General features: G+C 51.7%; 5 protein-coding genes across 15 annotated transcripts in view; 3 read left to right on the top strand and 2 right to left on the bottom strand.

The window, feature by feature from the left end:
* Hrob (homologous recombination factor with OB-fold) overlaps window positions 1-5,909 on the top strand; it is a 16,096-nt gene extending 10,187 nt beyond the window's left edge. The window contains exons 5-10 of the mRNA XM_005070250.4: window positions 1-93; window positions 554-662; window positions 982-1,067; window positions 1,385-1,510; window positions 3,250-3,364; window positions 5,354-5,909. The exon at window positions 1-93 is cut by the window's left edge and continues 48 nt beyond it. Coding sequence (XP_005070307.1) covers window positions 1-93; window positions 554-662; window positions 982-1,067; window positions 1,385-1,510; window positions 3,250-3,364; window positions 5,354-5,445 — 621 coding nt within the window. The 3' untranslated portion in view covers window positions 5,446-5,909. The remainder of the gene's footprint in view (window positions 94-553; window positions 663-981; window positions 1,068-1,384; window positions 1,511-3,249; window positions 3,365-5,353) is intronic.
* A 3,906-nt stretch (window positions 5,910-9,815) lies between these two features.
* On the top strand, window positions 9,816-17,720 carry Asb16 (ankyrin repeat and SOCS box containing 16). The gene is made up of 5 exons (XM_005070091.3): window positions 9,816-10,230; window positions 12,063-12,330; window positions 15,188-15,680; window positions 15,990-16,103; window positions 16,618-17,720. The coding sequence occupies exons 1-5, from the start codon at window positions 9,930-9,932 to the stop codon at window positions 16,801-16,803; spliced, it is 1,362 nt and encodes a 453-aa protein (XP_005070148.1). The 5' UTR covers window positions 9,816-9,929; the 3' UTR covers window positions 16,804-17,720.
* Window positions 17,721-20,902: 3,182 nt separating this feature from the next.
* Tmub2 (transmembrane and ubiquitin like domain containing 2) lies at window positions 20,903-25,086 on the top strand. Of its 2 annotated transcripts, XM_005070096.4 has the most exons (4): window positions 20,920-21,048; window positions 21,593-21,642; window positions 23,095-23,658; window positions 23,894-25,086. In XM_005070096.4, the coding sequence occupies exons 2-4, from the start codon at window positions 21,608-21,610 to the stop codon at window positions 24,255-24,257; spliced, it is 963 nt and encodes a 320-aa protein (XP_005070153.1). In that variant the 5' UTR covers window positions 20,920-21,048; window positions 21,593-21,607; the 3' UTR covers window positions 24,258-25,086. The 2 variants fall into 2 exon arrangements, with proteins under 2 accessions (XP_040605774.1, XP_005070153.1); XM_040749840.1 differs by lacking the exon at window positions 21,593-21,642 and having other exon boundaries at window positions 20,903-21,048.
* A 65-nt stretch (window positions 25,087-25,151) lies between these two features.
* Atxn7l3 (ataxin 7 like 3) lies at window positions 25,152-32,612 on the bottom strand. Of its 6 annotated transcripts, none has more exons than XM_013113357.3 (13): window positions 32,401-32,612; window positions 30,951-31,061; window positions 30,524-30,656; window positions 30,140-30,311; window positions 29,887-29,984; window positions 29,697-29,719; window positions 29,336-29,402; window positions 29,106-29,191; window positions 28,617-28,685; window positions 28,338-28,381; window positions 28,034-28,105; window positions 27,796-27,953; window positions 25,152-27,702 (listed from the first exon to the last, which is right to left on the bottom strand). In XM_013113357.3, the coding sequence occupies exons 2-13, from the start codon at window positions 30,999-31,001 to the stop codon at window positions 27,554-27,556; spliced, it is 1,122 nt and encodes a 373-aa protein (XP_012968811.1). In that variant the 5' UTR covers window positions 31,002-31,061; window positions 32,401-32,612; the 3' UTR covers window positions 25,152-27,553. The 6 variants fall into 6 exon arrangements, with proteins under 6 accessions (XP_012968811.1, XP_012968809.1, XP_005070149.1 ...); XM_013113355.2 differs by having other exon boundaries at window positions 29,336-29,381; window positions 32,401-32,611; XM_005070092.3 differs by having other exon boundaries at window positions 29,106-29,134; window positions 32,401-32,610.
* A 7,849-nt stretch (window positions 32,613-40,461) lies between these two features.
* On the bottom strand, window positions 40,462-54,821 carry Ubtf (upstream binding transcription factor). Of its 5 annotated transcripts, none has more exons than XM_005070099.4 (21): window positions 53,305-54,821; window positions 50,368-50,492; window positions 48,877-49,052; window positions 48,285-48,368; window positions 48,050-48,205; window positions 46,173-46,237; window positions 45,793-45,913; window positions 45,341-45,451; window positions 44,864-44,997; window positions 44,585-44,726; window positions 44,279-44,320; window positions 44,074-44,187; window positions 43,824-43,979; window positions 43,353-43,508; window positions 43,155-43,265; window positions 42,754-42,842; window positions 42,462-42,651; window positions 41,702-41,749; window positions 41,528-41,599; window positions 41,290-41,433; window positions 40,462-41,205 (listed from the first exon to the last, which is right to left on the bottom strand). In XM_005070099.4, the coding sequence occupies exons 2-21, from the start codon at window positions 50,423-50,425 to the stop codon at window positions 41,080-41,082; spliced, it is 2,295 nt and encodes a 764-aa protein (XP_005070156.1). In that variant the 5' UTR covers window positions 50,426-50,492; window positions 53,305-54,821; the 3' UTR covers window positions 40,462-41,079. The 5 variants fall into 5 exon arrangements, with proteins under 5 accessions (XP_005070156.1, XP_012968830.1, XP_005070157.1 ...); XM_013113376.3 differs by lacking the exon at window positions 53,305-54,821 and adding an exon at window positions 52,845-53,006; XM_005070100.4 differs by lacking the exon at window positions 53,305-54,821 and adding an exon at window positions 51,571-51,705.
* Window positions 54,822-67,138: the final 12,317 nt, after the last annotated feature.

The following is a 67,138-nucleotide window of genomic DNA, read 5'->3' as shown; positions in this document are numbered from 1 at the left end:
CCGTGGCTCACCATGAAGTCTGCTCTGGGCCTGGACGATAGAGACCCCACCTGCTTCCTGTATACCTACAGTATTGTCATGGTGCTGCGCAAGGTAAGGTTCTAGAGAACAGACTGCAGCCTGCTCTGCCTTAGGAAGAGGCTGCCTGTCACCTCTTACCCCAGTCCTGTCCCTGGAGGGCAGCCTGAAGTCCCATCAGTCGTAAGTTTGCACTGTTATCCACAGTTCTGAGCATACCTCTGCACTTCCAGGCACCAGGTTGAGAGAGAGAGAGAGAGAGAGCACATTGTCCCCCTGAGAACTCCTAGAGGTCCCTCCCTCATGTACAGATGCATGTTGTATGTGTGGCCTGCTTTGATGGCGTGAGCCACAAACACCGGTACAAAAGGAAAGGCACCTCAGAGAAAGAGAAGGATGTGCCAGCTTCAGCCTCTACGGGGCAGAAGTGTGCCCTTCCACCTGCCACAAAGGAAGGCTGTTACCATCCGCTGGTAGCCGTAGGGAGTTACATGTGGGCATGGTTAGCTCAGTAAATGTGTCTCCTTGTAAGCAGGCAGCCCTCAAGCAGCTCCCCAGGAACAAGGTCCCCAAAATGGCAGTGATGATCAAGTCCCTGACTCGGAGCACAATGGACGCCAGTGTGGTTTTTAAGGATCCCACAGGTAAGGAGTGGGTCCTAGGTTTCTTTTTTTTTTTTTAATTATTTATTTATTATGTGTACAGTGTTCTGCCCAGGCCAGAAGAGGGCACCAGGTCGAATTGCAGATGGTTGTGAGTCAGTATGTGGTTGCTGGGAATTGAACTCAGAACCTCTGGAGGAGCAGCAGCCAGTGCTCTTAACCTCTGAGCCATCTTTCCAGCCCAGGGTCCTAGGTTTCTTATGAATGACCTCCATTGAGGGCAAGAGCCCACTTCCCAGCCAAGACTCAGACCCTCTGCTGTGGCCTTGACCCTGAGATGGAGGCCATGTGGTTTTTGCAGGAGAGATGCTTGGGACAGTGCATAGGGTACTTCTGGAGACACATCAGAATGAGCTGAAGCCTGGCTCGGTGCTGTTGCTGAAGCAGGTAGGGGAACTCCAGAAGGGACCTGCTGCGGGGAGGAGCCCCAGGGTGTCGTTGCTTGGCTTGGCTGCCTTCCCTCCACTGCCAACCAAGCAGAAGCGAGGGCCTGGTTTGCTGGAGCTGAGAACAAGCCTCTGGCCAGTGAGCTGCTCCACTCATCAAGGGTAAATGGGGTAGGGAGTTATATTTGGGGTGGTAAGTGGGTCTGTTGTGTGTGTGAATTGGGTGCAGAGGACGGGGAGCCAGAGGAAAACTGGCTCCCGGTGGTCGTCCAGCAGCGCCGTGCTCCTCCAGACACTGACTCCCCTTCCTAACTGCAGATCGGAGTGTTCTCTCCTTCGCTCAGAAACCACTACCTCAACGTGACACCCAACAACCTGGTCCATATTTACAGTCTAGATTCTGGGGATGGGGACTTCCTCAAGCCACCTCAGCCCTTGCCGAAGGTAAGTAGGTCAGGGTAGACGGTGACTGGCAGAACTTTCTTGCCTGGTTTCTCTCATTTCTTCCTTTCCTCATCCCTGGAGGCAAAGGTGCGAAGGGGCAGGCCCACTGAGGTGAAGAGGTGCTTTTGGGAACAAGAGTCCCCACTGCCCTGCTCCACCACCTGCCGTCCGCCAAGTAACAGTAATACGGGAGCAGCTGGCTTCCTGGCGATCCCTGAATGTCTGATAGCAGACTTGATCAACTGAGAAGTTGGGAGTCACTTGAGAACCAGGTGAGGGCTCCCTGGGGGTGCTGACAGGAAAGGATAGAGGCTTGAATATGTGCCAGGTGGCAGCACAGAACAGGGAATACAGTTGACCTGTCAGGTGAGCTGGCTTGAGACTTCCCTCCTGTTTCATCTCTGCCTCCACTGGGCATGCATTGGAGCGCACCCTTCAGGAACTAAGGCAGACGTTTGTGTGTGGGAGCTGGAGATAGCTCCAGGCAGGTCTACCCAGGCTGGATCCTGCTAACTCCACCCTTAGGATCCTGGCCTGGAGGAGGGCAGGAGACCTGGATCTTGTCCAAGTTCTGCTATAATTTCTACCATGACCTTGGGCAAGCCCTGTCCCTTTCCCCGTTTTTACGTACTATCTGTAGAACAAGTGTTTGACTTGATGACCTCCAGTCACTGTAGACTTTTATCTCTTATTTTCTACTAATATTTACTCCCTTTCCATGGACCTCTTCATATGCCCTCATAGTCACCCACCTCTATAACCTTCATTTTTCTTTAAAATTTGTCCTTCCTTCTTTTGTGTGTGTGTGTAGGGTTTCTTTTTTTTTTTTTTAATATTTTATTTATTTATTGTGTATGCACTCTTCTGCCTGCATGCCAGAAGAGGGCACCAGCTCTCATTCAAGGTGGTTGTGAGCCACCATGTGGTTGCCGGGAATTGAACTCAGGACCTCTGGAAGAACAGTCAATGCTCTTAACCTCTGAGCCATCTCTCCAGCCCCTTTTTTTTTTTTTTAAAGATTTATTTATTATATATACACTGTTCTGTCTGCATGTCAGAAGAGGGCGCCAGGTCTCATTATAGATGGTTGTGAGCCATCATGAGGTTGCTGGGAATTGAACTCAGGACCTCTGGAAGAGCAGTCAGTGCTCTTAACCTCTGAGCCATCTCTCCAGCCCCGGGTTTCTTTTTTTAAAGATTTATTCATTTATTATATGTGTGAGTGTTGTATTTGCCTGTATGTATTTATGTGTACTATGTGTGTGCTTGGTGCCTGAGGAAGCCAGAAGAGTGCATCGCATTGGATTTCCTGTAACTGGAGTAATAGATGGTTGTGAATCACCATGCAGGTGCTGGGAATTGAACCTGGATCCTCTAGAAGAGCAACATGTGCTCTTAAACACTGCACATTCTCTCTAGCCCTGATAACAGCTTTTTTTTAATCCTAGACTAGCTCCTCTTTACCTTCTGTGGTGATTATACAAGTCTAAAACGTTAGACACTGATAGAAATTGGAGAAACCAGCCCAGAAGTCTGTTTTGGTTTAGTTGTCTACTGTTTTGGGTGTTCGGTGTTTCATCTCTCTTCCTTAGCTTGGGCCTGAGTAATCCTGGCCTCCCGTCCCTTTCCCTTATCGTGTCTTTGTCCTGAGAGGCCCTTTGAGGTTATCTGGGCAGAGGCACCCCCACCCCAGGGACTTCTGGGACATTGGCACTGGTAACCAGATCCACTGTCTTCAGGATCCAGGAAGCTTCCATGGAAACCTCCAGCCTGATGTGGCTGCAGAGCCCACACAGGGCCTCAGAACAGCACAGAACCCAGCGGTGTCTTCTGAGGAAGAGCTCCCAGAGGCAGGTAAGCCACATAGCCCCTCAGCTCCCTCTGGCCTCACTCACCGAGACTGTTTCCAGCCGCCCCTCCCACCTCCCACTGAGGTCTGAACCAGTGCAGCGTTTTTCAGAAATTGGAGGGTGTCTTGTTCAGCAAAGCTGCAGGCCTTGTTAAGAACTGTTACACTCTCGAAACAGTGTGGCAGAAGCCGTATAAAGAGCACAGTGTGGTCCATAGCTCCTATTTGCTGGCAGTGCCTTTCCCTGCAGAAGGGAACGTAACCAACCCCCTGGGTGCATGGCACAGTCTGTGTCCTGTGTGGTCCTCACAGCAGATTTCCCAACCTACCCCCTCAGGATCCCCAAGGAGTGCCAAGGAGTAGCATATCCATGTGGCAAGGGGGCAGGGACACAAACCTGAGAGGCCCAACTGGAGCTACCCTCAGGTGGAGCTGTCATGTCCCAGTCATTCCTTAGCTTTCAATTTCAGAAATTCAATCCTGTCTGCCCTAGAGACAGGAGGATTATGGGTAGGGGTCTCACACCAACCACACTCACAATATACCAATGTGTAAACCACAAAGCCCATTTGTTTAGATCCTACATAGGAGACTCTGCCCTGGGGTCTTGTATTGTCTGGGATCCCATACTCTGTCCTTGTAACTGCTGCTGACCCCCCCCCATTGCCGTCTGAAGAAGTTGCTGGTGGTCACAGAGCGAGTGAGGAGAGTTGACTGTGGAACAAGGTGTTCATGTCGTGTTGTACCTGCCTCTCTACAGGGCTGAAGGCAGATATGCAATTCCTACTGTTTCCAGAGATCCTAGCCTTTACCATGCTCCTCCCCTTCACTCCAGATGGTTTTCTCCAGCTACTCACAGCACAGCTCCCACAGGGCAACCTGTGATTTTTGAGACAAGAGTTTTCTCTGTCGTCCCAGCTGGGCCTGGTGTTCACCATGCAGCGTGAGTTGGCATCAAACTCACAGCAGCCCTTTTTAGCCTTCAAGTGCTGGCATTAAGGCAAGCACTGCCATGCCAGCCCAGTGGGCAACTTTTTCCTTGCTGTAAGCAAGTAACAGCCCCACCTGCCCTGAATACAGGGCTAGTCGCCCTAACTAAACTTTGAATGCTTCCTGATCTACCTTCTTTTCCTTGCAGCAGCAGCTACTAAGAGCTTGCTCTCTCAGTAAAGTGGGTCTTTTATCTCAGCAACCACCGTGAACTGCCCACGAAGGGCTGTTGAGGTGGAATGAGCACGCAGTGAGTGTAACTTCAGGGTTACCAGCAATTTCCCATAAGCACCACATCTGACAGCATTGGTCAGGAATGCTTTCTCTTCCTTTCCATTCTATCTATTGGAAAGGCAGGCATGCTGTGACGTGTGTGGAGGTCAGAGGACAGCTCATGGGAATCAGTCCTCTACTGCATAGGTCCTGGAAGTACCTGCTGGCCATTTTGCCAGCCCAGGATTGTCACACACACACCTCTAGACAAGGTTTTTCTCTGTAACTCTCTGTAACCCTGGCTGTCCTAGAATTTGCTATATAGACAAGACCGGTCTTGAACTCAGAGATCTGCTGCCTCTGCCTCCTGAGTTCTGGGATTAAATGTGTGAGCCACTGTGTATTTCATTCTTCATGTCCACCCGGGCACTCTGGGGTTGGGGTGCTCGCCCACTGTCAGCTGAGAACCTAGGTTGGTAAACTGTCATTCCTAACACATACCCCTCATCTGCTGAGAAAGCTGCAGTAGGAAACCTCCGAATCCTTTCTGCTCAGCACTGCCCCTAGACAGATGGGAAAGAAGCCACCGAAGCACGGGGTACCCCATTCCTGCAAAAGTGGCCCAGGGGTTGTATCCTGCCATTTGTTGTGCATATGTTTATAGGGAGATATGTCATGGGCATACTGCCCCAGAGGAGCCAGGTCCTCCTAAAGGGCAGGGGCTTCAGATCTGACTTGTGTGGAATTCTATGGTTGTCACTGAGTCTACTGCCGTCCACCTCCCTCTACAGATGACCTGGATGGACTTCTGAGTGAGCTCCCTGAGGACTTCTTCTGTGATCCTAGCAGTTGGGACTGTCTCAAGACGGGACATCCACCGTGAGCTGACGGTCTCTGCCCCGAGACAAGCTCTAGGTGCATCTGGTCACATTTGAGGGAGAGAAAGCCAGTGCAGCTGGAAGCCAGACAAACTCATGTTCTGATGCCTCCTCACGGCCCCCTTCCCCAAACCCCCAAGTGATGGACCAGACAGTGCTGCTGTGGCCTGACAGCTCCCTCTGCATGGGCATCCTGGACCTCTGAGCAAGCCTAGCTCTCCAGCCTCCCTGTGCTGTGGTGGGCACATCGTCCCCCAGCCAACAGGAAAAGTATGATCTCCACTACCTTAACTTCAGAGATGTTGGCCTGGTTTCCTTGTCCTTTTATTCCTCAGTCCCCTGACAGCAGAGGAGCCACAGCCACAGCAAAGGTGACCTAAGGCAGTAGCTAACGCGTCCTCAAGGGTGGTGGTGGAATACAGGCTATTGTACCTGGTTCTGAAATAAAGCAGCCCCTCCTCATCTGCTACCTCTCCGTCCCACACCCACTCCATTCTCTGCTGGCCAGAGCACTCAGGCTCCAGCAGGTGGACAGCAAGGCAGCAAGCAGCATTCACTCTGAGTGTGTGTGTGTGTGTGTGTGTGTGTGTGTGTGTGTGTGTGTGTGTGCGCGCGCGCACGCGCGCTGGCATGTGCATACATGTGCATGTGTTTATACACTTTCTCCCCTCTTCCTCCCTCCTCCCCCTCTGTCTCTCTTTTTTTTTTAATTTTATGTATATGGGTGTCTTGCCTTCATATATGTCTGTATTACCTGTATGCCTACTGCTCTTGGAGACTAGAAGAGGGCTTTAGATCCCTCGGGACTAGAGTTACAAGTGTCTGTGACCAGGCTGGCCTTGAACTCATACAGATCCACCTGCCTCTGCTTCTTGAGTGCCGGGATTAAAGGGGTGTGCCATCACTGCCCAGCTCCTTTTGTTTGTTCTTTATCTTTATTTTGAGGCAGGATCTCACTAAGTTTCTGGCCTTGAACTTGGCAGTCCTCCTGCCCCCACCTCCCAGTTACCTAGAACTCCAGTCTTGTACTATGAGGCCAGCTTCTCCCATCTTACCTGGGTATCTGTGGGCCTAGGTCACTTAACTGAGGACATGTCCGTAAACTGTCTCCTCTCTACTCTGTACTGTTTGACAGGCAGTCAAATGGTGTACAGCCACTCAAGTATTAGGGAGTTCTGTTCTCCTAAGGGCGGAAGGTCTCATATCATTTAGGATGAGTTTTGTATGGCATTGTCTTCTTCACCAATTATATTACTATGGGCCCGGGTTTTTATTTTATCCTTTGAGCTGTAACCTGATGCGACTTTATCTGTTATGTGGCACAGGAACTTCAGTGCTCTCCCTCAGCACCATTTTTTTAGACCACAATTGACAAGAGCCTGGGTGGGAGAGAAAGGTCACAGTATTCAAGTTGCCAACCCATTATCCTTCCCTGTTTGACTGGCGGCCTCCCTGCCTCCCCCCACTCCCAGCTGTCACTGAGTGGCTGAGAGTGGAGGCCTCCACGCACTGCTCTGAGAGACAGAGCCCGTGAATGCGGTCACGGATGGGATGTAAGCAGCTGGAGAACTGCTGACTGTAGGGAGCCTCTGACCGAAGGGTGTAGCGATGTGGGCAGTGCAGCTCAGGCTTGTTTTCCAGGGCCGTGCGCTTTCACGAGCCCCCTCTCCTGCCTGCTGCCAATGCCGAACCCTCTTCAAGCTTAGACCTGGGCCAGACCCGTCTAGGTGGTGGTATCAACCAAACTACCTTGTTTGCACTGGGACACCTTCAAGACCTCATCCCCCCATTCCAGTCTCAGCTAAGCCCAAACTTTCAGATCCTAGTTTCCTGGGTGCTTCATTGTTCCCCAGACTAAATTCCCAGGAAGCAGACTGGACATCAGATCCCCTGGCACTGTTCCTTCCAGTTCAACTTCTGGCCTCCCGTGCACCCACGGGCAGGCCTCCTTTCTCTGCCTCGGAAGCTAATGTTAAAACCTACACACGGGTATCTCTGGAGGACAAAGCTGTAGTCAGCACTTTCAGGCTTGTGAGGCAAGAAGGGGGCAGAGGTCAGGCTCTGACTGGTGTGTGCCTTAGGGAGTAAAGGGACACCCACCACTTTGGCCTTCTCGGCCCCACCTTGCTTTGCCAGACTCCCAACCCTGGGAACTGAGCTGTGGGTGCTCAGCCAGGCCGTCAGTGGGGCAATTAAAATACTGTATGGCTTCCAGTAGGGTTAATCACAGCTGCATCCATAGAGGTGCCTTTCTCTGAGGAGGATCTTCAAACCCTCACTGGGCATGATCTCATTCCTCTTCTGGGATCCCCCACCCTGGAATGTTGCCGGGAAACTGGGGGCCAAGCACAGAATGATTGGGTGAGGGCAATGCCGGAAGGAGCCAGAGTTGCTGCCTCCCACCTGGGCAGAGACAGAGGAGTGTTTGCTCAGACAGAGAATGGGGACCTTCATTCAGTGTTGAGGAGGAGCCAGCCTGCCATGACCCAAGCGCTCCTAAACACTGTCAAGACTGACCAAGCCAGGGCCTGCCCTGCAGCCCACACCCAGCATGGGAGAGTGATGGCCGTGGCCCTGCGGCCTTGGAAGCCCACCCAGTGCTTTTTTAGAAGTTGAGTGGCTGTTACTGCAGGAACATCTCTACACAGCAGATTGCCTTGAATGAATGAGTAGGAGATTCCAAGGCCCTGGGACAGCAGGGAAGGGCCAGAGTGTGTGAGACTGCCATGTGTGGGCCGGGGCCAGAGCAGGGAGCTGGGACTTCCATGGAAGGGCCTGAGTCAGACTGCAGTTTTTCAGGAAAGTGACCTTTCCGGACAGGTGATTCTGGCAGGCAGCAGAGGGACATGTTATCCAAAAAAGAGACACAGGCTGGGTTGACTCAGGTTGAAGGCTTTGGGGACCTGAACTGAAGCTGGTGACAGAGTGTGGAAGAGACAGACCCTGTGTGGGCCTGTGGCAGAAGGAAGTGAAAGATTCGGAGGACGGGGAGGTTGCTGGAAAGTCAGGGTGGGAGCCGCCACCCTGACTGCAGCCCAGGAGGCAGAGGCCGGCTGACATGAAATCCCATTTCCCGCCCCACTCCATGCCCTACAGGCAGACCAGCCATTGTGCTTTCCCGGCCTCATTCCTCCCCCTAGAGGCTCCGGGAAGCACAGCCACTTCCTCCAAAGGTCTAAAGGTCCCCAGCTTCACCAAAGGAGACTGTGAGTCATCATAGAAACCAGGGAGGAGAAAAACTAGCCACTGAAGGTAGAACCCATGTCCCGCTTGGGCACGTGGGGACAGGAAAGGCTTGCCCGACTATCTATCCCACATGGTAGTAGCCCCTAGAGTCAAACTGTCTTATCTAAAGTTGGATTCACGGAGTCATTGTCCCACCCTCACAAGCTATGTGATCTTGAGAGTAATGGTAATTTTACCTTGTTAAGACTTAAATTCCTAGCCGGACGTGGTGGCACATGCCTTTAATCCCATCACTCACAAGGCAGAGGCAGGTGGATCTCTGTGAGTTTGAGACCAGCCTGGTCTACAAGAGTTAGTTCCAGGACAGGCTCCAAAGCCACAGAGAAAAACCAAAAACCACACACACACACACAAAAAAAACTTAAGTTCATTTTTTTGGTTTTTTTTTTTTTTTTTTTTTGGTTTTTTGAGACAGGGTTTCTCTGTATTGTTTTGGAGGTTGTCCTGGAACTAGCTCTGTAGACCAGGCTGGCCTCGAACTCACAGAGATCCGCCTGCCTCTGCCTCCCGAGTGCTGGGACTAAAGGCGTGCGCCACCAACGCCCGGCCTCTTTTTTTGGTTTTTTGAGACAGTTTCTCTGTGTAGCTTTGGAGCCTGTCCTGGAACTCCTTGAGGCTGGCCTCAAACTCACAGAGATCCACCTGCCACTGTCTTGTGAGTGATGGGGTTAAAGGTGTGCGCCACCAGGGCCCCCTTGCAACGACCCCCCCCCCAAAGAAAAGACTTAAGGAACTTCAGGTGTAAAATAAGACCATCTCAGGTGCTAAACTGAAATACTTGGCCATCTCGTTTACTGACCAAATCTTTGTATTATCTCATTGGCTGTGGTCGTGAGTGGAGGCGGGTGTGAGAGTGACTGAAATTCCACAAAGTGTAGTACACGCTTGCAGCAGTTGCTATTTCATATTCAGGAAGCGTGGTTTGGCTTCTCAGTATGTCCACCTCCCTTGGCTGAGGTCCGTGGGCTCACTCCAGAGAAGTGGGATCCAGGACTGACCTTGGCTGAGGACCTGCTGACCAATGGAAGGCTACCAGGAAGGGTAGGGGCTGGCCCAACATCATGGGCTTTAGGATCATGACTCTAGGCAAGCTGTTTACCAATGCAGTGAGGGGCCTATTTATAGTCTCAGCTGCTTCTCCAGCTTACCAGGACGGGGGCAGGGTGGCTCCCAAGAGCAAAGGTGCTAGTTGGAACAGGGACTATTCTCTGCCTAGGTGCCCAGACCACTGAATCCGCCCGCCATGGCAGGGGAGACCTTCCCTTTCACATCCTCCACAAGGCGTGCTCTCCGCCTACAGAGAGAGTGGCTGGAATGGGAGGACAGGAGACGGGCTGCCGCTCATCGCTGTCTAAGTCAGAGGTACCTCTCTGGTTCCCAGGCTCGGTTCATGAGGACCCGCCGCTCCTGCCGAGCCCCAGCTGTCCACAATGCCCTGTTCTCTGGGGACCTACAGCAGGTTCAAATCCTGTTCCAAGATGAAGAGGCTGCCAACATGATTGTGGAGACTATAAGCAACCAGCTGGCCTGGTCAGCAGAACAGGGTAAGGAGGCAGAAAGGGGAGAAGTGTGGGGGTGGGGAAGGGAAGAGTCCAGACCTTACTTCTCCTTAAAGACCCTAGAGTGGGCTGTCCACCATAACCACCCATGTTAGCTCCTTCCTAAACTTTAGAGACAAAGTATGGGTTTTGTTTGTTTTGTGGTCTTGAGACAGGATCTCACTATGTACTTGGGCAGGCTGGCCTTTAACTCATAGAGATCCACCCACTTCTGCCTCTTGGATGCTAGGATTAAAGGCGTGCACCACCACATCCTGCCTCCTATAGTTATGCTTTTTTTAAGATTTATTTATTATTTATGAATACAACATCCTGCCTCCATGTGTGTCTGCACTCCAGAAGAGGGCACCAGATCTCATGGATGGTTATGAGCCACCATGTGGTTGCTGGGAATTGAACTCAGGACCTCTGGAAGAGCAGCCAGTGCTCTTAACCACTGAGCCATCTCTCCATCTTGATTGTTTTCACTGTGATTGTTGATTGATGACTGATTGATTGTGACATTAAGAGGTGAAAGGCAGAGCCCACACATAGGCATGTCCCTTTGCTGTTTTGAGTGGCAATATGATAAAGAACTTTATGTGCGTGACAGAAGTTTTCTTCTTTTTTTTTTTTTTTTTTTTTTTTTTTTGGTTTTTCGAGACAGGGTTTCTCTGTGGCTTTGGAGGCTGTCCTGGAACTTGCTCTGTAGACCAGGCTGGTCTCGAATTCACAGAGATCCACCTGCCTCTGCCTCCCGAGTGCTGGGATTAAAGGCGTGCGCCACCAATGCCTGGCATGACAGAAGTTTTTTAGGATGTGTCCCAACTTAGCAAGTTTAACTGAGTTAACCAAATACTTAAATGAGATTGTTGTGAAAACTGACAAGAGATGGCTTCAACCTCAGCCCTTGGATTTGGGGTTTCACAGTCCTATGGAAGAGTTTATGGACCCAGGACAGTCAGGCACTGCAGGCTCCAAGTCCTGCTTACCTGCAGTAGTGACACAATGACCCTACCAAGCTTTTCTGACTTTGTCCTGAAGAATACCCATAATCCCCCAAAATGGAACTTGGTTTAATTATTCAAAAACAAAATATACTTCACCCAAGATCCAGAGAAACAGTGACCTTACTTCCCTGCCATACCAAGAGTGTACACTTCAGTGTGACACACCTGCATCCTTTAAACAGTTTCCTGACTAGTCAGTCCGTTCAAAGCCAAGACCAGTCTTGTGATCACCAAGCCCATCTTTTCATTCTGTAGTCACTTCTAAACACAGCTCTATATACACCTGTGCATAGCTACCATCTCCAAACCCAAGGCCAGTTCTAAACAAAAAGCATCAATGCACCCACTAGCAACGAGTTCTGCCTTTGTGATTTTTTCTCTTGTCTCTCTCTGTCTCTCTCTCTGTCTCTCTTGGTTTTTCAAGACAGGGTTTCCTTTGTGTAACAGCCCTGGCTGTCCTGGAACTCACTTTGTAGATCCGATTGCCTCTGCCTCCTGAGTGCTGGGATTAAAGACCATCACTTCCTGGCCACCTTTGTAGTTCTATAGAACAACTCTTCTATGGCACATACTATGTGAAATTTTCTACCTTGTTTTCCAGTGCTGGAGAGTGTAGTGTTTTGTTATAGACTGACGGTGTTTAAAAAGGCTCTTCCAATGTGTACTCCTAATTCAGGACTTGAGTGAACCCCTAGCCACAGGCACAGCATGGCTGTTGGTGCTCAGTAAGCTAAAGCCAGGGAAGGCCAGCATCATAGACAGCTTCTTCATAGTGTCTTCATCCTGCTCTCCCATACAAAGTCCTACAGTACTGCCTGTTCTCCTCAGGATTCTGGGTGCTGATTCCAAAGACCAAGCACACAGCACCTCTTACCATCGCTGTGGCCAGAGGCTACATAGACTGCGCCCGGCACCTTATCCTTCAGGGGGCTGATGTCAATGCCCGGATTGGAGGTCATGCTGCCTTGCACGAGGCCTGTGCCCAAGCCCAAACTGACTGTGTTCGGCTGCTGCTCACATTTGGTGCCAAGGCTAATGTGCTGTCTGAGGACGGTATGACCCCCTTGCACCTCTGCACAGCTCCTGAATCCTTGCAGTAGGTGCCCGTGGCCTGGGATGGTTTTGTGGGGGGGGTGTGTATCTGTGTCCAGCTTACCTGCCTAGGGACAAGGATGACTTGACAAAGTTTTGTATATAAAGAACCTCATGTCTTTATGTTTTCACACATAGGTAGAGATCTCATTTTTTTAAAGATTTATTTATTTTATTTTATTTATTTATTTATTTATTTTGGTTTTTCGAGACAGGGTTTCTCTGTGGCTTTTGAGGCTGTCCTGGAACTCGCTCTTGTAGACCAGCCTGGCCTCGAACTCACAGAGATCTGCCTGCCTCTGCCTCCCAAGTGCTGGGATTAAAGGTGTGCGCCACAAACGCCTGACGGCAAGCACTCTCTTAATTGAGTCACATCCCTGACTCTTTTCTGTTGCTTGTTTATTGGTGGCAGAGTCTCACTGTGTAGTCCAGGCTGGCCTCCAAATCTTGAGTGATCATCTTGGACCAGCCTTTTTTTTTTTTTTGAACTGATTCTGTAGACCAGGCTGACTAACTCAAACTCATAGAGATCTGCTGCCACCACCAGACTTGGGCAGGGTTTTTGTTGTTGTTTTGTTTTTTTCCCTGTATAACAGTCCTGGCTGTCCTACAACTTGCTTTGTAGACCAGGCTGGCCTCGAACTCACAGAGATCCACCTGCCTCTGCCTCCCAAGTGCTGGGTTTGGGCAGTCTTTTAAACACTGGGATTACAAGCATGACTGTCACACCCAGTGTCCTTTCACTTTTCACAAGTCAACAGTGTCAGGGACTTCCTACATGGTGGTATTTACTCTTTTACAAATCAATTTAACAAACTCAGCCGGCAGGTCTAAGGACTCAAGACACTAACAGTCAACAGCTAGAGACCTGACCCAGCTAGCTGTAGATCAGTGATAGACCTCAAAGTGATCTAAATTTGCCAGCCCTACTCAGGAGGCTGAGGCAGTAAGATTGCCAGTTTGGTCTACATATAGTACCTGGTCAACTTATGCCAGGTATTGAAGAAACAATATTACCAGTCCCCTTCTCTGGTTCTTCCGACACTACTGAACTCCAGGTTGCTATACACAAGCATCTTCCCACTGTTTGTCCTTTTAAACATAATGAGAAGGGAGCTTGTTAAAGTGGTCCATGTATTTGGTTTTAGAAATCAAAGCATGCCAACAATTAGAATTTGCTGCAGCATTAAGCTCAGTAGTTTGTCAAAGGCAGTGTTCACTCTGTTCGTGGCCGCTGAGCACTTGTATCGTGATCTGTGTTGTACTTGGGGGACGGATCTCCCAGTTATGATTTCACCAAAATGATCTGCCAGTGCCTTCCCAGAAGCTGCTATTGTCCTTTTCCATTGTAAATTACCATTGCTTGGACTGGAGAGATGGCTCAACCGCTTTAAAGGCTAGACTCACAGCCAAAACTAAATTACCACTGGTTTTGTTTCATTGGCAGTTTAGTTCAGCTCATGTTCTGTAACCACGGTAGGTAGCAGCACATTTACTATAATGGTGTACTGGCCTGTAATTTTTCCGGGAATTCAGAGACTGTGAAACAGATTCTCTCTAAAATGTTTTGTTTGCTTTTACTTGTTTTCTCTAAGGGAAAGGACAGGAGGGAGTTCCCCAAATGCTTTGCTGGACCAAGCGAAAACAGCCGACTTGGGAAGAGCAGTCCCCTGGTTTTGCTAACACACTTTAATATTCCACTTGGAGTGGTTTTCCAAATCTTGCCCTATCAAAATGTTAGCTCAGGAGTTGGGGTTGTGGCTCAGTTGGTAGAGTGCTTGCCTCCAAACACACATGGGGCTTTGATCCCTGGCACCACAGAAACTGGGCGTGGTGGTGAATGCCAGTAATCCCAACAAGTGAGAGGAGACAAGGATCAGGAGTTCAAGGTCATTCTCTGTAGCATAGTGAATCTGATGCTGTCAGAAGTCAGGTGTGACTCAAAGATAGCTTGCCTAGCATGCCTGGGTTTCATGCCCAGCACAAAGTAAGTAAATCAGTTCAGGAAAAACCAAAAAAAAAAAAAAAAAGGCCGGGCGTTGGTGGCGCACGCCTTTAATCCCAGCACTCGGGAGGCAGAGGCAGGCGGATCTCTGTGAGTTCGAGGCCAGGCTGGTCTACAGAGCGAGTTCCAGGACAGCCTCCAAAGCCACAGAGAAACCCTGTCTCGAAAAACCAAAAAAAAAAAAAAAAAAAAAAAAAGTAAATCAGTTCAGGATGAACTCTCCAGATTCTGCCACATGTGTTAATGCTATCTGTGTGCTCTTGTCCGCTGCACTAGACTGTTTGGGTCCTAACTTTTTTAAAAAATAATTTATTTAACTTTATGTGCATTGGTGTGAAGAAGGTATCAGATCCACTGGAACTGGAGTTACAGTCTTGAGCTGTCATGTGGGTGCTGGGAATTGAACCTGGGTCCTCTGGAAGAGTAGCCAGTGCTCTTTTTTTTTTTTTTTTTTTTTTTTGTTGTTGTTGTTTTTCGAGACAGGGTTTCTCTGTGGCTTTGGAGGCTGTCCTGGAACTCGCTCTGTAGACCAGCCTGGCCTCGAACTCACAGAGATCCGCCTGCCTCTGCCTCCCAAGTGCTGGGATTAAAGGCGTGCGCCACCAATGCCCGGCCAGCCAGTCCTCTTAACCACTGAGTCATGTCTCTTTTCCTGGGCCTTAACTTTTCCATCTGAACATTGAAGGTTCTTCTGGCAGCTTCTACTGGCCCCATAACCTTGGTGCTTGTAGTAGAGTTTCTGTGTTCAGATGGGGACAAGGCCAGGCCTCAAGGTAGAGGTGTGAGAAGGATATGGGTGTTGAAAGCAGACCTTAGGGTCCTCAGGATTTTTCCCGGCCTTGCACCCTGTCCTTAGGTGTGCCAAGTTGCTGCTAGAGGCTGGAGCGTCTGTGAATGAGGCATCACAGGAAAGTGAAGTCACACCCCTGCATGTGGCTGCAGCTCGTGGCCTGGAGCAACACGTGGCTCTCTACCTGGAGAACGGTGCAGACGTGGGCCTGCGCACTAGCCAGGGCGAGACTGCCCTGAATGCAGCGTGCGCTGGAGCAGAGGGGCCAGGTAGCTGCCGACAGCACGAGGCAGCAGCGCGACAACTCTTGGAAGCCGGGGCTGATCCCCAGGCTGCAGGTCGCAAGCGCCACACACCACTACACAACGCCTGTGCTAACGGCTGCGGAGGCCTGGCTGAGCTGCTGCTGTGCCACGGGGCCAGCGCTGGAGTCACCAACGGGGCAGGCCACACACCCATGGACTGCGCTCTGCAAGCTGTACAAGATGCCTCCAACTGGGAGCCCGAGGGCCTCTTTGCAGCCCTGCTGGATTACGGGGCCCAGCCTGTTCACCCTGAGGTGCGCTGGGAGGGTCTGAGGAAAGGAGGAGCCTGGGACAGAACTTCCCTGACTGGAAAGGTCTAACAGATCAAAAGCCTTCCTCCGTGACTAGAGGTCCATCCCCATCTTGGCAGAGGGGATAGGGTGTCCAAAAGAATATTAGAGTCAAGGAAACTGGGGTTAGGAGCTTGGGGTATGCGGAGATAGGGCAAGCTAAGGCATGGGAAACACGAGGGGGGTGGTGTATAGCGATTTATATTAGCCAGCCTTGGGCTTGCCTTAGTTGGGGCAGTATAGAACTCCTGGGCCCCCGGTTTTGATTCCCAGATGCTGAAACACTGTGCCAACTTTCCTCGGGCCCTGGAAGTCCTGCTTAATGCCTATCCATGTGTTCCTGCCTGTGATACCTGGGTGGGGGCCGTGCTTCCAGAACTGTGGCAGGTAGGTCCACTCCAAGGGCCAAGCTTTTTCCTGTGTGGGCTAGAGAGGCCTCTGCTTTCAAGCTTCAAAACCAGCTTCAAAGAGGGAAGAGAGACCCTGGGCAGAAAAGGGTAGGCAGTGAAACCCCTGGGTTCTAGGCCTCCGTCTACAGCAGCAGAGGTGGGCCTTCCATCTCCCATCCACAACCATCCATTTACCAGTCAGCTCTGACGTGGTGGGATTCTGCAGCATGTCTGTGGTGGGAGTGGCCACTGAAATCCAGTCCCCAGTACATGGCACTGGGTCATGAAAATCAGGGGTATTGGGTCATCTGATCCTCCCTTATTTTATTTTATTTTATTTTTGGTTTTTCGAGACAGGGTTTCCCTGTGGCTTTGGAGGCTGTCCTGGAACTTGCTCGGTAGACCAGGCTAGTCTCGAACTCACAATGATCCGACTGCCTCTGCCTCCCGAGTGCTGGGATTAAAGGTGTGCGCCAACGCCCGGCCTCTGATCCTCCCTTCTTCTGGCCTAGGAACATGAAGCCTTCTACAGCTCAGTCCTAAGTATGGAAAACCAGCCAAGACGGCTGCAGCACCTGGCCCGCCTGGCTGTTCGTGCTCAGTTGGGTAGCAACTGTCGGCAGGCTGCCACCCAACTCCCACTGCCCCCGCTGCTGAGAGACTACCTGCTGCTGCGTGTGGAAGGACAGATCCAGTGAGCTCTGAGCAGGCCACTTCTGTTTCTGTCTGCTCCTCTACCCAGCTCTGGAGAGCCAGCCCCTCCCCTTCCCTTCGCACTCGATTGTCCCTCCACCTGCTGCTCTTCAGGCCTTCTCAGCCTGTCCCCAAAGAAACCGTTCACACACTCACTGGTGTCTAAGTAGACCCATGGCCTCTTTATCTACCCAAGCTACAAGCAAACAATCCCAGGCACAGGTCTTCCCTTGCCTCCCATGCGCCTACTCAGGCCCTTTCATCACGGCAGGCCCGCAGTTGGAGTTGACAGCATATCCCTGTAACCCCAGTACCCAGGAAGCTGAGCCAGTAGAATTGTGAATTCAAAGCTAGCAAGATCGTGGCAGGGCATAGGGGGTACCCTGCTTCTTTGCTTTCTTCCTAGCCCAGCTCTGGATAGAACTAAAAGGAAGGGTTGCTATGATTGTTTTTCTCCCAATACTAGGAATGGAACCCAGGACTTGGTACATGCCAAGCAAGTGTCCCAGCATACAGTCACACCTCTATCTCTTAATGAAGCCCATGTCTTGAATGGATGCTAGAATAATTTTTTTTTGCTTTGTTTTTTTTTTTTCAAGACAGACTTTCTCTGTATAACAGCCCTAGCTATCAAACTCACAGAGTTCTGCCTGCCTCTGTCTCCTGAGTGCTGGTATTAAAGGTGTGTACCACCACCTGGCCACCTGAGACATTTATGATGTATTGTCCCTTACTCCCAAGTGTAACATGGTATCTTAACTGGCAGTCATTCTAGAACAGCTTCGGGGGCCCAGAAAGCTAGGCTATCATTTCTTACTTATTCTGGTCTTAGAAACGAAAAGGCATGACCACTCACCTGTAGGAGGAGACTTTTCAAGGCAAATCAGTTTTATGGATGCCAATAAATAATTTGTTCACAGAACAAATGTATGGATATTGTTAGGTTTGAATGTGACAGAAGTTGCCATCACTCCACAATTATTCTCTGTGTTCTTCTGAGGCTTTCACATGTTCTGCCTTGAACAAGTGTTTCTGGTGACATGAAAAAGGTTATAGACCCCACACACACACACTTCATGGGAGCATTGTGGTAGCTATAGATGCCCCTACCACAGGAGCCTTGTGGTAGGCATCTCAGGAGAGAATAGAGGGGCTTATTTGACCTTTTTGCTGGGGATCAAGGTTCTCAGTCACCAGCTGGCATCACCCAGAAGACAGGAGAGCCACATCAGGAGCCCTGGGCCAGCTTCCTGGGGCCGCTGGCCAGTCCCCGCCTCCAGGGAGTTCTGTCTGCTCAGATTCCCTTTCATTGGCACAAGACAGCCTCTGCCCTGGTTCAGCAGAGTAGGAACCACCTGTTTCTGGATGGAGGCTTTGCTTTAGTTCCACAGAGCAAAAGGTCTAAGACAGTTGTTCTCAACCTCTGGGTTGAGACCCCTTTAGGGGTTGAAAGACCCTTTCACAGGGGTCACCTAAGATCATCAAAAAACACAGATATTTACATTATAATTCATAACAGCATCAAAATTACAGTTATGAAGTATCAAAGAAAATAATTTAGGAGGGAGGTTGAACAGGGTCTTTCTATATAGCTCTGGCTGTCCTAGAACTCCATTTGTAGACAAGGCTGGCCTTGAACTCACAGAGATCCACCTGTCTCTGCCTCCCTAGTTAGTGCTGGGATCAAAGGTGTGTACCACCAAACCCAATTTCAACAAAAATAATTTTATGATTGGGGGTCACCACAACATGAGGAGCTGTGTTAAAGAATCACAGAATTAGGAAAGTTGAGAATCTCTAGTTCTAAAAGAAGAAAAGGCTTCCCCAGTCCTTGACCTGAGTTGGGAGTTGGGATCCTTGTTCCAGGGAATAATGCTGAAGTTTCTGCCCCATTACAGTAGGCAGGCCCCAGCCAGTGCAGTCCAGTCTCTTCTATCATGCTTTAATTCACAAAATACCTAGTTTTTTTTTTTTAAGGAAAAGACATGTTGGACTATGTGTATTGATTTTGTGATAGGCAAAGATTTTTCAGTTACAAAGAGCATGAAATATTAAAAGAACAGAATTCGCCGGGCGTTGGTGGTGTACGCCTTTAATCCCAGCACTCGGGAGGCAGAGGCAGGCAGATCTCTGTGAGTTCAAGGCCAGCCTGGTCTACAGAGCCGATTCCAGGACAGCCTCCAAAACAATACAGAGAAACCCTGTCTCGAAAAACCAAAAAAAAAAAAAAGGACCGAATTTAGGTGTGGTTTTACTTTGGTGTGTGTGTGTGTGTGTGTGTACACGCACAAGGTGGGGGTACTTTCAGAGACCAGAAGACAGCATAGAATACCTTGGAGCCAGTTGCAGGTGCTTTTTGGAATCAAACTCAGGTCTCTTGGAAGAACAGCAACTACTAAACCATCCTCCCAAATCCTAGGTTTGTGTTCTAAAGACTATACCATAAACAGGTGAAAGAAAAATATTAGAAAGTTATTTGCAGTTGCAGTCATTTTTTTGGGGGGGGTTTCGAGACAGGGTTTCTCTGTATTGTTTTGGAGGCTGTCCTGGAACTCACTCTGTAGACCAGGCTGGCCTCGAACTCACAGAGATCCGCCTGCCTCTGCCTCCCGAGTGCTGGGACTAAAGGCGTGCGCCACCAACGCCCGGCTCAGTTGCTGTCATCTTAAGGGCTAGAGAGATGGTTCATTTGGTAAGTGGAAGTATGAGGCCTTAGTTTGATCCTCAGCACCTACATTAAATAATAATAATAACGATGATGATAATAATAATAATAATATAATAAAAGACCAGCAGGGCATGATGGTGCACACCTTTGATCCCAGCAATTGGGAGGCAGAGGCAGGCAGATCTCTGTGAGTTCAAGTCCAGCCTGGTCTATGAAGTGAGTTCCAGGACAAGCAGGGCTACACAAAGAAACCTTGTCTTGAAAACCACCTCCAAATTTTTTTTCATTTAAAAAAATGACCAACAAGTTAAGATGCATGTAAATACTGAGTTAAATTCATGGTGGTGCCTGCCTGTAATCCCAGCACTTAGGAGACAGAGACAGGAAGATCAGAAGTTCAAGGTCTTCCTCTGCTACAACGTTCTCAAGTGTCCTAATGCTGTGATCCTTTAATACAGTTCCTCACGTTGGGATGACCTCCAACCATAAAATTATTTTCGTTGTTACTTTATAACTATAATTTTCTACTGTTATGAATAGTAATATAGAACTCTGATATGCAGGATATCTGATATTCAACCCCTGTGAAAAGGTCGTTGGAACCCCGAGGGGTCGCGCCCCACAGGTTGAGAAGCACTGCTCTACTCCAGTTAACAGAAAAAAGGGAAAAGTTAATCCAGGGTGATAGACTTGGAGAGATGGTTCAAAGGCTAAGAGCACTTGTTATTCTTTCCTGATCTGAGTTCTCTTCCCAGCACTCAAGACTGGTGGTTTACAAGCTCTAGTAACCCTAGCTCCAGGGAATCCAGTGCCCTCTTCTGGCCTCTGCAAGCAACCACACACACATGGCATACACATACAAACACATAAATAAAAGCAAACAAATCATCTTTTTAAAGAGCACTAATCTGTGTCTCTCCGAAATGCCTTCCCGCTTTATTTATCAAAGCTCCACACTATATAGTATTTAAGACTATAACTTGTCTTCTTGCCTGTCTCCTCGAGTAGCAACTTTCCTAAAAACCCGAAGTGCTAGACCTTGCGGATCCCAACATTGGAGTCCGGTGCGCATAAGCGGAGCAGTAATGAATCCCTTTAGTTACGGAGTTGGAAAAGCCGGAAGGAGGGAAAGAGGGAAACCTAGCGGTGGGTGCACCAGCAGAGCCTGGCAGGGCAATCCTCTAGGCATGAAACCACACCCCTCCCACAAGCCCCTCCCCGAACCGCTCCTCCTCTTCTGTCCCCGCCTCTGACCTCTGAACGGCCTGGGACCACGCCCATTAGGCGTGGCCTTACTGCCCGAGGTCCGAAATCCCGCCAACAATGACTCCGCCCCTTCTGCCGCTGTGCAACCTGGCCCTTTTAGTTAAAGTTACGTTTACGTCAGTCCGCCTTACGTAGCCTTGCGTCATCACTACAAGGCGGGACTTCCGGTCCCTATGTTAACAGCTTCCGAGAAAAGCCGGAAGAGATAGGACCCTGGACAGAATCCCGTGTTGCCAGCCCCTCCCCCGACCCCTACGGAAAGGCGAGTGCAGAGACTGTCCTGGCGAAGTCAAAACATTTATCCTGGCTTTGTCAGGTGAGGCTCTCCTTCCCCATCCAGGAGCAGTACCAGTCCAAACATCCTCCAACTTCCCATGACTCTCTGCGTCCTCAAGCCCCGCCCCCAGTTCCTCTGCCCCGCCCCGAAGTTTGAGGGGTGTGGATGGTTTGTGACCCCCCCTCACCTGATCCTAACCATCACCGGTCAGGAGAGCTGGGCTTGGGCACTGCGACCGTGACCCGGAAGCCCTTCGGCCGGGGGGTGGGGGCTCATGGACGCTACTGCCACGGGAATAGGATCTCTCGGGCTCACAGCCTTCGCCTCGGAAAAAGCAGGGTCGAGACAACTCCACACCGCGCCGTCAGGGTCGCCCACAGGCCGAGGAGAAAGCTGCGGCCTTGGAGCAGGCAGACGCGGGGTCCTATCCGCCCCTGCCCACGGCAGTTCCTTGTGTCCTCGGTTTCCGTCTGTCTTTGCCACAGTTTCCTTTTGTGTAAATCACGATTCCTCACATTAACCTTACCATCAGGGGTTGGTTGTGGGAGTGAGACATAATTGGTATCATTTATTTATCGAACAGTATTCTTTTGCTTCGATGATTTCACGTCATCTTCAAAACAACCTTATGAGGTAGGTACCGTTTTAAACCCCACTTTACTGATGACAATGCTGAGGCTTGAGAAAGTTGTGGAAAGTTACATAGCTTGAAGAGGGGTCTTTGTTTCTCTGACTCCTGTTAAATAAGGCTATGGAAAATCTTCGAATGTCGGTGTGTCCACAGATATTAAGGAGTTTAGTACAAAGAGAGCTGAGACTGATTCTTCCAGAAGTCAATGAAGAGATGGACAGTTCAGAAGTAATGACATTTTATGGGTGCTGTGAGAATAGTCTGATAATGATAATCACCAGATGGATTTGCCCAGGGGAAAGTAGGTTCTCCAGGGAAAGGGAAAGTACTCCAAGGAGTGTGCAGAGATTCTCCTTGCTTTTCTAAGAATCTGCGGAGAGGGAGAACCTTCACAGCACAAGACAGAATGAAAGATTGTGGGAGCTCGTTGGGAAATCTTTCCAAATAATTTCTACTTGGGCAATGGCTTTTTTTCCCCCCTTAAGCTGCTTTATGCAGCCTAGGGCTGATCTTGAATTTGCAGTGTAGTGGAGGCTTGTCTTGAACCCTTGGTCCTACTGCCTTCATTTCCCAAATTCTGAATAACTGGAATGTATGCTGGGGCAGTGGTTTTACAGTTGTGAGCCAAGTCCATGGTGACCCAACAGGGCAGTGCTTCTGGTGTCTGTCCCATGTGGCTCCCCAGAACTTGCCAGAACAGTTTCGTAGCAGACATGTGTCTGCTGATAGTCCCAATACATTTGTCCACTTGAAGTGATCTGATTCTGTCCTTGATATATCAAAATGTTATTTATTTTGGCTCTGACAGCTGTGATGCATGGGTCTGTGGCCATGAATGAGATGTAATCAAATGAGAATCTGCAGGGCTGGCTGCACAATGCCTGTGAAGGAGTCTTTTCATTCTTTGAGACTACGGTTGAGACTGCTTAAGGGGCATATGTGCTTGGTTCCATGTTAGAAATCTTAGAGAAACTTAAAGAAGCATACCTAGGCAGGTATGGTGGTGCACGCCTTTAATCCCTGCACTCGGGAGGCAGGGGCAGGTGGATCTCTTGAGTTTGAACTTAGCTTGGTCTACAGAGTAATAGTTCCGTGATAACCAGGCTTACACAGAGATACCTTGTCTCAAAAAGAAGGGAAGAAGAAAATGTTCTTTCTCCATGTATCAGAAAATTAAAATTGAAAGTAAAAAAAAAAAAGCATCCAGCAGCTGGTGACAAGCTTATGAGGCTTTTCTGGTGACCTGTGCTCTTTATGGGAGCAGAATCTGAAAGCTAGAGTTCTACAATAGAGGCCAAGGGTAAGTCCTTAGCTTGAGATTGAGGGGGTCTACTACAAAACACCACAAACTCCTTTTTTATTCCCTCTTCAGAATGACTCAGAACCTAAACAAACTAGAAACCTTGTTATAAGCGCTCAGGCCCTGCTAATGCTATCCCCCTTTGTTCCTGCAGTGTGGGCCCAGTCAGCAGCCAAGCCATGGAGCTCTCTGATGTCACCCTCATTGAGGGTGTGGGTAATGAGGTGATGGTGGTGGCAGGTGTGGTGGCGCTGATTCTAGCCTTGGTCCTAGCCTGGCTCTCTACTTACGTAGCAGATAGCAGTAACAACCAACTGCTGGGCACCATTGTGTCAGCAGGCGACACATCTGTTCTCCATCTGGGGCATGTGGACCAGCTGGTAAGCCAAGGCACTCCAGAACCCACTGAACTCCCCCATCCACCAGAGGGGACTGATGAGAAGGCTGAAGAGACCAGCGACACTGGAGGAGACTCCACTGGGGAACCTGGAGCTAGGGGAGATATGGAGTCCAGTCTTGAGCATCTCCTGGATATCCAAGGCCTACCTAAAAGACAAGCAGGCCTGGAGAGCAGCCGGCCAGCAGCGCCACTGGGATTAGATGATAGCACCTGCCTCTCTCCCAGCCCCAGCCTCATCAATGTTCGGCTCAAGTTCCTCAATGACACCGAGGAGCTAGCTGTGGCCAGGCCAGAGGACACTGTGGGTACCCTAAAGAGGTGAGTAGGCTGGACAGAATGCAGTGACTCATGACTTGTGCCTCAGTCATTGGTTTCCCTGGAAAAGTTGGTGCAGATTTGAGAGCACTAGAGGAGCTTTAGTGGCTAGTCTCTGCTAAGGGGAAACAAGAGACTTCATAGTCAGCCCATCGGTTTCTTTCTTTCATGCCCTGCTTTGTTGGTCCAGGCCAATATATCCTCGTTCCTTATCCAGTCTTTCCTTTCATCCTTATAGCAAATACTTCCCTGGACAAGAGAGCCAGATGAAGCTGATCTACCAGGGTCGGCTGCTGCAGGACCCAGCACGCACGCTGAGTTCCCTGAACATTACCGACAACTGTGTGATTCACTGCCACCGCTCACCCCCAGGGGCAGCAGTTTCTGGCTCCTCAGGCTCCTTGACCCCCTCAGCCACTGAGCCATCTAGCCTTGGTGTCAGCGTGGGCAGCCTCATGGTGCCTGTGTTTGTGGTGCTTTTGGGTGTGGTCTGGTATTTCCGCATCAACTACCGACAGTTCTTCACAGCACCTGCCACTATCTCCTTGGTGGGAGTCACGGTCTTCTTCAGCTTTCTAGTATTTGGGATGTATGGACGATAAGGACATCCGGGAGACAATGAACGGCATGGTCTTCCTCTTTGATGGCCTCCCCCCCTTTCCTGGCCAGAGCTGGGCCCAAGGACCTGGGAGGGAGGGATGGGAAGGATATGGTGGGTACCCTCTCCATGGGACCCACGAAGCAGGTGTGTGGCCTCCCTTGGTGTCCACAGGGTACAGGTATCTCTGCAAGCACAACTCAGGTAGAAACAAGGACATCATCTCTCCGATTTTGGAATCCCAAAGTTCAAATGTCAAGCTCAGTGAGAAGCTTGGGCTCTGGGTTTTCCTTCCTGGCCATGGTCCTAGCCTTTTTCCAGTTTCTTGCATGTCTGCTCCCGATGCCACCCCCTCCCCCCAGGAGCTGCTGCCAGGGCAGCTCAGCATGGCCTTAGCCTTCCTCTGCAGGGAGCTTGAAGTACCACTTCCTCCCCTTAGATGAGTGTGGCTCTTCTGAAACTAAGTTCACAGGCAGGGATGAAGATGGCTAGCTTTCCCACAGGCACCCAGCTGCCACCACCTCCTCCCGGTACCCTTGTAGCAGAAATGGAATATTTTGCCTTCTCTCAAAGCACTTTGCTTCCTCCCCTCCCCCTTTTTCCTAAGTAGTCTGCATAGAACAGTTAGGAAGGGGGTTGGGGCAGAAGGCCAAGCCCCCAGCATTGAGGGACCAGGCCACAGAGCTGCTGGTAGTCTACCTAAGGTTGTAAGAGAGCACTGGACCGAATCCAGTGTCCTGCCCAGCTCCAAGGACGCTCTCTGGGTATAACTTACCCTGCCTTAGGCCCTTAGATGGTGGGTCAGTATGAGCAAATAAAATGCGTTTTGTGGCTGTGGAGCCTCTTTTGTGACTGCTCTACCCTCAGTAACATGGTAATGAGGGTGGGTAGGCCAGGATACCAACGGGAGATGCAGTTTATTTACACCAGCAGCCATGGGGGCAGAGGGAATACACAGCGTTTACAAAGTTAACTACCTGTACAGGATGGATTACATATGCAAAAATAAAAATCTCAAGACCACAGGACAGCGTGAGCCCCACCCCCCCTCCCCCAATGACCCCAGCATGCGGTAATGCCAGGCGGGTGGCCCCTGGGCATGCGGGGGGGAGTGATGCATGGAAGGAAAAGCCACCGGCCATGGAAATTAGTACAGAACCCCCCCACACACACTCAGACACATGATAGGATACAGGGTGGACGACACCTAGCCAGGGTGGGGAGGATGGGAATTGAAACCCACACAGCCTGCTGTTAGAGGGGAGGAAGGGGGAAGTTCCTAGCCCCTGTTCAACTACACGGTAGGGGGGTATATTCCCCAGAAGGGGTTTGTTCCCTCAGGGTCCCTGCTGGACCAAGCCCATCTCTTACCCAGCCTGGGCAGGGGGGCTCTGCCCTGAGGGTGAGCCAAGGAACAATAGGTAAGTTTTTGCGGATAAACCAGTTCCCAAACTACTCCCTCTAACCAGAGAAGAAAGGGAGGTGGGAGAGCAGAATGAGTTGGCCTGAGCTGCAGCTACTTCTCTGAAGGGATAGCAGCCTGGGCCGGCTTTCCCTGACCTTCAGCAGGCTCCCAAGCCAGGGCTTGGAAGCTGCCGAGAACCTTTTCTCCCCCTCTAGTTTCCCCCTCAAGGGAGAAGGCTGTAGAGGGCCAAGGACAGAGGAGCCCAGGCTCCAGGATTTATTCTAACTCCTGCCAAAATTGGTTTGACTTTTTAAAAAATAATCACAATGCTTGGGCTAAAAACCAATTTGTAACCAGGCATCAGCCACAATCAACCAGCCAAGGGGGCGACTGGGGTTCCAGACAGGGTTCTACAACCCTAGCTCTGTTGTTCCCTTAACCCTCTAGGGTCCCTAACCCAAATTAAGTCCAACCAGTCCTGGGTACCTGCTACCCAATGTGGGAGTGGCTCCTCCTGGGGAGAGGGGACATGTATAGCAAATGCCAGAAAACCTGGCTCAGGGTCAACCCCATCCCCGTCAGTCAGCTGTACTCCAGCCCATACCCAGGTCCTCCAGCTCAGTTCCGAGGCATGATACCGCCTACTTGTGAGGTGTGACAGTACATCTCTTCAGGATGTAGGCCAAGTAGGTGGGTGCCCTAGCATGACAGTCCCACAGAGGGGCGACAGCACCCATCCAACCTCCGCTGACAACCCAGGGTAGAGACTCCCTTCTCATCCCACCCTACTCCTAGCAAAGGGAGAGAGGCACAAGATTAGGATTTTTCCTCAGAGCCCCAAACCACAAGTACAGAATAAATAACTTAAAAGCGGCAAGGGAGGGGGGACAGGGCAGGCTTTAGCGGCAGGAGCACTGAGAGGAACCAAAGCTGGTCAAGGTGAAGGGTGGCAAGCAGCAGCTGGGAACTCAGGCTGCCCCAGCAGGGCAGGGCAGGGTGGGGGCAGGGGCAGGATGGGAGGGTGAACACGGGGCCACCCCAGGAGGGTGAGGCTGGGCCCCTTCCTGGGGCAGGGAATGAGGTAAGAAACATTTCAAATAAAGCAGCACCGTCCCTCTCACCTGGGCTGTCCTCACAGCCCTGGGGCAGGGAGGGCAGGGGGCCACCCTGATACAGGCTCCCTCTTCCTGCCCTCCCCTCCCATTCCTTGAAGTTGGAGAGGCTGGAGGCCCTTTCCTGGCACCCAACAACAAAGGACAGCTCCTGCTGCCAAGGAGGCCCATGGGGACTGAGGGGAAAGGGCTGCCCCTGTGAGGCAGTTCTGGACGCCCACCTCAGCAGACAGCATTCTGCCTGCCAACCCCGGGGACTGGGAACATCTGATAGGACTCTGCACACAGACAGGACACACCAGCCCTGCCCCTCAGCTCCAAGCACCGGACCCATTCACATTGCTGAGGGCAGCCAGGGCAGGCCCCCTCTGGGCTCAGCTTCCAAACCAAAGCCGCCTGGGTAGCCACAATGCCCCTCGGCAGGGCTTAGTCCAGTTCCTGGGGTGGGGAGCAGGCAGTGCCCTGGCCCAGTGCCCAGGTCAGGCCCCCAGCCTAGCTGGACATCCAGTAACTCACAGAATAAATAGGAAAACCACCTCCCCACCAAACTTATGTCCAAGGCATAATATGTCCAGGTCTGAGTCCTGCACGCCGAGGGGTCATGCTTCGTTGCAGAGGACCCTGACACCCCCCAGGGGCACGTAACTGGATCCTCTGCCTGCCTGGGCCACCAAGCTTCCCAAGCCCAAACCCCCAGCAGCTGTCCATATGCCAGGCTATGTCGCCTGGGTGGGGGTCGGGAGAGAGGGCTCTCTCAGCCAAAGGCTATCCTTTGCACCCAAGTCAGTTGATGTCATCATAGATGCTGGGCGTTGGGGGAGCCGGTGGCTTTGGCTTTTTCTTCTTGTTGGAGCCCAGGCCGGAGGCAGTCCCTACCAAGCTCAGATGGGACTTCTTTTTCTTGGTTTTCCGTGATTCAGAGCTGTTGGTACCTGCAAAGGAGGAAGCACAAGGGATGAGAGTGGAGTTGTAATGGGAGAGGCAGAGCCCCAGTGCCCAAAGCCAGATCAATGGGGACTGCATACCTAGACCCCATCCTTGATTTTCACTAGTCTTGGAGGAGCCTGAATCAGAAGGGGAGAGATCAGAAGAGCCGTCCCACTGAAGCCGGCTGATGAGGGCCTGGCTGTCAGTCATGTCAAAGCTGTCATTATCCAAGGAGCTCTCGACCTCTGGGAGGACACTAGAAAGAAGAGTCAAAGAAACATGTTAGGGAAAGAGACCACCAACCTGACCCACCACCCTTCTGGAAAGGTCACTTACGCTGAGGGCCCAAGGAAATAAATCCGTACGGTTCGCCTCTGTTCATCCGTGTGCTGGGGGCAGCGTAGTGACCTGGTGGGGACAGAATGATCAGACCCTGACAAGGCAGGGAAGGACTTCAGGAACTCAGATGGAGCAGAAGCTGGAGGGACAGGGAAAGAGTCAGTGGTGAATCCCCAGATGGCGGCCTAATAAGGAAGGCCTGTTAGATGAAGGGAGGGTTAAGAATGAGGGCCCACTGCTCAAATCCGGGGTACTCCCGACCCATGCCCACCATCAGCCCCTTTTTAGTTTCTGTGCTCACCTTGTGCACATCTTCTTGGTATGTTCAGAAATCACTCCACATTGCTGCAAGAGGAACATAAGCTGAAAGGAGGGGAGGGACCTACTCCACACGAGCTGCTCCTTCTGCACCAGGGCCAGACGCCGGCCCAAGCAGAAAGCAGCCCCAGAGCAGGTGGAACAGGAAGCCTACTTTCAGAGAAAACTATGGCTCCTGCTCTCTGTCACCTGTGTCCTTCAGAGTCCCGAGTTTTACCCATTGTCCAGCCCAAACCAATCCTCCCCCCATCCAATTACATACCGTGGTGAGCAGGCTCCGAAGCTCTTCTGGCCCCAGGGTCTCATAGCTGATCCCAGTTGAATTGCTATACTGTGAGAGAACCAGAGGTACAGGTCAAAGAAGCAAAAGAAAAGAGCAGACAGGAAAGCGGTGGGAACGGAGCCTTGGCCCCTCTCATCCCTGCCTCTGTGCTGTTTTTTCTTTTTCTTTTTTTGGTTTTTTCGAGACAGGGTTTCTCTGCATTGTTTTGGAGGCTGTCCTGGAACTTGCTCGGTAGACCAGGGTGGCCTTGAACTCACAGAGATCCGCCTGCCTCTGCCTCCCGAGTGCTGGGATTAAAGGCATGCGCCACCAACGCCCGGCCCTGTGCTGTTTTTTCTAAGTCCTTCCAACCTACCTGCATGTGGTCAAGGAGATGGGACCTACAAAGAACGCGGACACCCAGGACTCAAATAGCCCTACAAGCACTTCTAGCTGTCAGTTGTCCGAATCCCAGACACCTCTACTCACCTTAAAAGGGTCGGAGTTGCTAAGTTCCCCTGAAGAAGAAAAAAGAAGGGGAAGGGTGTTTGATGCAGAGGTACAGACAGAGAACCCTGAAAATAACCAGAGAGGAAGTGGGGGTGACAGAAGGCTCACAGGCCCTCCCGCGCACTCCTGCCCCTTTGCCTCCCTTCCACCCCCACTAAGGTCCTGTGATAACACAGCTATAAGTACCCCTGTTGGTCTGCCCCACTTACCATTTTTGTGTTTTAAAGACTTGGATCTTCGAGGGGAATTAGGGTTCTGGAATGGGAGATACCATAGCTTTGGGGAAAGGGCAACGATAAGGGGGAGCCGAGAACCCAGGGAAGGAAAAAAGATTTGACAAAGAAACAATCTCAAACTCATACTATTCCTCCCCATAAGGTCTGCCTGCCTGTATTTCCCCCCTCCCTCCCACCAGAGGGAGCTCCCCTCCCCACCAGACGCCCTTATTCAAAACCCAGAGCGCACCCCCCATGACATCACACTTGGGTCAAAAGACCTGAGCACTCCCTGCCCAAAAGGGAGGGTATCTGTCCTTCACCCAAACTCCCCCATGCTTGCCCCAGCTCTCACCTTGTCTGATTTTCTCTTCTTGGCTGGGGGACAACAGAACAAAGAATGGTTACTTTTAAAACCTCAGTCTCAGCACTTACATGTTTTTAAAAACTACATTCTTCCCCCATCATCAAGACATTTTATGGTAAAGGCATGCGCTAACCCTGCTTTCCCACTTCACCCCAGCTTGCCCCAGGTCCCCAGACACCTTTCTTCTCTGAGCCATAGGACCAGTCATTGTCATTGATGTCATCGTTGTCTTCTTGGTCACTTTCAGACTTGTTCATATTGTTGCTGTTGGCAATCCTACCCAGAGTTGAGAAGAGAAACGGTCAAGGTTATCACACATCTGCACATTATGCGAGGGTCAAGTACAGCCTACCCTCTGCACCCTACCACCTGCCCCATGGTAGACTGCACAGAATGTGTACCACTGGAACAGTCAGTAAAGAGGTTCTCACCGACGGTTGGCGATTCGGCTGCTGTTACGACCCATTCCCAGGCACTTCTCCAGGTGGGGGGCAAAGCGGGAAGCAGCAATACTGCGACTGCAATTGGGGCAAACACACTCCTTGCTCTTCCACTGGTTGAAAACCTGTCCAAAGATGTCCAACCCAGGCTGGTCCACGATCTCTGGGGACAGGAGAGGCGTGGCGATCAGAGCGGGCAGGGTACCCTCACTTCTTGTTTTCACCTATGGTCCCGGGCCCTCCTTAAACTCATCCCTGCCTAAGCTCACAGGAGCTCCAGGTTCTCTGCATCTAGGGCAGTTTCTATAGACCCTCTAAGTGCCCCCCGGACATAGGCGCACAGCTAGACCACTCTCCTTCCACCCTGAAGCTCACCAAAATCCTTCATGCTATCAGGGTCCGTATCATCCAGGAAGAAGTAGCCACACTTGACAGCCCGGTGTACCTCAAAGCAGAATCCCAAACAAGAATCCTCGACCAGGTCCGCATATATCTCCTGAGCGATGGCCTGGGCCCCGGGAGAGAACACTCATGGTCACAAGGGTGGTAGCCCCCTGGCCTAAACAACTCTCACAAACCAAATATCCTAGCCTTGAGCAAACATGCTGCTTTCTCTGTCACCTTCCCCACCTTGATTTCCTAGTTCTTTCTTCCTCCCAGACCCTTGGGTCTTTTCAGTTGGCTACTCCCCGTCTAAGTAACAAGGCTGACTACCCAAATTCCTCTTTGGCACGGATGCCAGATATAGCGATGCAGAGACATCAAGAGAAAGAACTAGAGGCACACGTGGGGGAGCCCTCACCTCTAGTTTGCTGTTATCCAGGCCAGACAAAGACATTTCCTCCATTTTCATTTGTAAACTCTTGTGGAGACGGCGCTCTGACAGCTCATAGCACAGCGGGCGGCAACAGGGCTGCACACACGGAGGTGGGGGTGTTGGTGTGAGTCCAAGACACCTCCAAAGACTGCCACCTCCCCTCCCCACCCCCGAGCCCAGGGCTTAATCCTGGCATCAGTGAGTCTCCCTCCCCAAGGCCTCGGATCACTAAGTCTGATGGTTTTCAGGGCTTGAAAACCCAGAGGTGGCCTAGTCCTTCCCAGGCCTAGGTTCAGGCCCTGAACCGTACTGCCAATCAGATTCTGGGTCTATAGGAGGCAGCAGCTCACCCCAGGTACCCAAAACTCAAACCCCTCTTTGATACCCATGGTGCAATGCAGCAGGGGGAGGAGAAGGAACTCTGAGGCCTCAAAGCAAACCCACAGGGTGTGGCAAAGAACTGCACAGACTCCTCAAGACAACCCCCGTTTCCCTAAGGGCTCTCAAGAGTCACCTCTGCTTTCAGCCAGGATGTCCACTTGGGGGGGTACTGCTACCACCAGAAGTAGGAATGGCCCTAAGACCCTACAACCTTCACCCCACTGCCTTCTCTTAAAATAAGCCTGCCTGTCTAGGGGAGGAACGGAGCCCACAGAAGCCTACAGGCAAAGGGCATTTCCAGCCATCACGAACAGGAGCAGAGAGCCCCGTGGCAAGCACTCGAGGAGTGGGCACTCCCCTTACCTGTTCTTTTAGATCGAACCCTCCCTCCCTCAGGACCAGCCCGGAAGTCTCTCCAAGAGCCCCAAAGTCCAGAAATCCCCACCGTTGGGTTCAGAAACAGCGCCCACAGTTCGGGGCCCCACTGAACGGTGGGTACGAGTTTAAGGAGCTGCCGGCCTCGACTGGGGTGGGGACTGACAAATGAGCCAGGGGCACTGGGAAGGGTAGCAGGCCGTGCCGCGGCTCTTCTCCCGTCCTTGCGGCACTGCTGCTGCATCATACCGACTGGGGGGAGGAGAGCCGAGCCGCCCAAGGCCAGCGGCGGGCCGGGACAGAGCGACCCCCAGAGAGTAGGCAGAGTGGGACGCGTCCCGACCCCTCTCGGTCGCCGCCAGCCCAGAGCCTGGACCGGCCGGGGAAAGGAGTCCGGAGGGTGTCTCTATTGTCCCGGGGGCTGGGGCCTGGCTCCCTAACAAAGGCCCCGCGCCCCCTCCCCGGCCGGCCCTGCCCCGCCCAAGGAGGACCCAGCCAGGGGGAGACCGGGGGGCCCCGGCCCGGCCGGGAAGCCGGGGAAAGCCGGGCGTTTCCGCGTCGGCCCGGGGGGAGGGGAAGGGGCGCTGACCCAGACCTGGGGGGAGGGGGCCCAAGCCCCGCCTCGGGCCCCGCCCCCCGGCCCCCGCAGGCCCCTCCCCCGTCCCCGTTCCGTACTCACCCCGCCCGGGGGGCCGCGCCGGGGCCCGGCGGCCTCTCAGGGCCGCGTCCTCCGGCGGCGGCGGCGACGGCGGCTGCTCCGGAGCCCCATGTCCGTCGGTCCGTCCTCGCCTCTCCCCGGGGCCCGGGGCCGGGGGGTCGGGCTGCCCCCCCGCCTCGCCGCCTCACCGGGCGGCCATGGCCCCTTCCCCTCCCTTCTCGTCCCGTCGCCGCCTCCTCCTCCTCACTTCACCCCGCCCGCGCGCAGTCCGCGCGCCGTTCGCGCGCCCCTCCCCCCGGCCCCCACTCCAGCCCGCCTCTCCCGGGCGGGGGGTGCGGCGCGAGCCCGGAGCGCGCGCGCGTGCCGCGACCGGAGGATGGATGGATGGAGCGAGCGAGCGAGGACGCGAGCGTGCGCGCGCGCGCCCCTCTCCCCCTCCCTCGGCGCGGGCGCGAGGCCAGGCGCGAGCGCGCTCCAACCTCCTCCTCTTCCTCCTCCCGCCCCTCCTCAACACCCCGCCCTCGCCCTCCCTTCCTCTTCCTCCTTTCGCTTTCGCGCGCCCAGCGACTGCTCGCGCTTGCTAGAAGGGCCCGAGCGCGTGCATCTGCCCCGCGGCCGCAGCTCGGCAGCATTTGCTCTAGGGGGCGGGGACCGGGATGGGAGGAGGGGCGCCACGCCGCCGTCCAAAGTACCGGCGGACGGGAACTGGGGCGGGGAGATGGGCGGGGCCACCGTGGACAGCCTGGCCAATCGTGGAGTCTCCTTGGCCCTGGAGGCCCAATAGGCGTAGAGGTGGGTGGGGCAGCGTTCAAGGTGAGGTGCGCGGTGCGCCAGGGGCGGAGACTTGGTGCCGTCCCGGCCGGCTCAGGGGCGGAGGCAACGGGGTGGCGTCGAAAGAGAGCGCCGGCTCCCAGCCGAGCCTGGGACGCCTTCCGGCCCAGGCTCCCCCGCCCTTCCCGCGGGGCTCCCCGCTCTGCTCCCCGGCCGCTCCCCACTTTGACCCCGAGGCATGCAGTCACTTGTATGAGGAGGATGGGCTTGAAGTGGGATGCAATTAGACGCTCAGGGCGGAAAAGCCTTAGAAGAGGCTGGTCTGAATCGTTCCCCGGGCTTCTGGGTGGGTCACTGCCCACCCTAGGTCTCTGAACCGAGTAAAGCTTAGGGGAGAGTGCCCACCGCCGAGCGCGAGCTGCACCCTTGGGAGCGGCGCGCGCTCCCCGCCCTCATCCCAATTTAGATCCCACACCTGCTCGCCTTTCCTGCTTCCGGAGCCCACGCTGGACCCTCCACCTCTTAGACAGCCTGTTTGGCACGGGCCAGACTGCCTACACTAAGTGCTGCACCTCTAGGGGTGCCCTTATCCTCGTGCTCTTGCCTCCTTACCTTCGGGAGGAAAAGCCCTTTTCTCAGCCACTGAAGGTGTTCAGATTTGCGCTCACATCTAGGTGGCCGCGTCTGCTGCCTTGGAACTTGTGTGACAGCCCTCTCGCTTCAGATAAGATCAAACTCTGAAATCACATACTTTGAGACCATCATTGGCTCTTCAGTCTTCAGCAAACGTTTATGGAGGTCCGTTGAAGCTGTTAAAATCACGCGTTAGTTCTGAGCTTAATTGGTTGGACTAGGCAAAAGAGCTTCTTTCTCCGTTTCTTCTATTAAGGTAGTACCTATAGCATTGTGAAGACTAACAAATAGGTTTATGCCACGCCATACCTTTTATCCCAACATGGCAGAAGCAGGAGGATCTACATAAATCCTTCCAGGGCTACATAATAAGACCCTGTCTGAGAAACAAAACAAGCTATCATGGAAGTCAGTGTGTGAGAGATTTATCTTAGGTTCCTGGTAAATCTTGACTGGTGCTATCTGGTTTTTTGCTCCATTGACACAAGGTCTCGTGTAGCCCATCCTGCCTCAGCCTCCAGAGTGCTGGCATTACAATACTATGCTGTCATACCAATTAGCTGTTACTCTTTCTCTCTTTCTCTCGCTCTCCTTTTTTTTTTTTTTTTTTTTAGCTGAAGAGACAGCTGTGGGTGTGGGTGTTGAGAACCAAACGCTCGTCCTTTTGGTTGTGAGCCTGGCCTTTAAAGTCTGAGCTATCTCTCCAGCACTAGCTGTTATTTCTTTTTTCCCTTTATTTTTAAATGATTCTTTATAGTGTCTTCACTGTCATTTAAAGAAAACTTACATTTTCTTTTTTAAAAAATTACCCTTGGCCTGGGCAGTGGTGGCACACACCCTTAATCCCAGCACTCTGGGACCAAGGCAAGCAAATCTCTGTGAGGTCAAGGTCAGCCTGGTCTATAGAATGAATTCTAGGACAACCTCCAAAGCTACAGAGAGAAATCCTGTCTCGAAAAGAGGAGGAGGAGAAGCAGCAACAGCATAGGGTTTAAGGAAGCACCTCCCCATCTTTCCCTGAGAAAGTCTTTTTTTTTTTTTTGCTTATTTGAATGCAGATCCCAGAAGAGGGGGTTGAATCCCCTACAACTGGTCTTCCAGGTAGTTGTGAACCATCATGTGGGTTCTGGGACTTGAACCTGGATTCTCAGGAAGAGCAGTCAGTGATCTTAACAGCAAACCATCTCTGCAACTTTGGTTGTTTTTTTTTTTTTTTTTTTTTTTTTGAGACAAGGTCTTATTATGTAGGCTGGCTAACGGCATATGCTACCACTCTCTTCCTGAGATCCTAGCACTGGGAAGCTGAGGCAGGAGGATCTCTGTTAGCTCCTAGGCCAGTTTGGTCTATAGAGCAAGTTCCAGGACAGCCAGAGCTACACAGAGAAAACTGTCTAAAAAAACCTAATAAGTAAATAATGTCTTGAATCACTGAGCCAAGAGGTGAAGATTATTCTAGGCATAGAGTCTGGGGACATGGCTGAGATGGTGACATATTTGTCTAACAAATGTGAGCACCGCAGTTCAATTTGCAGAGTGTAAGAGAAAAAAGTCAGGCATGGTGCCTATGAGACTCTCAGAAAAGTGGGCAAAATTCTGAGGAACTAAACTCAGCTCCACATACATATTCCAGGCAGAAAGAACAGAAGGATGTTGTGTGTTTGAGGACTGGTGTGACTGCAGTTGGGCCAGAGAGGCCACAAAAATATCAGACCCACCCTAGCCACAGGGCCTTTGGCCTGCCCCTGACCCTTATCATATTTTTTTCTTAGATATCAAATGCATGCAAGGGCAATTGGGTGCTGGATTACTGTAATGAACAAAAGCAAGTGTCTTGACTCAAGGAGAAGGACCACAAACAGGTAAATACACAGGCAAGGAGGACGAAGGCCTCTAGAGATGGCGGCTGTCTGTGAGATGGCATTTGAGCTGACACCTAGAAAATGAGAAAATCCGCCTTGTGGATTGTTGGAAGCAGAATGCTGAGCAAGGAGTGAAAAAGGCAAAGAAGCTGGTCATGATGGCCCACTCCTTTAATCCCAGCACTCAGGAGGCAGAATTCTAGGCCAGCCTGGTCTACAGAGCAAGTTCCAGGACAGCCAAGGCTACATAGAAAAACTCTATCTTGATATAAAACAAAAGCTGGGCGGTGGTGGCGCACGCCTTTAATCCCAGCACTAGGGAGGCAGAAGCAGGGGGATCTCTGAGAGTTCAAGAACAGCCTGGTCTACAAGAGCTAGTTTAGGACAGCCCCTAAAGCCACAGAGAAACCCCATCTCAAAAAACCAAAACCAAAACAAAACAGAAAAAGTACAAAGACCTTGTGGTACACACATACTTAAGTTGTAGAAGAGAGCTGGATTATTGTGATTAGGAGGAACACAGTAAAAATAATTTAGGTGCCAAGAGCCATGGTAATGTGTATATTATATAAATTTTTTGATAAGGTCTTATGTAGTCCAAGCCAATTTCTTCAAACTATCTTCTTGTCTCTACTTCTCAAGTATTGGGATTACAGGGAGAGGCCACTAGGCCAGTCTTCAAAAACATTTACTTTTGTGGTGATGGGGGTGGAACCCCTAATAGCCTTGTGTGTACTAGGCAAGTATTCTACCACTGAGCTATATCTCCAACCCTCACAAGAAGTTTTTTGTTGTTGTTGTTGTTGTTTTGAGACAGGGTTTCTCTGTATACTACTTTGGAGCCTGTCCTGGAACTCACTTTGTAGACCAGGCTGGCTTTGAACTCACAGAGATCTGCTTGCCTCTGCCTCCTAAGTGCTGGGAACATTTGGGATTTTGAGACAGGGTCTTGCTGTAACCCAGGCTAGGCTGAAACTCACTATATAGCCTTGGCTAGTCTCAAATCCCAGGCAGTCTTTCTAACCCAGCCTCCTGAATGCTGGGATTACTGGCATGCATCACCACATTCAGTCTCAAATTTGACTGTAAAAGGATGGGGATGGCCAGGCATTGGTGACCTTTACCAGCACTCGAGAGGCAGAGGCAGGCAGATCTCTGTGAGTTCCAGACCAGCCTGCAGAAAAACCCTATCTTTTTTTTTTTTTTTTTTTTTTTTTGGTTTTTTCGAGACAGGGTTTCTCTGTGGCTTTGGAGGCTGTCCTGGAACTCGCTCTGTAGACCAGGCTGGCCTCAAACTCACAGAGATCCGCCTGCCTCTGCTTCCCGAGTGCTGGGATTAAAGGTGTGCGCCACCAACGCCTGGCACAAAAACCCTATCTTGAAAAACCAAAAAAAGCCGGGCATTGGTGGCGCACGCCTTTAATCCCAGCACTCGGGAGGCAGAGGCAGGCGGATCTCCGTGAGTTCGAGGCCAGGCTGGACCGACAGCCTCCAAAACAATACAGAGAAACCCTGTCTTGTAAAACCAAAAATAATAATAATAATAATAATAATAAAAATAAAAAACAAACCAAAACAAAGTTAGACAGTGGTGGCACATGCCTTCAATTCCAGCACTTGGGAGGCAGAGTCTGTGAGTTTGAGGCCAGCCTGGTCTACAGAGTGAGTTCCAGGACAGGCTCCAAAACTCCAGAGAAACCCTGCCTGGAAAAGCAAACAAAAAACAAAACAGAAAAAAACCCAGAAGTCAAACAGGGAGAGGAGTGGATGCTGGTACTCCAATTTCAGGCTGGGTAGCAGTCTACACATCTGTACAAGGACCAGATCTTAGATGACTTTATGCTATTGTCAGAGTGCTGCAGACTGGGTAAATATAGCCACAGAAGCATAGCTTTCACACCTCTCATCATCATGGCAGGACTGTAAGTGAGCAAGCACATGGAGCACAGGGGGAAATGTGGTCAGACTCACCCTTTTCATCAGGTACCAACTCCCGCTAATGCCTTAATCCACTTCTGGGGGCTAGACTCCTGTAATCATATCTCCTTTTGTTGTTTTTGGTTTTCAAGTGAGGGTTTCTCTGTGTAACAGCTCTGGCTGTCCTGGAACTAGCTCTGTAGAGCAGGTTGGCCTCGAACTTACAGAGATCTGCCTGCTTCTGTCTCCCCAGTGCCGGGACTAAAGATGTGTGCCACCACTCCACTGCCCCTTCTAATTATATCCTCTTAAAGGTCCCACTTCATGGGACTGATGAGATGGCCTAGCAGACTAATGTCCCTGCCGCCCAGCATAACACCCTGAATTTGATCTCTGAAAAAAGAACTGACTCCAGCAAGTTGTTCTCTGAACTAACACATACACACTCTAAGTAAAGGCAATTTTTTAAAAGTCCCATCCTTTTAATATTATCATGGCAGTTTGGGAGAGACACTCAAGCAACAGCAAGCATCACCCTTTATTTGGGGAGACAGTCTCTCTATATAGCACAGGCTAGTTTTGAACTCCTGTCTCTTCTCTAGCTTCAGCTTCCTGAGTTCTGAGATTACAGGCATGTGCCACCATGCCTGGTGGGCTACCACCTCTTAGAATGGTTCCCAATGGGTGAAAACTAGGGGTTCACAGGAGATATAGGGATATGTAGGAAGGAATGACTGGTGAGAGCGAACAGAAGCAGGACTCCAGAGGGTAGGACACTGGCAAATGCCCGTGGAGTAATGACAAGTAAGTTAATGACTGGAGAACAGGCTCTGGAGAGTGAGTGGGGACTTTTGAAGTGCAGACAGCAATTGGAGTGGCATCAATGGGGAGCTTCTGCATAGATCCATACCTTTCACCCATTTGCCTGTTCAGTAACCCAACCAAAGCCTGTGCAGGGAAGGCAGGTCTTAATCCAGAGAGCAAGTCCTCTGGTCCTAGCAGCTTTCCATCAGAAGCCTAGGTAGAGTTAGGGGTCATGGCTCTCCCTAAGCCTTATGACTAGGAGGACTTGCATGGCCTGGGTGAACTCTTCATCCCAGTGGTCAGTTACCTGCTTTCCTAAAGCAATGCCCTCTGAGTGAAAATGCATCTACTCTCCAACTTCTCAGCCCAGATGAATATGCTGAACTAAGAAAGACCAGGAACAAGGTGGAGGCAGATTGCTTGTAGAATCTTTAGGAAAACAGGAAAATAGTTCCAGAAAGGGTAAACAACCTGTTACTGGGTAACCCCTGCCACCCACTTATTTATTCCAGTGACCAGACAGAAGTCAAACTTTCGTTTTTCACTTTATTATACAAAAAAGGGAAAACAAAACCTCCACAGTGGGCCTTAAGCTGGGTCAGTCACATCTAAGCTGTTCCCATGGTACAAATTCAAGTGGGGTGGTTATTGAAACCTATAAAATACTCCTTAAATATTAGAAAAAGGGGGAAGAGGGACCCCAGTGCTAAAATGTACCCTGGGCAACCTCTGACAGCACCGCCAACCCCCAGAGCCCTGTCTGTAACAATTTCCAATACTTGAAATAGGAGGAACACATGTCGTGTTCAAAGTTGTTTTGTTTTTGAGACAGGGGTTTCTGTGGCTTTGGAGGCTGTCCTGGAACTAGCTCTTGTAGACCAGGCTAGTCTCGAACTCACAGAGATCCACCTGCCTCTGACTCCCGAGTGCTGGGATTAAAGGCATCCACTACCACTGCCTGGCTCAAAGTTGTTTTTAAGTGAAAACATTCCACTCAAAGTGTAATGGTCCAGGGCCTTCAAACAAGATGGGGTTCTTTGCATCCCTTTCAGGAACTTAAAACCCTGCACCAAATTTTAGAATAAGGACAATGGGTGTGTAGGGGTGATAGCACTCCCCAGGAATCTTTACAATACAGTCCAGGCAAATGCCTGCCTTCAAGGAGGACTGGTAGATGAGCTGAAGCCCCACACTTTATGCGGACAGCCTACTACCCCACCCCTGGCTTTCATTCTAGAGGCAAAAGAATGGGCAGCACGAAACCCAATAGCATGAACAGAACAAATTCTGGGCAACTTTGTAAAAGGGAAAATCTCCACGGTAAGGTGACTTGGCTTATGAAAGAGTACAGGGACTAATCCCAGAAGGCCTGGACCTGCTAGCAAGGTTTAGAGGGCCAGGTGCAGAAAGACCTTCCCCAGCCCCTTCCCCAGATACAGGGGTGGAGGCAGGAGAAGGGGAGCAGACCTGAGAAATCAAGGGAAATGGGGGTGGCCAGAGGACATGGGGCAGGGCAGGAGAGACAAGTAGGCAAAAAGATCTCAGGACATTTCCTGAAGGCCAGGGAACACCCCCGATGAGCCAGGAGCCTTTCCCACTGAAGGAGAACTTTTAAGGCTCACACGGTTGTCTGCCCCTTCCCACTTCCTGCTGGGCAGCACAGACCTGCTGCAGCTCAGGTACATGGCCTCGACAAAGGCAGACTGGCATAGGAACATCAGGTGGTTTCCACAGTGGAAGATGGCAGGGAGGGACAGGCTTGGCCCGTTCCTGCCATAGTCACCATCTCCCAGGCCTTACCAACCCTTTTTCCAAATTCACAAACACCAAGGTGGGTTCTAAGACAGACCCCTTCTCTCTCTCTCTCTCTCTCTCTCTCTCTCTCTCTCTCTCTCTCTCTCTCTCTCTCTCTCTCTCTCACACACACACACACACACACACACACACACCCTTCCCTATCCACAGGTGCATCCATACTATAGCAAGCACACACTGTCTCACACGTGTAGTCCATCCACATCAAAACCATTTTAGTCTCATCCCACCCTACCCCAGGCCCTCCCATTCCCAGAAATGACAACAGAGGCGGCAGCCGAGATCGATAGGAAACGTCTCGTTGACAGCTCAGAGCTTAAAAAAAAAATATATACACATATATAAAAAACACTCTGCCCCTCCCCCATGAACAGGTCCAGGCAGCTCCTTCCTGCAGGGGCAGGGGAGAGGGACACGGGACACTGCCTGCTTTCTTGAAGGCAGCGCCTTTCTCTCCCTCCAGTTCATCGTGGGAGTCCAGGCGGCAAGCCCCTCTGGGAAGGAAAGGCTCCCTGAACATCCACCTTGATGCAGGCTGCAGGTGTGGAGGCCTCACCGAACTCTTTAGGACACACTCCCACCCCCAAACTCCCCGGTCCATTGTCCATGCTGGAACTGCAAGTGCAGAAGGGGGTGGGGTGCACCCGTCCAGTGCTGGCTCAGTCTGATGGTCGCTGTTCCTGGAGAACCCTTGGAGCCGATGGCTCCAAGACCGCAGAGTCCTAGCCTGGGCTCATGCAGCCTTCTACCCCCACTGAATTTTTTTTTAAAAAAGGAATAAAGAAAGAAAGTGGGGGAGGCTGAGGGGACAGAACATAGGGAGAGACAAAGGTGGTCAGTTGGGGAGGGGAGCTCTGCAGTGGGCTCTCCTTGGCTGTCTGCCCAGGGTGGGGGCTGAGTCTCAGTTGGAGTCAGAGTCTGAGGAGTCCCCTGAAGAGGAAGAGCTGGAGCTGCTGCCCTCAGACTCATTGTCTTCATCCTCATCGTCATCCTCATCATCATCGTCGTCGTCATCGTCGTCCTCATTCTAGGAGGATAAGGAGTCCGCGATCACTGGAGAGTCCTCCTCCTGGTCCACAGCCCTCCCTCCTGCCACGCTCTGGCTACCCACCTCATCCCCATCTTCGCTCTCATCTTCGCTGCTAGACTCAGAAGAGTCCCCGCCATCCTCGGAGGAGTCCCCGTTCTCATCATCTTCCTCCTCTTCCTCTTCCTCATCATCCTCATCTTCCTCATCATCATCCTCCTCAGACTCCTGGGAAGTGTGGAGATACATCAGTGGCCGGATGGTAGCCCCTTCGCCGGGCCCTGCCCCGCAGACGCCCGCCCATCTTGGAGGGGCTCCTTACCGACTTAGGCTGTAGGGTGGTTCGGCTAGACTTAGGATTTGGGCCTCGAAGCTTAGTCATGCTCTTACGTTTCTACCAGAAAGGGTGGGAATGGGAAGGGGGTGGCAGTGAGTTCCAGTTCCTGCAGAGTTCCTCCCGCCCGCGCCCCCCGCGCACTGCCCTGCCCTCACTCACATTGGAGATGTATTCTTTGTATGCTGCACGGTCCTGGGGAGACAGGCTCTGCAGAGAAGAGCTGAGAGTCAAGCATCCCCATCCCACCGCGGGCTACATACGCCAAGGCTCCCGGGGCAGAGCATCGTATACCACCACCCATGTTTTTACCCTTAGCCTCCCCAAAGCTTGGCCCCTGCAGAGCGCTCATAGGGGCTCAGAACACAGCTCTTGATTGTGCCACGAGCACCTTTCTGAGTCATCCTGTACTGGCGGCCGGTCTCCTATCAAGTTCCCCCAACCGCTACGCCCAAATCATAGCCCCACACTCAGGACCTCCTAGACCCCAAAGCCTTGCCCATGACTCATGAGGGGACCCTGGACCCTGGTCTTGGAGCCGCTGGTGAGATGATGGAGATTGACAAAATTCTAGACATTAATTCCCACCATCTCTCTGGGTCTTTGGTCCACCAATGGGTGGCAGGCAATTTTCCTCACTGTATACATCTGACTGTTCAAAGCCATGGAGAAACAGAGACTGACAGCCTGGCCAGGGCTTACACGTCCACTGGTCCTGGCTGGAAGGGAGAAAATGCAGCTGACCTGGAGGACTTTCTACCATGTAACCCTGGCAAATTACTTAATGCCTTGGCTTCTTTAGCTTTAAGAGTACCGGTGTCCATTGCCCCACAGGATCTCTGAGTCACCAAGGAGCCGTGAGTGAGGATCCCGTAGCAGGATGCCTCCCTTTCCCTTGCAGGATCCCCTTGTCCTCTCTCACCTTGACCCAGAGGTCCAAGTGCACCTTGTACTGCTTCTGCTGCTCCTCTGCCAACTTCTTATAGTGTTCCTTCTGGCTTTGGGAGATCCGCTGCCAGCGGCTGCCAATCTCTACCATGCGCTCCTTCAGCGGCAGGTGATTCAGCTCCCCATTGGACAGCAGCTCCTGGGAGAACTTCTGGTAACCGTTCCTGCAGGGTGGGGGTGACACAGGGTTAGGTCCAGGTCTTCAGCGAGCCATCTTCCTGTCTCCTCTCTTCACGAACCAGGATAGGCTCTAGCCTCAGGCTTACATGGGAGGTTTTTTGGGCTCCCCCTGGAACTTCATCTTCTTGGAAGAGTTCGTAGCAGCTGGAGGGGCCCGCATCTCACTTAACTCTCTCTGTGGAGAAACATGGAGAGGTCACATTCACACCCACATTGTCATCAAGCCTTTGCTGGCTCTTTTATATTCAAGAAAAGGGAGAAACTGCCTAGAATGGACTTGTAATTCTAACATTCCAGATATTAGGGTAGGAAGACCTAGACTCTCCCAGAAGCAACTACTTACCAAATTAGCACATCTATGCCCTCTAGGAGGCACTTAGGAGGCTAGTATCTGGACTCTCACCTACCCCGTGACAGGCTGAAGGTTAAGAGACTGGCCCAGAACCCACTCATTTACATGGAGGCAAGTGGTTCAACCCCTTCTCACCTCATATCGTTTTTGGTCTTCTGCTGCCTTCTTAATCCACATCAGCTTCTCCTTCTTCTCCATGTTGTTCCAAGTCATCTCCATTGCTTTCAAGGCTTTCACCCGGTCATTCTAAGGTACAAACGACGGGCATCAGCTGTGGGAGGGGCTCTGTTGCTGCTGGGGGCTGCAAACCAATCCTTTCCCACTCCATGCTACCTTGAAGCGAGCCAGATAGTCTCCAATGACACTCTGCTGCCATATTTCCTCAGCTCTCTTGGGCGACTCAGGCAGCTTGCCTCGCTCTTCACGCTCCCCACTTGGCTTCCTCTCTGACTGAGCCTTGAGAGCAGCCTCCCGGGCTTTGTACTTAGCCTAAAGGAAAAGCAAATGGAGTCAGCACGCGAACCACCCCTAGGGGGCGCGCCAAGCCAATCAAGCAGCCGCAGCAGGCTCCTGACTAGAGGGCGGGACCGGCAGAGGCGAAGGCGGGGCCAGCAGAAGCCACGGGCAGCGCTGAAGTCCCGCAGACTCCGCCCCACCCATGGGGCTGCTCTCCGAGGGAGACAGCCCTAGCTGACAGCTTCCCGCCTTCCAGCTCGCGGGCACATGTGTGATCCACACCAGGCGCCTTAACTGCCCGTGGAAGCGGCCCTTAGGGAAGACTGGTGCCAGACTCTAAGGTCTGACCTTCTTCTTCTCGGACAAGTCGTTCCACATGCGGGCCAGCAGGCGGGTCAGCTCGCTCTCTGAGAGCTCAGGCCGCTCCTCCTGCAGCTGCCTTCGCTTCTCCTCTGAGAAGATGAACATGGCAGACACAGGCCGCTTGGGCTTTTCAGAGCCGCCCTAGGAGGGACGCAGAGGGTCAGAGGTACAGTTACCGTTAGCATCCTGTGGGCGGCTCCGGCTCCACCGTATGCGGCTGTCCTGCGGCACATACCTTGCCACCTTCCTGAGAGGGCTTCTTGGAGGCTGGACTGGTGGTCTGCTTCTTATTGATGTTCAACATCTTTTCCTCCCCCAGGACCCGCTGCTGCTCTTCCTCGGGCAAGCTCTGAGCAGGAAGAAGAGGGGCACGGGCTGCAGCAGGCAGGCTCAGACTCGAGACTGCCTGCCAGACTTGCCCTGTCTACCATGCTACTCACCTCGAGGAACCGCAGCAGCTCCACCTCATAATCTTTCTTTTTCTAGAGAGAAAGGGAACTCAGTCAGCTGGGGACTGCCTCCATTACTCTGGGGCAGTAACCTCGGTGGGCCCCTAGGGACTAGGTGTAACCTTCTCTCTCCCTAAAGATGGTAGACAAGAAGGCCTGAGCTGTCTGCTTTTATAGATGCAGACATTGCTCACTGCCAAGTTGGAGCAGATGGCCAAGGCACATGTAATCAATGAATAACAGCCTGGCTGGGGCAAACCTCATGCTTGAAACAGACCCCGGAGATGAGAGCGGTACCTGGTCACATTTCTTGTGATAGGCATCCTTTTCCTTCTGGGAAAGCAGCTTCCACTGCTGGCTGCATAGCACCATGCGCTCTGTGCTGGGCACATCCTTCATGTTGGCCATGAGCTCTGCACAGTACAATGAGTAGCTGTTCCTATTTAATCCAAGAGGAGACATGTCCATGAGCAAGTGGGCAACAGGCTTCCTAGCCGCCCAACCCAGGCTCAAGTTCTTCAAAGGCCCAACTCCCTGGCTGCCCACTTGCCCCCCCCCACCCAGGGCAGCGCTCACGGAGGTGGCTTGGTAGGTCGCCCGTCAAACTTGTCCTTGAGCTGGCGTTCGGCCTTGGTGAGGGTAGATTTGGTGATGCCTTCCTCGCTGATGTTTAGCTCGGGGTGCTTCTGGATATAATCACGCATCATCTCCTGCAGAGTGAGAGGCGGGGGGAGTGGAGGGTAACGGGGTGTGGGGTTAGCTGGGACGCCATAAGGGGGGAGAGCCGCTGGGGAAGGAAGGCAGGGAGCAAAGCTGGGGACGGCCGTGCATGTCTGTGTGTCATTTGTAGCATGGTGCCCTGCTCTGCCCTAGCCTGAGATCTCTCCGTGGGGCGGGGGTTGAGATGGTAGGGGCAGAGGTGAGGGGCCCCAGAGGGCCCCTCCCTCGATAGAGGGCCGGGGAATGACCGCCACCTGCAGAATGCGGTGACGCAAGTCAGAGGGCGGAGGCTCGTGAAGAGCCGGATGGGGAGGAGCGCAGCGGAAGCCTAACCTCGTACTCCTTCCGCTGCTCCAGGGCCTTATGAATCCATTTCAGCCTCTTTTTGTCCGAGAGCTGAGACCACTGCTTCCCCAGGGACTCCTTCACCTCCTTCGTAGTGGCCTGCAAACCAAAAGCCGTCAGACACACCCAGGCAGCCAGGGGCAGGGGAGGGGGGTGAGGGGCACAGAGGCCCCGCCCCCTCGGGCCACAGGAGGTCACACTAGTGTCCACCACAGGCCAGGAGGGTAAGGAGAGGCAGGGATCCGCCTGCCTTGGTGCAAGGGACAGGCTCACACACACTCTCATTCACACGCCAGCTGGCCCAGGTCCTGTCCATGCAACCCCTCGCTGGGGAGGGGCCTCCTCTCCTGCTCCCCTGCACCATACCCAGCCACCTGGCGCGGCTCCCCCCTTGCCACCGCCGTGTGCCCTCCACCCCGACCCTTTGGCCAGACACTCACATCTGGCCGCACTTTGAGATACACCTTCTTCTCATGGGTATACCACAGTTGCTGGGGAGTTTTGGGCTTCTCTGGGATGTCCGACTTCTTGGCATTCTGGATAAGGTCAGGGTGATCCTCCCTAGCCAGGGGACCGGAGCAAGGGTCAGCAGGGGCACTGCTAAGGCAGACCCCAGCTAGCTGTCCAACCCAAGCCTTCTTTCTAGGCCTCCTGCTGGAAACTTACTGAAGTTACTGGCCAGCAGCCTGTCCCTGCCCCTGAACCTGACACTAACAGTCTACACAAGACTTCCATGTTTCATGGACGGTCAGTTCTGGTCTCCAGCCAGGATCCACTTATCCTACCACACCCAGTGCCCCATGGTCCTCCTCTGCCTTACCTGAATCGGGCCAGGTTTCGCTCGAACTCCTGTTTCTCCCTCTGGAAGTCCTGAATATATTTCATCTGAGGGGAGGAGGGGATGGGGTCATCCAGGACCCGAGGGCTGTTTCACCCAGAGCTAGAAAAGCCACCCTCCTGACTGCCTTGCCCTCCGTGAGTTAAACTCACACTAGGCCTGGATTTACAGGGGTCTTTCAGACAGACACCCAATCTCCATCCTATTCTCTTAAGGCAAAATGTCCCAGAAGCCAGGGGACATGGTGTCACCCACTGTGTGGACAGCGGCAGGCTAGGACTACCCACCCCTTTCTCCTGAGACTTGGCACTGTTGCTCTCTCCCCACCCTGGGGCAGCTGAGGTTGGTCTGTCCCCTCCAAGGTGGCTAATAGAACCAGGGGGCTAAATTCTTCTTCTAAGGCAGGAGAGGACAGGGTGGAAGGGTCACAAAATTAATTCTTGCAATGCAAATCACACCCCAATGTCCTGAATTTGGAGTTTCTCCCCTATCCATCAGCTCTAGGTCTCCAGTACTCCCCATGTTCCTGGGAACCAACCCCTCCTGCTTTCGATCCCTTCCTCCAGGGTCCCTCAGAACCCAACTTCTCCAACTTTCCTCTGGATCTTGCATCCTGGCTCCCACGTACTAGACATTCCCTTCCTCTCTCTATTTAGAGGATCACACTAGCACTGGAAAGGACTAGAGGCTCACAACCAACCAGACCCCTTCCATAAGAGGTACCAGGTGTAAGGAGGCAGCTCACTTTATCCACACTTCCCAAGGAAAACAAGAAACAGCACAGCCTTCTTGGGGCAATCTCAGTCCTCCTCAGCCCAGTTTTTGGAATTAAGAGGCGTATGAAGGTTCTGGCTCACTCTACACCCCAAATCAGCAGTAGTGAAATGACTTACCTGATGCCCCCTATACAGCCGGACAGGCCCAAATCAGTATGCCCTTACTAATGTCCTCTGCACTCAAGTTTCTCTGGACCTCTTCCTTCCATCCCTTAGGGGTTTGGTGGTGTGTGTAGTCCCTGTCCTAAGTGCTCACCCATGGGTTAACCGACCTTTGGCAATTCTTGCTACTCCTTGGCTTGGGTACGGGCCAGATAGTACGTTGGCTGGTACCATGGGGGGGCGGGGCTTGATATAGACAACTTCCTGTCCTTTGCCTGTCAATGTACATTTTTTACATCTTGCTCCCCCTCATCGAGGCCTCTCCCTGTCTCATCACCCATCATCTATCTCTTCTATGTGTTTGCTCACTCCTCACCTCATTCTGTTCTTTTGTGATATAAACTCCCTTTGGTGTTTTGCTTTCTGCTTTCCAGGGAACCTGAGCTGTTTTTAGCTTTATGCATCTCTACTCAGGAGGTTTGGGCAACTTCTACCCCTAAAGTGAAATACCCTGGTAATCTAATCAGAGGTCCATTTCTGTAGGGAACAGCCTGAGGCAAGGAAGAAAGACGTGTGCCTTGTACACGGGGAGGCAAGCTCACTTATGTGAACATGGCAGGAAAGAGGGATCTGGAATTAAAAGGTGCCCTAACATCATTCTGCACAATCAACCAATTCCCTTTCCTGTGGTCTCTGTATGCTCACGTATAACAATAGGTAGAGAATGCTGTATAGATTGCCAGGAAGGATGCTTGAGTGTGACGGTTCAAAACACAATACCAGCGGCCGAGGGGTAACAAGAGAATGCCTCTGGGTCTGTCTTCCCCCACAACAGGGCCTCCGTGTACACCCACTCTGCTGTTTTACCCACCCACACCCCTTTGTCTAAAGCCTACCCCTCTCCACTGACCTACCCACACCAGCTGCTCTCACCTCAAAGCATCTCTGCCCTCCCCCGCATCTGAGCCCCCCTCCCCCCACCTTCTTCTTCTCTGGAAGCTCCTTGTACTTCTTAGACAGAATCTTGGTCAGGTCCAGGTTGCTCATCTCAGGGTGGAGTTTTGCGTACTTGGCCCGCTTCTCCATGAAGAAGCGGAAATAAGGGGTGAGAGGCTTCTTTGGGAAATCTGGGTGTTTCTGGAATAGAGAAAACTGACATTATATACTATCCATTCTTTAAGGCCCGACACCTCGACTTCTCCTCCCGGTAACTTACCTTGAGTTTTTTGCCTTTGTAAGGATTTTTAACATGTTCCTGAGCATCAAGGATCAATTCCGTCAATGTACGAAACTTCCTCACCTGAAGGAAGAAGGAAATGAGGAGAAAGGAATTTGGGAAATACCACCCCATAGCTCTTTCCCAATGTTATTTCTAGTATTGTTGCTCTATTCCTCGCCAGACTGAGTTCTCTGAAGGAGACAAACCCTGACTCAGAGGCACTAACTACCGCACGCCCACTGCAGAGGTCCAAGCAGTTGGCACACACACCTAAGAGCCGTCACAGGAGGATGGACGGACTTTACTGTAGCTGCCACGCCTGTCCCCCATTCAACCCCTTAGACTGGTGTGTGCCACAGAAGGCTGAGGCAGCAAGTACTCAAGGCCACCTAGAGAGACTGCAGTAAAAGCATTGTGAGCGCTGGGCTGTTGCTATTGCCCAGGTCACTTTGTCCCATAAGGCACAAATCAGAGCTGACAAACATGTCAACACTGTCTGCCCAATAGGACAGGTTTGCTTTATTTTCCCGCTGTTTTTTAAAAAAGGCATAGAAGTGTATTTATATGTCAAAAAGTAGGAATCCGTTACCTCATTAGAAATCTCCACCCATTTGAGCTTGCACATATCTCCTGAAAAGTCCTTAAATGCAACTTTTTCCCAGTCCATATGCGACTCTGTGGTTTTGAACTTGGAGCTGTCATTGGATGGAAGGTTGTTCTTCATGCATTCCAGCAAAGTTAGCATATCTTCCTGGGACCAGCGCTCTGGTGCGGTATAAGAGAAGTCATTGCACATGGCTCATGCCATTCCCTTTATCTGTTCCTCAGTCTTTTTGAGTTCAAACCCTCCTCCCAAAGCCCCTGGTTGCCTTTCATCTGAATTACTGCATCTTTATTTAGACCTGGCTCAGTCCTAAAAACAGGAGCTCTGGATCAGATACCACCACACTTAGCAACTCTAGATATCACATCTGGCTTACCCCAAAGCTATCATGTCTAACATGTTAGGCTCCTACGGACCTCTTTTTATTATATGAGATGGAGTGAAGCTATAGTGATTTGGGGGCCCTATGGACAAACAGCTTACCAGAAAGGGAAAAAAGTTGGGAGGGAGCTAACTAAATCACAAGCTTGCAAAGGCCTGAGCTGGAGTGTGGGTAGCATGGTACCCCATGAAGATTTCTCCAGCACAGCCGAGAGACCAACATTAAAGACATATACATTCTGGGAGAGCAACATTAAAGACAGTACATTCCATCACCTGCCTCCCCACAGTCACCTTAAGGAAGACCAAAGGGGGAATTTCTGGCAATTAAGAAAGACGGAATTCAAACATCAGAAACACACACACACACACACACACACACACACACACACACACACACACACACACACACCCCAGCTCTGAGAAAAGGCATGCAGATGGGTAGAGTTCTCAGGGTCTTACTCTCTGGAGATGCCCAGAATTCCAAGTTGCCATCACCTGCTAAATTGCATCCTAAAGACAGCAGAGTCTCTCTTGGAGAGTGGCTGCCCTGGAAACTGAGCTAGGGGAATCCATGACCAGGATGCAAAGGAGCTCTTGACTTTCTTTGCATTCGGTAACCTGGGCCAGGGTTTCAGCAGAGAGGGTCACATGGATCCATGATCCTCTCCCCTAATGTCTTACAAGCATTGCCAGATGGTCAGCTCCAGACCCTCCACTTCTCAGACATTACACCACCAGAGGCTGCTGGGACCATAAACCCCCTAACTACCCCTCTCCTCCTTCTACCTGCCCCTGACAAAACTGCCCCTTTCTCCTTCTCCTCTAATACTTTAGGCTAACCGGGAACTGGCTGGCACGGGTCTTCCCTGGCCCTCAATCACAGCGGGAGGGGAACATAAAAAACACAATATATAAACTCAAGGATAAATAATTTGGATTTGGCCAAACCCAGAATTGACGGACGCTTGACTTTGTAAACTTTAGAACCTCTCCCAGTTCACAGATCAAAGTCTGGAGGAACCTTTTACAAGCTGACGAGTTCATGTGTGAGAAAAGACAAGTTTAAAGAGGACGGAAGCTGGGGGTCCCTACCTTGGCCTTTGGGGGTGGCCATTTCCAGGTCTGTGGGACAGTCCGCCTCTCCGTTCATTCTCCAGCTGTCCAGCCACCTCCTCGGTCGCGCTGGCCGGGCAACCCGGGGTCAGAGCCACCTCACCCTTTCGAAAAGACACCAGATCCACTCAGGTAGGCTGAGAGGAGAGGGACTTTCTATCCCACCCCCTCCGACATGGGAGGGGGCATAGGTTCGCACTATCAGCGAGACCCAAGCAGGAGGCTCACAGACTTCATCGGTGGGTCTATGAGTGAGCCCCTCTCTTCCCTACCCCAGCCCCTGCAGCCCGGTTGCACCGCATGCGCCCTCCCCTGCCCACGCGAGAGACTGCTCCCAGCTCCCGCGTGCAGCTAGCGCCCGCCCTCCGGACTCCTTCCCCCACCCCGGCCAAAAAAATTTTTTTCCCTTCCTCCTCCTCGTTGAGCGCCCGCCCCGGGGAGGCCCTAGGCTGGAGGGCGGGGGAGGAAGGGCGGGTAAAGGGCGCGCGCGGGCACGGAAGCGGGCACGCGCCGCAGTCTCCTCCTCCCGCTCCCCCCCCCCGCCGGTTCCCCCCGCCTCCGCAACCCGGCGGGGACCCGGACGCAGCGCAGCCGCCGCCAGCCCGGGAGCGTAGCGGCCGCACCGCCCCCGGGGACCAGATCCGGATTCCCGCTGCTCCCCCTTTCCAACCTCCCAACGCGGTCGCCGCCCGTCCGGCTAGGCAAGCAGCCGGAGAGAAGCGGCCTAGACTGTCCCCCGCCCCCGAGCCACCCACCGGGGCCAGAGACGCCGCCGCCGCCCAGCTATCCCGACGCGCACGGAAGATGCCCGGCGCAGAGGCGCGACCGCGGCGGGAACTGCCGCCTCCTCCCCGAGCCTGCGGCCCAGCCCTGCCGGCGCCCCCGCCCCGGCCTCCGGGGAGCCGAGCCAAGCAGAGGGCGGGAGGACGGCGGCCGCGAGGCGGGGGCGCTGCGCTCACCGGCCCCGCCGCCCCCTCCGGCGGCCGGCGAGAACTGCGCCTGCCGGCCGGAGAAGCGCGGGCTCCTCCACCTGGGGCCTCGCTTCCTGCCTTTCCCACCCCCGGCTCTCGGCGCCCTTCCCCGTGCCCCGGTCAGCTCGTCTCCAGTCGTCCCCGGTACCGCCGCCCGGCGTCCGTGGCTCGCTCCCTAGCCCCGGCCCCGGTCCTCCGCCGCCTCGGTTACCCGGCGCAGCGCGGCCTCTGAGCTCCCCGCTCCGGCGGCTCCCTTCCCGGCTCTGAGCGCGGCGCCCTCCCCCGCTCGGCCGGGCACAGCCGCAACTCCCTCCCGCGGCGGCAGCGGCTCCTCCTCCGGGCGCGGCGGCGCTGGGGCGGCGGCTGCTGTGGCGCGGCGGCGGCTGTGGCTGCTGCCTGCTGCTCCTCGCGGCGAAAAGCACAAAGCACAGCGCCCTCCGCCTGCAGGCAGCCCGCCCGCCGCCCGCCCGCCCGCCGGCCCCGGCCTCAGCTCGCACACCCCCCGCCGCAGCAGCAGCCTCCGCCGCCGGAGCGGGGAGGAGGAGGGAGAAGGGAGGAGGAGGAGCGGGAGGGGGGGGCGGGAGAAGCGGGGCAGCGAGCGCGTCCTTCCCCGTAGAGCGCACACCGACCCCCGGGGAGCGAGCGCCAGCCCGCCCGCCTCGCCGGCTCCGCTCCCTCCCACAGCCTGCCCGGGCGGGCTCCGCGGGGGGCAGCTGGGAGGAGGGGCGGGCGCTGGGGGGACCCGGGCGGCCGAGGCGGAGGCAAGGAAGGAGGGGAGGGGGGTGGTGGTAGTGGCGGCGGCGGCGGCTGCTGTTGCTACCGCCGGGGAAAGGGGGGGCCGGGGCAGGGAGACACGCAGCCGCCCGGATGGCGGCGGGGCTGCGAGCCGAGGCGGGCTAGCAAGCAGACGGGGAGAGCGACCTCGCCAGCCCCGCGGGGGAACTAGCAGGCTTGGCCGGCGCGAGAGGGAGGGCCGAGGTGCAGCGGTGGAGAGGGTGCCCAGAGGGGTGGCCGGCGAGCCTCGCGGGTACCGGCAGCCCTGCTCTGGAGCTCTCTTCCAGGTTCTCCTAGCTTAGGCTCGTCTTCCGGACTAGCTCTCATCTGCTTCCCTCTCCCGCCTCGGGGAGCGGGCAGTCGCCCACCCTGGGACCCGGAGCGTGGCCATCGGCTTCGGGCTCACGCTGCCGGATCGCGGTGCCAGGTTTCGGCGCCTACCTCTCGATCCCCTTATCGCCGAACGGCACTCGTGAAACTTAAAAATGTATTACCAGTCCACTAAAAACAAACAAAAAGCACCAAAATCGACCTTGTTCCTTACACCCGGGAAACCGCCTGGAGTGGCCGGCCCCGGCATTGGAAGGGAGCCGGTTCAATCCAGCCCGGCGTGGCTCCAAAGGCCTGTCCTGGGCGCGTGGAGCCCGGAGATTGGCGCCGCTGGGGAGCAACCCCTTTCCCCCGAAATCCGCCGCACCGAGACCCACTTACCGAACGTGGGAGTGCTAGTGAGGGCCGGGAGAACCTTGCACTCCGGCGGGCGGAAGAGCGGAGTCGCTGCTCCGCAGCTGCCGACGCTGGGGCAGCGAGTCTCCAGACAAAGCCCGAGATGGCGAAGCGGAGCGACGGCTAATGGCGAGCCCCACGCGCCGCGCTCCGCCCGCCCCGCTCCGCCCGCCCGCCTCGGCGCAGCGCAGCGCCGCTTCGAGCGCTCGCCCGTCAGAGCCGCCTTGGCGCCGCCGCCTCCCGGGCCGCCCCGGCCTCGCCTGGCCCCTCCGCCTCCTCCGGACGGCTCAGCCTCACCCCTTCCCTCCCACCGCTCTGGGGGCTGCACGAAAAATTTTAAAAAAGGAATAAGAAAAATTCTTTGTTTTTTTTTCCTTATTTTTTTTCTCAGTGCAGACATTTTTCGACATTTGGCTCTCCATTTTTGCTCTCGGCTCGCACTCACCTGCGGGGCCGCCGGCAGGGCTGGGGGCGGGGGTGCGCGGGGCTAGAGCCGCCGAGCGCGGGTTGAAAGCTAGCCAAGCTCTGCAGCGCCCGACCCGGGCGTGTACGCCGCCGCCAGTCCCCGCAGAGAAACCGTCCTCCTACCCCCGCCTCCATCGCTCTGCGTTTCTCTTCCAATCAGCCGGTCGCTTGGCGGCTCCTCCAGTCTCCGGCCAAGCCAGCTGCCTAGAGCGAGCTCCGCTCCATCTGCTCGCCCGACTCCTCGCTCCCCTGCCGGGGCGGGCGAGGCAGTTTGAAGCCGGAGGGGGATCTGTGAGGGATCCAGCCTCCTCTCGCTCCCATTGCTCCATCCCCGCTGTCTCCTGCCTCCTCCTCCTCTCCTGCGTTTTTCCAACTCTCCCCTGTCGCCACTGGTGTGTGTCTGAGTGTATGCGCAGGTTTTTTTTTTTTTTATTGCTTTGCTTTTGCAACCCTGAAGCTAAAGCGGGGTGGGGGCGAAGGGAGTGTTACAAAAAAGAGAGAAGAAAAAAAAAAGACGCTCCTAGGTTTGCAACACATCAAAATACCGGGGAAGCACCCCTCCTCGTTCGATCTCGATGCCCCGCGAGGGCCTTCCGGGTTTCAGAGCGAGTCTTTCGTTGTTCTCGATGCCCCCCATCTTCAGTGGCCTTAGGATCCGAGGAGTTAGAGCGAAAAGTTCTCCCCTGGGTCGTAGTGGAGTGTCAGTAGGAGTTAGGGAGATTTTTCAAAACGCAGCGGAGCGGCCAATCCCTTCTTCCCCGGCTTCCGTAACTAGGCCGCGGCCGGGGTGGGGGTTTATAGCCAAATCCCGGCGCGTTAGTGCGAAGGAGCTTGAAAGGGGGAAGTGAGAACCGGGAACAGAGCTTCGTGCGTCTCCCCTTGGTCTCTGCCTCCAGTCGCCTGCTAGCTCCCCCTTTAATTTTTTTTCCCTTCTCTCCTTTAATCTAATTTCTTCCAACTCCACCTTTGTTGTTACCGGCGTCACGCCTGGATCAGCCAATCCCCTCCTCACAATCAGCTTGTCAAAAAGGCTTGGCCAGCCCTGCGCTAGCAGGCCGCGGGCGCTGCCCCCACCCCCGGCGGCGGTGGGGAGCCGGGAGGAGAGCCCGGCACCCCAGTCCAAGGCAGGAGCTGCAGCCCGGCCACCGCCGTTCGAACTTCCCGCAATCCACCATCCAGCAAGTCTAAAGAGGAAAGGCCTGGGCGTGTACTTTCTGGTCTCCCGCTGCCATCGGCTACTGTAGGCTTTGCCTCCCCTGCTCGGCGGCGGACGGGATATCAGGATTAGACGGAGGGAGGGAGAAGGCAACGTGAAGGCCAGCCCACACATGGTTTGTGCCATCGCTCCCCCGGCAACGCCATTGCTCCTGGCTCCTCGGCTGCCACAATAACACTGCTGTTGCTCACATCTCAGCCAGCTGGGTCGCACTGTCTCTTTGGACTATTCCTTGGCACACTGCCTCCTTCTTCCTCACAGTTCCGCTGCTGGTGTAATTCCTCTTGTCTCCTGGGGAGGATGAGACTCCTTTCCCAGGACTTCACTCCCCACTTCTGCCACGTTGCATCAACCGAGACCTGATGAGTCCAGCTCAGAGGCTCAGCCTGTACGAGAGGCAGATTGACCAAGATAATTAATGAAGTTTAGGCTTCAAGGCTCCTTGCTTGGAAGGCCTACCACGGGTCTGTTCTCAAATTATTATTTTATTTTTTAATAAAAAGAGTTCCTCCCAAATTGTACGTTTAGAGCCCCACCAGCCCAGATCTGCCTCTGGAATATGCTCTAGGTATTTTGTATGGAATCAAGCCATCTCCTGCCACACTAAAAAAGCCGAGCGTGGAATGTACTTATCTGCTTTGACAAGGGTAGCATAAAAGGTTTAGAATTAAAGGGCCAAAGTGTCAGCCTTGATGGCCCACGCCTTTAATGTCAGCACTTGAGTTAGGTGGATCACTTGAGTTTAAGGTCAGCCTGTTCTGTATAGGGAGTTGATGGCCAACCAGAGTTTTTCCCACCCTACCTTTTGTTTTGGTTTTGATTTGGGGTTTTTTGTTTGTTTGTTTTTTGTTTGTTCTCTCTCTCTCTCTCTCTCTCTCTCTCTCTCTCTCTCTCTCTCTCTCGCTGTGTGTGTGTGTGTGTGTGTGTGTGTGTGTGTGTATGTAGCCCTGGCTGTCCTGGAACTCTGTAGATCAGGCTGGCCTCGAATTTACACATCCTTCTGCCTTTGCCTCTCGAGTGCTGAGATTAAAGGCCTATGCCACCATCGTCTATCCTACCCCACCTTAATACTGTGTGAGTTTGAACAAATTCTGCCCTAACTAGATCCCATCTCCATATCTATATATACTTAGAATAAGAATCCGATTCCTCAGGCCGGGCGTTGGTGGTGCACGCCTTTACTCCCAGCACTTGGGAGGCAGAGGCAGGTGGATCTCTGTGAGTTCGAGGCCAGCCTGGTCTACAAGAGCTAGTTCCAGGACAGCCTCCAAAGCCACAGAGAAACCCTGTCTCCAAAAAAAAAACCAAAAAAAAAAAAAAAAAGAATCCGATTCCTCATCAGAGATTGGAGGGTTAAGTGAGATGATGTAAGTAAGTAAAACTATATAGTTCTCCATATATGGCACTGCCCACAACTAAAACCAGAGAAACATACCCCAATAAAGTCCAAAAGTTGCATGAAGAGATCTGGAGCGCAGGTACTCTGGCTTCTTGCCTGAACTTCTTGGCTGGGCTCAGGGGCTTTTCGGTAAAGTGCTTTGGAATAAAACGGGACAAACATGAATCACAAGAACTGTTGTGATTATTGTTGATTCCTTGGGCAGCAAAAATCATGGCTGGCACCTTTCCCACTTGGAAACCATTTGGCTTTTTTACCTTTGTTGGGTTTCTGGTGAGGTCAGGAGTCCACATTTCGGGCTACAGGCCACAGTGAAAGAATCTGCCCTTATGCTTGTCTCTCCCTTCTCTGTCTCCTCGCTGTTTCCTGCTTTCTGTCATTTGCCTTGAAGCAGAGCCTTGACATTCCACAACTCCAGCCCAGGCTGGCGACAAAACATAACGCTGCCTACGCACCCTTCTTTGGGCTGCCCCATCCAAACACAGGCTCTTGGGAAACGCCGGAGTTCCCCGAGTACTTTAAGCAAAATGTAGTAGTTGAACTGTTATACAAAGAAGAAAAAACTTTAAAACAAGATTTTTTAAATTTAAGCCGGGCAGGTGATAGCACACGCCTTTACTCCCAGCACTTGGGAGGCAGAGGTAGGCGAATCTCTGTGAGTTCCAGACCAGCCTGGTCTATAAGAGCTAGTTCCAGGACAGCCTCCAAAGCCACAGAGAAACCCTGTCTCAATCCCCTGCCCCCCCAAAAAACAAACAAAAACCCAAAGATTTTTAAAATTTAAATTAGAAGCCGGGAGTTGGTGGCGCATGTCTTTAATCCCAGCAAAAGGCAGGCGGATCTCTATGAGTTCGAGGCCAGCCTGGTCTACAGAGTGAGTTCCAGGACAGCCTCCTAAAACACAGAGAAACCTTGTCTTGAAAAACAAAAAAACAATAATAATAATTTAAATTAGACACAATCTTGTTTTACATGTCAATCCCAGTTCCCTCTCCCTTCCCTCCTCCCCTGCCTCCCTATGCTGTCCCCTTTCTGCTCCTCAGGCATCTTCAAAGTCGGTCACATCATTTGGATCAGGGCCTAGGACCTCCCCCATGTGTCTAGGCTGAGAGAGTATTCCTCTATGTGGAATGGGCTCCCAAAGTCCAATTGTACGCAAGGGATAAATACTGATCCACTACCAGAGGCCCCGTAGACTGCCCAGGCCTCCTAACTGACACCTACGTTTAGGGGATCTGGGTCAGTCCTGTGCTGATTTCCCAGCTATCAGTCTCCCCCTTGAAGATTTAATTAATTTATTTATTTATTTATTATTTTTTTTTTTTGGTTTTTCGAGACAGGGTTTCTCTGTATTGTTTTGGAGGCTGTCCTGGAACTCACTCTGTAGACCAGGCTGGCCTCGAACTCACAGAGATCCGCCTGCCTCTGCCTCCCGAGTGCTGGGATTAAAGGCGTGCGCCACCAACGCCCGGCGAAGATTTAATTTTTTATGTATATGTGTGCATATCTGTAGGAGTGGATATATGGAGTCAGAAGAGGGTGTTGGGTCCCTTGAACCTAGAGTTACAGGTACCATGTAAAGATTAGCTGTGTTAATAAAATTAACCTTGGACAGAGGACAGAGCCAGTGATGAGTTGACAGGAATTAGTCATAGAGAGGACACAGGAGCCAAGAATATGGATAGAGAGACTAACAGGAGGGAGTAGGGAGGGACTGAGAGATTTAAGGATTGTTTTGTTTTGTTTTTTCCTTTTGGGATAAATGAAAAGACACATCTCTTGTTGGGTCTCCAGCCAAAAAGGATGGTCAGATGGTTGCTTCTCAGCTTCTTTGAGCTAAGGTTTTTCCCCAGCATCTGATTCCTTAATCTATTGGTAAATAGAATGATAAAGACTTAGTTAAAAACTACATTTGAGCCAGGCGGTGGTGGTGCACATCTTTAGTCCCAGCACTTGGAAGGCAGAGGCAGGAGGATCTTTGTGAGTTCGAGACCAGCCTGGTCTACAAGAGCTAGTTCCAGGACAGCCTCCAAAGCCACAGAGAAACCATGTCTCAGAAAAAAAACAACCAAATAAAAAAAAAAAACTCCTACATTTGTTGGCTTCAGAAATCCTGCCAAGCTGCATAGTTAAAATATAAGTAGATTCAGTTGCAGCTGCTAAGTCAACAAAAAACAACACACACACACATATATATATAGTAAAAAATATATAATGTAACAATCTATCAAATCAAAATTGAGTATTCCCAGTATCTAACATGTTCACCCAGGCAGTATTTCCCTCTAAATGCCCTCAGCAATCTGAGTTCTGTCTCCATGGATTAGCTTGGTGGATTACATGGTATTCTACAGAATAAATATACCATAATTTGCAGGGCATGGTGGCACACACCTTTAATCCCCAAATTCAGGAGGCAGAGGCAGGTGGATCTCTGTGAATTCAAGGACAAGGTCTGGTCTACAGAGACAGTTCCAGGACAGCCAGAGCTGTTACACAGAGAAACCTTGTTTCGAAAAACAAAGCAAAACAAATGAAAATGCCACAATTTATCTGTTCTCCTGTTAATGGACATCTAAGTTGTATCCAGGTTTTGTGTGTGTTAAATTTTATTTATTGATTGTGTGCATGTGATGTGGGAGGAGCATAGCATGCCACATACATGTGGAGGTCAAAGGCTAACTGGACTCAGGGTTCTGCTTTCACTTTCACATGGACTCTGGAGCTCACACTTACGTCAGGCTTGCATTATTGAAAGGCAAAATTCTTTTTTTTCTTTTTCTTTTTTCTTTCTTTTTTCTTTCTCCGTATTGTTTTGGAGGCTGTCCTGGAACTCGCTGTGTAGATCAGGCTGGTCTCAAACTCACAGAGATCCACCTGCCTCTGCCTCCTGAATTTGGGGATTAAAGGCATGTGCCACCATGCCCTGCAAATTAAGGTATATTTATTCTGTAGAATACCATGTAATCCACCAAACTGTAATCCATGAAGACAGAACTCAGATTGCTAAGGGCATTTAGAGGGAAATATTGCCTTCCTTAGCCTTCCGAGTGCTGGATCTAAAGGCGTGCACCACCAATGCCTGGTGAGAGGCAAAATTCTTCATCTGATTGAGCCATCTTGCTGGCTCCAGTTTTTTTTTTTTTGTGAATAAAGCAGTTTTGAATATGGATGCATTATTATTATTATTATTATTATTAGCTTTTGTGTGAGAGGGGTATGTGCCACTGAGCACCTATGGAGTTCAGAACCAATCTCTCTTTCCACCATATGGGACCTGGGAATCAAACTCAGGCCAGCAGGCTTGGTAAATGGCACCTTTTCTAGCTGGGCCATCTTACTGGCCCACTTTAGTTTTTTGTTGGCTTGTTTTTGTTTTTTCAAGATAGGGTTTCACTGTGTAGTCCTGGCTGGCCTGGAACTTGCTCTGTAGACCAGGATAGCCTCAAACTCTCTGAGTGCTGGGATTAAAGGCGTACACCACCGCCCTGCTGTCCCTTTTTTTATTGGTTCTTTGGGAATTTCACATCATGCACCCCAATCCACTCATTTCCCAGTCCTTCTGTGTCTGCCCTCTACCCTTGTAGCCTCCCCCACAAAAGAATTTTTTTTCGAGACAAGTTTTCTCTGTGTAGCTTTGGAGCCTATCCTGGCATTCTCTCTGGCTGGCCTCGAACTCACAGAGATCTGCCTGCCTCTGGCTTACCCGAGTGCTGGGATTAAAGGCATGTGCCACCAAACACCCGGCCACAAAAGAAAATTTTAAAAAATAAAGAAGGAAATAGAAAACCACTTCCACTTCTGTCTTCCCTGCCTCCCCATCACATATTCATTTGTGGTAGTGGCCGTGGTAGCTTTGGTGTGTCACACAGCATACCCTTTTGCCCAAACAGTTCTACTTGCATTGTTCATTGTAATGAGTTGTCGGTCCGGTCCAAGGCCTCCGGCTTCTGGTACATTATCAATACTGGACCCTTAGCCGGGCGTTGGTGGCGCACACCTTTAATCCCAGCACTCGGGAGGCAGAGGCAGGCGGATCTCTGTAAGTTCGAGACCAGCCTGGACTACCAAGCGAGTTCCAGGACAGCCTCCAAAGCCACAGAGAAACCCTGTCTCAAAAAACAAAAAACAAAACCAAAAAACTGTTGGGGGAAGGCCTGTGCATTTGTCAATAAAGTACTGTTGAGCCTATAGGAAACCTAGATAGGAGGGACTAGGAGTCCAGGAGAATTCTGGGAAGGGGAAACACAAGAGAGTCAACATGTAACCGCCATTGGGGTAGGAAGCCCAGAAACCTCTCTGGTAAGAGACATACTTAGATTAACAATTATGGGGTAATTACTTAAGTCAGAGCTAGCCAGTTAGAAACAAGCAAGGCCAACAGCTTCATAATTCATATAGCCTCCTGTGTGTTTACTTGGGACTGATACGGCTTTAGAACCAGGCTGGCGGGAAAGCGGCTCTGAAACCAGTCGGGCAGAAAGGCTTCTCTCAAAGAAAAAGCTTCTCTTAACAAAAAACAAAATACTGGACCCTTGCTGAACCTTCTCTGGGATATCCATCTGTTGCCCATGTATGGAGCTCCTGTGGCTATAGTTCCACAGAACTGGTCCCTTCATGGTCTCCAGCAGGTCATAGATGAGGTAGATGTTGGTTTGGGCCAACTCAAAGCCTTGGATGTGGGCCTGGATGGTAGCTGACTAGTCAGTCTGGGCCTGTACTTGGACCACTCACCTCTTCTGCACGGATGGTGAGGGGTGGGGCCAGCTCTCCTCTGCGGCAGCTGTCTAGGCAAAGACAGCTTTCCTGAGCCCACAGCTCTGGGGCTAATTTTCCCAGGAGAAAGGGCAGCTCTCTTACTGAGATAGCCAGTGGGTGGCAGGACCACTTCTCCAGTGCCCAGGCCATTGGGGCCAGCTCTTTCGTGGGTCATGGACATCTTCACAGACCCAGGCTAATTCATTAGGGCAACGGACCCAGACATGGCCCTCAGCCGCAGCTCAGGCCTGGATGTCACCATGCCCTCAGGTGGCAAGGCAGGCCACTCAGATCAGTATGCCTCTTTGCGGCAACATGGCCCGCAGACGTCAACATGACCTCAGATGGGGGCCCAGACAATGAGAATGAATACCTATGGCCTGCAGTCAGTACATGGGCCGTGGACATCAACACAGATTCCAGGTACAGTAGGACAGAGACCCAGACATGGCCCTTGGCCAAAGCTCAGGCCCTGATGTTACATGGCCTTGGGTGGCAGCACAAGTCACTCAGATCAGTATGGCCCTGGTGGGAGTGTGGCCCTGGGACACCAGTGCAGCCTCAGGTAATTTTTAGCTTTCAAGACTGTGAGGTGAGGAAGAAGAACCCAAATTCCCAAACAACCCCTGTTTCTCCATAGTTACCCAAACTGTGGTATTCATTACTAATAATAGAAAACACACGAGGATGGGAGGATAGCTCAGTGGGTAGACAGATAATAGTTGGATCATATAGATACAGAGATTAGGAAATCTCATGAACTATAGTGACCCAGCAGAACTAATAGTATAGTTTTAGTCCAGGTCCAAAGGCCTGAGAATCGGGAGAGACAATGATGAAAATCCTAGTATGGGGCTAGTGTAGCTCGGCCTGGTGGAGCACTGACTCAGCATGATTAAGGTCTTAAATTCCATCCCAAGTACTGGGAAAAGGAAGGAAGGGCAGATATTGGGCTTTCCCAGATGAAACATCTATTCTTATTGGATCTCTAGCTTTTCAGCTTCCAGAGTTAATCTCTCCTTCCTTCCTTCCTCCCTCCCTCCCTCCTGCCAACATTTTTGTTCTACTCATGGATGCTCAGTTGATTATATGAGATTCAACATTGGGAAGGCAATCTGTCTTAGACAGCTATGTTAATCTTATCCAGAGACCCTCTTAAAGGTGCAATCAGAATGTTTGGTCAAATCAATGGACACTTTGCGATCTAATTAAGTTGAGACATAAAATTCAGCATCCAATATGATAAATGCATGTCTTTGATGTTTTTTTGGGGGGGGTTTAGAGACAGGATTTCTCAGTGGCTTTGGAGTCTGTCCTGGAACTAACTCTTGTAGTCCAGGCTGGTCTCGAACTCAGAGATTCACCTGCCTCTGCCTCCTGAGTGGTGAGATTAAAGGCATGAGCCACCACTGCCTGGTTGTCTTGGAAGTTTTTAAAAAAAGTATGTGAATTATGTGTGTATGTCTGAGGGATACCATGTGCCTCCTGTGCATGAAAGGTTTTTAAAAAATTGTGTATCTATGTCCAGGGTAGGTGTGGGGAGGTGCTGCTGCTGTTCTGGTGTGTGTGCCCTGGGAGTTCCAGGAGAGGGTGTGAAATCCTTTGGAGCTGGAGTTTTCATACAGTTGTGAACTGCCCGTTATGGGTGCTGGGAACTGAGTTTAGGTCCTCTGGAAGAGCATACATGCTGTTAGCTGCGGAGCCACCTCCTCAGCCCTGAGGTTTTTGTTTTAGACAAAGTCTAATGAGTCTCAGGATAGTCCTAAACTTGTTATGTAGCTTGTAATATAGCTAAGGCTAGCCTTGAACTATGCTTCATTTGCAGAATGCATCACTAAATCAAGTTGATATTACAAAAAAGAAAAGAAAAAAGGCATGTTTAACTTTATAAGAAAGTATAGGGGTGGGTGGTGGTGGCCCACGCCTTTAATCCCAGCTCTTGGGAGGCAGAGTCAGGCGGATCTCTGTGAGTTTGAGACCAACCTGGTCTACAGGCTCTAAACCTACACAAAGCTTCAAGAAAAAGAAAGAAAGATAAAAGAATCATTGCTTTGGGGTGAAGATGTTATGGTGGGAAAATTAATACAAAGAAAAATGTTCAACTACCTGTGGGCTTCTAAGAAAAACATGTAATTTGTGATCATAATGTGATTTTCTTCCTGTGTAAAGATTTTAATTTGTCAGCCAAGCAGTGGTGGATCACGCCTTTAATCCCAGCATTCAGGAGGCAGAGGCAGGTGGATATCTGAGCTTGAGGCTAGCCTAGTCTACAAAGTGAGTTCCAGGACATCTAGGGCTGTGAGACAGAGAAACCCTGTCTTGAAAAAAAATAAGATTTTAATTTTTCTTTGGAAAACATGTAACTTGTGGTTGTGAGGTAATCTTTTCTTGTGTAGAAATTTTTGTCTTCAGAGATATAAAATGGAAAGGGATCTAAGAAACATAAGAAACACATCTTAACCTAACTTTGCTGGATAATCCTCATGTCTAAATTCTTCTTCTTCTTCTTCTTCTTTTTTTTTTTTTTTTTTTTTGGTTTTTCGAGACAGGGTTTCTCTGTATTGTTTTGGAGGCTGTCCTGGAACTCGCTCTGTAGAGCAGGCTGGCCTCGAACTCACAGAGATCCGCCTGCCTGCCTCCCGAGTGCTGGGATTAAAGGCGTGCGCCACCAAAGCCGGGCCCTAAATTCTTTCTAAGGGTGGTACTTAAATCATTAATCTGCCCCAGCAGCAATGCTTGGAAAAAGTCAATCTCTATTATTGCAAGTACCAGTGACACTGCCCAATAAGGGGCTAGAAATCCCCTTACAGTTTTTATGAGGGACATGGTGACCTTGAGGGCAATAAGCAGAGCTATGCTCAATAACAGCATGAGGTCCTCAGGGCATGGAGTCCTGGGGATCTGCCTCTCCAAGGCTCACCCACCACGGTTATGCTGACTGGCCGCTGTTTTCCATGAGTTTCAAAGCTGCTTGATGTTCACCTCTTACACCCCACCACCACTCTTCTGGCTTCTGAGGACACTGTGCAGGTGTGGCACATAGACACACAGTCAGGCAAAAAAATACCCAAACACGGCCTGGAGAGATGGCTCAGAGGTTAAGAGCACTGGCTGCTCTTCCAGAGGTCCTGAGTTTAATTCCCAGCAACCACATGGTGGCTCACAACCATCTGTAACTGAGATCTGGTGCCCTCTTCTGGTGTGCAGGCAGAACACTGTGTACTTAGTAATAAATAAAATCTTAAAAAAAAAACCCATACACATAGATATCTAGATATCTAGATAGATACATAGATAGATAGATATCTACAAAAGAAAAAGGGGGAAAATCAGTTTTTTTCCAAAGTGACCACACCACCGTGTTTTCCAAACAGCAATGGGAGTTCCTGACGTTCCATGTCTGTCACCAGCATTTGCTCCCCTGTGGGAACACCAGACCTTGAACAGGGACCCACTTCCCCTTCTGCCTGGGAGTAGGCAGCTGTAAGACAATGTTTAGTAAAAACATGTTTACTAAAAACGATACAATAAGTTCCTGGAAAAGGCCTTCCCACGGAAACCGCCCTGACCTCGACCTTGTCCAAAGACTAACCGCACCTTCAAAACCCACACACATCCACCTCTGGGGTCAGAGAGAACAAGCCAGGGTAGAGGAGAGAGCAGAAGCTTCTCTGGTGGGAGTTTTTCTTAGGAAGTTTTCTTGAATCTTTTTGGGGCCTGCTTAAAGTTTTCTTTACATTGTTGAACAAGTCTCTGTGTTGTCAATCCCCGACACCCTCTGCACGTTCTCGGACACAGGCTGAGAAGCAGACGTGACAATTGGAGGTCCCACTGAGATCGTGAAAGCGAGGTAAGTGGACGGGGTTAAGAAACTATGGGGAATAGTTCCGGGAAGCTAGAATCATTACAGTATCAACTAAAAAAGTTACTTAAAGAACATGGGACTGCAGTCAAGTCTAAAACCCTAGAAGGCTTTCTAAAATCCATCGAACGAGCCAGTCCATGGTTCATTACTGGGGGAAGCTTAAATATTCCAGATTGGGAGGAGGTTCGCCGTGATCTTCATAGACTTTTACGAAAAGAGGGATCTGAGTCCTTACCCACTACGACATTCTCCTTATGGAGATTAGTGAGGGGAGCACTTTTGACAGATAAGGTTCGTCACCGCCAGGTAGTTCAGGACACAAAAGAGGCTTTTTTAGAATTACAAGAGACTGAGACTCAAGCCTCCTTGAGTTCAGGGGCAGAGAGTGATGATGAATCATCTGAAGGGACCCTGACTGAAACTAGAGGCTCCATTGTTAGTGAGGATGAAGGGGAGTCTCTTAGGAACAACAAAAAAACAGGTAGAGGTCTCTGGGAAAAACCCAAAAAAAAGGGCTCCAGTCAGAATCGGTTATATTCTTCTCTATCAGACCTAGAAAATGGAAGTAGCTCAGACTCAGACTCGTCACAGTCTGAAAAGGAACGGTTACTTGCTGAGATCACAGCCCTTAAAAAAGAACTAAAAAAGATTCTAATTAAGGAAAGACAGGACAGGGAGAGAAACCCTTCCCCATACTCTGAAAAAAGGGACTCCTCCTATGAGATAACCCAGTCCTTCTTGGACCTGGAGGGAAGACCCAGAGGAGGGGTCCAATGCTGCCCGGTGGTGGCCCCAGTAATGGAAGTTCCAGATCCCAACAATTCTGGACAGGTCATTCGGCGTCATAACCCTTTAAATTTTAAGGATATAAAACAACTTAAAGAGGCAACTTTAAATTATGGAGCACAGGCTCCCTTTACACTTTCCTTAATGGAATCTTTTGCGTCTCTCAATTTGACACCTGGCGATTGGCAGCAGCTTTGCAGAGCAGCTCTGTCGGGGGGAGATTATTTGATTTGGAGAGGTGAGTTTCAGGCAAGATGCAGCCAGACAGCCCAAAGGAATGCACAGGCCGGGCAGCCCCAGAGAAATGTGGAGATGCTTACCGGGAGTGGTCAATACGCCACCATTCAGCAACAAATGCAATTTGACATCGCAGTCTATGCCCAAGTGGCAGCAGCGGCCCAAGGGGCTTGGAAAGCATTGCCTTCCAAGGAAGGAGGGGATCGTCTGTCCAAAGTCCTTCAAGGACCCTCCGAACCTTTTCAAGACTTCGTAGACCGTCTCAGTGAGGTAGCAGAAAGAATATTTGGGGGCATTGGGCCTGCGATGCCAGTCATCAAGCAGATGGCATTTGAAAATGCAAATAAGTATTGTAAGGAAGCCCTTCGCCCCTATCGCAATAAAAGTCTAAATGACTATATCCGGATCTGTAGGGACATTGATGGGAACTTCATCCAGGGCCAAGTGTTAGCTGCTGCTATTCGGCCCCAAGTGGGGAAAGAAAGACCTACTCTGGGAGGGAGAAAAACATGTTTCAGCTGAGGCAGGGAGGGACACTTCCGTAGAGAGTGCCCTCAAAATAGTACTACGGGTCTCAAGAGACCTGGTTTATGCCCCCGTTGTCGAAGGGGATATCATTGGGCCAATAACTGCTACTCTAAAACTGACCGAGAGGGAAATTTCCTTCCTACTAATAATAATCAGGGAAACTGGAAGAGGGCCCCACCCCAGGGCCCCAAAACCAACTTGTATATGACCCCTGCATCTGGCAGTGGCAGTGACCATGTCTCCAAGCCAGCAGCTTTTGCTGGATGTCAGCATAGACCGAGGAGATAGTCTGGAGCCATGCTTATGCCCGCTATCTTAGAAAAACTGCAGTATAAACAGCCACGGTTTTAACAGATAAGACACATGGTCAGAAAAACATAAAAATTTACAGTAAAGTCAGACTCGGATGAAGAAAAACCTCTGAAGGTTTACAGTGTGTTTAAAAATATAAGTAGGATTGAGAGAAAAAAAAAACAACATAGTGTTAAATAGAGAGACCGGGCGTTGGTGGCACACACCTTTAATCTCAGCACTTGGGAGGCAGAGGCAGGCAGATCTCTGTGAGTTCGAGGCCAAGCTGGACTGACAGCCTCAAACAATACAGAGAAACCCTGACTCAAAAAAAAATTTGGTAACAGTAAAGAGGTACTGGTATTAAGTAAAGAAAAAGAAAAGGACGAAGGTATATGGAAAATTTTGTTTACATTTAAGTTCTATTTTGTGAGTCATCTCTAAAAACTTTTGGCCAAAAGCCTGGCCTCTCCACCTTGCATCTACAGAGTTACAAGGAGTAGGTACAGCTGTACCCCATGACTGTAGCTCAAATGGAGGAATGATAAAGAACATACAGGACTTTTTAACCCTTTTAGTTCAAGGATTGGCTGGAGTTGTTCTTTTACATAGATTTCAATTAAGGGAGCTTCATTGCAACAGATTAATCATGACCTAGGGAAAAAGAATGACTGAAAGATGCATGTATGTTCTGAATGTATGGTGTGGCCACACCGGTATGTATGATATGTGAT

This window comes from Mesocricetus auratus, unplaced genomic scaffold (genome assembly GCF_017639785.1).
Source record: "Mesocricetus auratus isolate SY011 unplaced genomic scaffold, BCM_Maur_2.0 Super-Scaffold_100007, whole genome shotgun sequence".
NCBI lineage: Eukaryota > Metazoa > Chordata > Mammalia > Rodentia > Cricetidae > Mesocricetus > Mesocricetus auratus.
Note: the sequence above shows the minus strand (reverse complement) of the source record. Positions and strands in the feature narration are given on the sequence as shown.

Coding starts and splice junctions, on each gene's coding strand:
- Ubtf (XM_005070099.4), bottom strand. CDS start 50,425: ATGAACGGAGAGGCGGACTGTCCCACAGACCTGGAAATGGCCACCCCC. Junction 45,914..46,172: donor CGAAACCTGGCCCGATTCAG/GTAAGGCAGAGG, acceptor TCCCCTGGCTAG/GGAGGATCACCCTGACCTTA. Junction 41,206..41,289: donor AGAGCGAAGATGGGGATGAG/GTGGGTAGCCAG, acceptor TTATCCTCCTAG/AATGAGGACGACGATGACGA.
- Atxn7l3 (XM_013113357.3), bottom strand. CDS start 31,001: ATGAAAATGGAGGAAATGTCTTTGTCTGGCCTGGATAACAGCAAACTA. Junction 29,720..29,886: donor CTATGGCTCAGAGAAGAAAG/GTGTCTGGGGAC, acceptor GTTGTCCCCCAG/CCAAGAAGAGAAAATCAGAC. Junction 27,703..27,795: donor AAATCAAGGATGGGGTCTAG/GTATGCAGTCCC, acceptor CCTCCTTTGCAG/GTACCAACAGCTCTGAATCA.
- Asb16 (XM_005070091.3), top strand. CDS start 9,930: ATGGCAGGGGAGACCTTCCCTTTCACATCCTCCACAAGGCGTGCTCTC. Junction 12,331..15,187: donor ACAGCTCCTGAATCCTTGCA/GTAGGTGCCCGT, acceptor CCCTGTCCTTAG/GTGTGCCAAGTTGCTGCTAG. Junction 15,681..15,989: donor CCCAGCCTGTTCACCCTGAG/GTGCGCTGGGAG, acceptor TTTGATTCCCAG/ATGCTGAAACACTGTGCCAA.
- Tmub2 (XM_005070096.4), top strand. CDS start 21,608: ATGATTTCACGTCATCTTCAAAACAACCTTATGAG. Junction 21,643..23,094: donor CTTCAAAACAACCTTATGAG/GTAGGTACCGTT, acceptor TTGTTCCTGCAG/TGTGGGCCCAGTCAGCAGCC. Junction 23,659..23,893: donor ACTGTGGGTACCCTAAAGAG/GTGAGTAGGCTG, acceptor TCATCCTTATAG/CAAATACTTCCCTGGACAAG.